Here is a 70817-nt window from a genome sequence, read left to right on the forward strand (position 1 = left end):
CGGGGTTCTTTGTGAGGTTTAAATAACATCTGTAAAACACTTAGCACAAAGCCTGGCATCTAGTAAATACTCAATAAATACTTGTTATTATTTCTATGATTACATTCTTATAAGTGCTGGCAAACAAAACTAGACTGGCCCTATGATTGTCTAGTGGGTAAAATAGAGATTACTCGAATAATCACACATACATAAATGTGAAGTAGCAGCAGTGAATGAGGAGCACAGGGCTCTAACTTCGTGAGGTTTACAGCTAACAGGAGAGGCAATCTGAGGCAAGGATCAGGGATTGGTCTGGAACGGGGCCAGGAATAAGTCTGAGGCTAGAATCAGGGATCAGCCTGGGGCACATTGGTTAGGGGACAGAGGTGGGGCTCAGAATGGGGCCAGGGTCAAAGCTTTGTGTGTGGCTGGGATCAGGGATCATTTGGGGCCAGGGGTAGGGTTCAGTCTAGAGCAAATCACAGCTCAATTAGAGGTCAGAGTTGGGGCTCAGAATGGGGCCAGGGCAGAGCTCACTTCGGGGCAGTGCTGAGCTAAGTCTGTCACTGGTACCAAGTCAATTTCATTTCTAGCAGTGACTCACTGTGGGGCTGTTTTAATAAGCTGCTAGGCTTCTGTGAACCTCTGTTTTATCATCTGTAAAATGGGGAGATCTCTGTCTACCCCCCAGCCCGTGGGAATCCAGTGAGCTAATAATGGAAGCGGAGGATTAAACCGCTGCCACAGCTGCTAATGATTCTAAGCCTGGTCCCCTGGGGTGCTCCTCTCCCCCCCCCCCCCCCCCGCCAGGCTGGAGAGGCTGTGCCATCCTCACCTAAGTCCCCAGCTGTGGGGAAATCGCCACCCCAGCCTGGGATGCTTTCCAAGAGGAGTCTGGAGATTTAGCAAAGCCCTTTGAACAACAAAGGCCACAGGAGCGATATTTCCTCCTGGGGGCTGACTGCCCAGTGGTTCCTTTATCTTGGCAACCAGGGTTGAAGAGCCATTCTTGGAAAGAGCTCGTGTGGGGCGTGTGCGGGTGCATGTGAGTGTGAGCATGTGCTTACAAAGCTGCGCTTTGTTGCCGTCCCCACCTGAGCGGCTGCAGACCTGGAAGCCTGGGTCCTTCAGAGTTCAGCCCATCCATCCCTCGCCTCCACACAGGTGTGCTGGGCAGCCAGGAGTGCGGGAACACTTTCTTTTTTACCTTAAGATCTTCCCGGAGGAGAGAACTCCAAGAAACAGGAGCCCTAGTGCCTCAGGAACAATGTAGGCTAGGCTGAGGTGGATGTTTGACAACGTGGGAGAAATGAAAGGGAGTTTTGGTTCTTTTAGCAGGTGCAGGGCATCCTCGGCCCTGGGGTCCCTCCCAGCATACATGGCCCCTCTGGAGCAGGGCCGACAAGATGCCCAAGAGGCTTGCCTCATTCAGACTTACCTTCAGTCTGCTCTTGGTAAGCCACCTAGAGAGAGACTGTGCAGCCAGCAAGCCCCGACCTGCCTCTCGGACTGTGGGACATGGGAGAAGTCTCTCTCTAGGCCTCAGTCCCTGTGTTTAAGTTGGGCTTGGACTGAAGCCCCTGACTGCACTGGGTGGAAGCTCCAGGTATACAGGCAGGACCTGGAGTAGCTGGACCTGCAAAAGGAGTCTTTCTCCCTGTCTTTTCCTCTCCCTTTCTCCTGTTCTAGCTGCCAGGATCCCACTAAGCCCAAGCGAATGGACAAGGGTGGGCTGGCGGTTGCCTATTGGAGGGCCTGATGTGTGTGGATGGTCTGGGGATTCGTGCTACAGGTTCTCAGAACAGATATCCTCAGGGGCCCTCCAGTTCAGTCCCCATTTGGGCAGGAGTCACTAACACCCAGCCCCTGCCACAAACCCGCAGGGACGGGAAGCTCATTACTTTGCAGGGCAGCCTGCTCCAGGTCTGACTGGGAAGTTCTTCCTCATTTGAGCTGAAACCTGCCTCCTCCTCCTCAGGCCTGGCCTGGGGGGTGGGGGTGGTGTGCACACAGAAGACATCTATTCACACTGTTTTGGGACGTTCAACCAAACTGGACCACGTGGCACCTCCCGCACTCACTGTACCCCTTCCCACCTGTCTGTTCTTGCTAATCAGGCCTTCTGGGGAAAGCCTGTTCACTCTTCAGAACCCATACATATGCACCCTCGCCAGGAAGCCTCACCTGATCACTCCTTAGCCCCTCCCTCACTTGACCCCTCTTGGCCACCCAGGGACACCCAGATGGAGCTCCCTGAGCTGGACTTGGTACGGGCAGAGCCAGGCTCAGAGTTGTTGTGGAACCAATACTGCACCTGTCTAACTGAACTGGAGGTGCAGCGTGAGGGGCGGGCTCTGCCTGGGACCCTGGGAGCCCGGTACCTGTCTGGCCTTGCTTTGTGGCCCTGGGCAAGCCCTGGCCTTTTCTGGGCCTCTGTTTCCTGTGTAGAGGTTGGAGGGTAGTCTATTCAGGCCACCCGCCTGCCTTGGACGGCCTTGCTTTCTGAATGTCCTGCTGAGTTTTCTCTTCTGTGTGATATTCACCCCCCAGTTTCCTCAATTGTTCCATCCAGGGCCTCTCCCCATGCTGGACCACATGACCCACTGTGGGTGCAGATGGGGCTTGGAGGCACTCGTGGCAAAGGCCCAGCAGCTGCCCAAGGAAGTGGGATGAAGGGGTGTCCAGGGATGGTGCCCAAGGACCAGTGAGCACCCTTTGGCCATGCAGGGCCTCGCCCTTCTCCTTTAGAGATGAGGCTGGGCCTGAGGCCGAGGCTGTAGCCCAGTCCCTGTCTCTTCCTGTCTCTTCTCTTCCTGAGGATGTGGCCCTGTCTTGGCACAGGCTTTAGCTCCCTCCTCTCAGTCTTGAGCCCCAGTGCCCACACTTTAGGGACCACCCACCACCAGTCTTTGTGAGGTGGATGGGAGGGGCCTCAGTCAACTAATGTTTACTGAGCACCATCTATGTGCCAGACAGCCTGGGAACTGGGGATGCAGTGCTGAACGAGACTGTCCCTGCTCCCAAGGCACTCATTGTTGGTGGGGAGACAGACAACAGGTAGATAGGTGCGGAAACAAATATGTTTGGGGTGCTGATTAAAGGTTATGAAGAAACTCAAATAGAGAGTGGGGTCAGGGTGCAGCTGAGGAGACGGATGGAAGGAGCAGACCAAGAGTGAGGCCAGAGAGGACCAGACAGATCAGATCGACAGGCTGGCGCAGGCCTGGAGGCTCCACTGAAGGCTCCACTGAAGGCTCTGGGGGAGAAGGGGTGGGGGGTGGTGGGATCTATTAAGCTGATGACTCCAGGCCCTAATCCTGTGCCAGGCCTAGGCGGGTAGTGTGTGTGTTGGGGGGAGGGGAGCACCCCCGCTGGGGTGTAATTTCACGCTGAAGGGCCTGATGGGGCGTCCCAGGGACTGATCCTTTCTGGATCAGAAAACTCACTTCCCTTTGTCGCATGCAAGGACGATTAATGCTTTAACCCTTTGTGGGCTGGCCTAGGGCCAACCCCGCCCCTCCCCCCCCCAGCCCCTTGGGACCTAGCCCAGAGCCCTTCGCCTCCAGCCCCATCAGCTCCTGGACCTGGTCCTGTCTGCAGAGAGGGAGAAGCTGTGACTGAGGACAGCCAGGGGACAGCTTTCCAAGCAGCTTTTCCATGTCCCTGTTCCCTGGAATGCAGCTGCCCAGGCCCTGTGCCCCCAGAGACGTGAACTCCCCACCCCTATCTGCAGGTTCTCTTATAGCTCAGTTCAAGTCCAGTCTCCTTCAGGAAGCCTGGGGTCTAGTCCACCAGCCACCACAGCCTTCCCACATGTCCTGCGAAGGGGCTCCCACTCTCTCCCGGGGGGCCCCTCCCAGCGGCCGTAAGCAATACAGCCATAACCGCCTAGTCCCGCTGACCTCGCAGCGAGGAATTAACACTGCTCCGCCCCACACCCCCAGAAGGCCAGGTCCCCTGACCCTCACAGTCCACGCCTCCAGTAGCACCCCAGGGATAGCCCTGGCCATTCTGTCCAATGGTGGCATTGCAGGCCTGGGCAGCTCACCACCGGCAGCCCCTGCCTCTCCGCCCGCTCGAGATCGCGGCCCCCGTCTCTCCCCGTCTCTATTCAAAGCCCCACCAGGAAGTTGTCGCACCTTCTCTGGCCCCTCCCCTCGCTCCTCGCAGCGTAACTTCGCCGCATCCCGGGGCAGCCCGGGCGGGTCGCCCCTCCCAAGGGGAGCAGAGGGGCAGGGACCCGGGCTGGGCCTCCCCTAAGCTCCCCGGGTCTCTGAAACCCCAGCCCCGTTAAAAGAAAGCCCCTAAATGTTATTTACACTTCGGAGTCTTAAAAACCATTAACAAAAGCCACTTAATTCAATTATCTTCCCGGCTGGCTCGGTTCTCAGAGCTGAGCGCGGGCCTCCCCTTGCCGCCACCCCCCGCCACCCCCCCCCCACTGTCATTGTGTCGGGCTAATGAGGTAAACTGAAGCGAGCCCTGTCCCCCCTGACAGGTTTATGAGAATTTAATAAAGCGTGGCCGGGACCAAATGAGTTGCCTCAGCCTGGGAGAGCTCATTGTCTTCGGCGTCAGCGTTTTTGACTCGAGCCGCCCCTCCCCCGCCCCGGCTCCCGCCTGGCTCGGCCCCCACGCCCGCGCCAGTGACGCCCAAGGTGAGCCTGGGGAGGGCCTGGCAGAGGCCCGCTCGGGCCCCGCAGGGCCGAGGCTCGCCGGGCCGGCCCTGACCTGGGCAGTGTGCCCTGCGGAGGGGATGCGTGGTGCCTCGCGGACCTGCCTGTCCTCACACACACACCAGACCCCGGGAGGGTACGGGGACCTCCGGGACTCCTCCTTCCCGCCTCCCTGCTCCTGTCTCACCCACCACTGCCAACCTGAGGCTGAGGCCTGGCTGGAGCCGCCTTGAGCATGATTCACTTCCTCTTGCTTGTCTGCAGTGAGCGGCCAGAGCGAGGGGGCTTCTCTTCCTGCCAGGGTACACGGTGGGGACACGGGGCACTCAGTCATGACCTGGTCACCTTCTCCCTTTTGCCCTGAAAGGTAACGAGGGGTGGAGCACAGCCCAGTGAGTGGAAGGGACTTGCCCAGGTCTTAGCGGGAGTCAGAAGTGCAGATGGAAGAGGCGCCCAGGCTGGAGGCCCCCAGACGCACAGGCAGGAGGGCAGGCCTCACCGGAGCTCCAGGGGTATCTGGAGAAGGCCCAGCTGTCCTTCGTCCCTCATGTCCCGAACAGCCTAGAACCGGCCTTTCTCTGTCTGGCCTCTCAGGGATGCAATGTCTAGGAGTTTCCGGACCATTCGGAGACCCAGAATTCCTTCTTTCCCCTTCCAAAGTGTTTCCAGAAGTTACTTCCTTCTGGGGCTGAAGCCTGGCCTGGGAACCTCATCTGGAAGGTCCTGAAGTCAATGGGGTGTGTGGGAGCCAGTCTTAGGGATCAAGGCTCAGGCTGTGACCATGATGAAAGCTCAGTCTTAGTTCAGGGTCAGCATTCAGTGTATTGATTAGGGTCAGAGTTCAGGTTGGGACCAGATTCAGGGCTCTGTGACCAGCGTCAGGCTCAACATGTTACTAGAATCAGGCCTTAGTGCATGCCTCAGGGTCAGGGCTCAGTCTGTGACCAGAATAAGGGCTTAAAGTTTGTCCATGACCAAGACTCAGTCTGTGCCCAGATCAGGGTTCAATTTTTGATAAAGGTCAGGGTTCAAGTCAGAACTCAGTCTAAGATCAGGATCAGGGTTCACTGTATGGCCCAGGCAGGGTCAAGGCTCCGAATGTGATCAGGATCAAGCTCAGGTCAGGACTTAGTCTAAAATCAGAGTGAGGGCTCAGTCTAGGACCAGACAGACCCCAGGACTTACCTGTGTCCTTGATAAAGGATGTCTGTGTCCAGCATCAGGCCTCGCTCTGTCGTAAGGTCAGGTTCCAGGGTTGGAGGTGTCACTTAGTGAATCTGGGTGATTTTAACACCCACCCCCTTCATGCACACCCAACTCCCTTCTCCCCACCTCCTCAGAAGAGGAAAAGGCAAAGTTGTGCAGTCTGGCTGGGCTGTCACCTCTATCCCCCATCATGTGCCCAGGGCGCCCTCTGGTGGCACTCCCTGGCAGTGCCGGTTTCCTCAGTCTTAGCCCATCCATCTGGCCATCTCCTATGTAGGGGAGCCTGGCCCTCAAGTGCATCCATTAATGCTCATCTAGCCAGCTCTATATTCCTGTGTCACCCCACCTCCCCACAAAGTAGAAAACAGGAACTGGCCAGGAGAACTCCCAAGCGCATAAGGAGCTTTTCTCCCTTCCTGTCCAGAATCAAGCATCTTGATAAATCCCTATTTCCGGCGGCCCAGAACCTTAGCTGTGTGATAACATTCACACCCTTTACTCATTCAGTCGTTTGACAAATATTTATGGGGCACCTACCTTGTGCCAGGTAGGCACTGAGTGCACAGCTGTGAATAAGCCAGAAGTCCCAACCTCTTCGAGCTCACATTCTACTCACTTCTCCCTGATCCCCAACTCCTAGTGCACAGACCTCATCAGAAAGGCACTGGCATCAGCAGAAGGTTAGGTGAGATTCAGAACTGGGCAACTTCAAGTCCCTTCTCTCCCCTAGAGTCAGAGGTTGGACTACTCTAGGTTCTGGTTCTTGGTCTTCATCTCTCCTCATACGCCTCATCTGGACTCATGGCTTCACCACCGCCCACAGGTCAATGGCTTCTGCATCTGCCTCCCCAGGGCTCTCCATCTGGAACTCGGGCCTGCGGCTCCAGTTCCTACAGGACAGCTCCACTGGGTTTACCGACCTTTCATCTGACCACAGCCCTTGCTTTTCCTCCACCATATGCCCAGCTGCTCAAACCAAAATTCTAGAACTTCCTTCCAGATTCCTCTCTTTCACTCCCTTAAACTCCCCTGACAGGGAGACCTCAAAAATGGGTGTTGAATCGGCCCAGCTCACAGCCACCACTCCGGTCCTGACTCCCAGCGTTTCCCACTGCAATGACCTCCTAACCCGGCCCCTCTTTTCCCTCGTGTCCCTCAACATCTATTTTCCACATAGCAGGCAGAGTGAGCTGTGCAATCATAAATCAGATCATGTCACTTCCCTGCTTAAAACCCGCCAGTGGCTCCCATCTCACGGAGAATGAAACCCCAGCCCTCACCCTGCTGACTAAGCTTTACAGGAGCTGAGCACTATGCCCGCTCCCACCTTCTCCAACTTCATCTCCCACCCTTGTCTCTACAGCCCTTCTTTCTTGGTCTGACACAATGGAAGCCAAGTTCATTCTCACCTTAGGGTTGCACTGGCCATTTTCCTGAGCTTGAAATGTTCTTGCTCTAGACCCATGTGTGGCTAACTCTTGTCAGTCAGAGCTCAGCTTAAATGTCACCTCTCAGAGAAGACCTCTCCATCCATCGAAGTCCCTCTGTCACACCTTCCTATTGTGATCTTCTGCACAGCACTATCAACTAGCTAGTATTTTTTGTCTTGTTTGCTTACTTATTTAATTCTTTAATTCTCCCCCAAGTAGAACGTAAGCTCCTCCAGAGCTTGTTCACCAAGCTATGGGTTCATAGTAGGGCTCAGGAATTATTTGTTGAATTAATTAGTAAAAAATGGTCCTAAGTGGCCGCCCTCATTTCTTCTAGTGGGAAGAGAGGGAGAGGATCTGAGTTCCTGGCCCTTAGTGGGTTCCCTTGTCTTGGTCCTCTGGGAGGTGGCCTCACTGTGCCACCCCTGAGCTCCCCCAGGCCCCAGACGGCACCCCTCCTTTCAGAAGGACCAGCTATGTGTCCTCCACTGCAGCCCCTGGACCTCTGAGGACATACCCTGGTGTCTCAGTTCTGAATCTCAGGGCCAGGAGTGGGAGTGGGAGGGTTTAGCCTTCATCCCAGGACCCCTGGGCAGTGTCCCAGAGGGAGGTGCCAGTTCCTGCTCAGATTCCTCAAGGTCAGGGAGCTTGCTGCCTCTGTGCCCTCAGAATCACCTCCTCTCCTTCCACAGAAACCTGCTCCCCACCTGGTGGCCCGCTGGAGCCCCTCTCTGCCCTCAGGGCCTGGTGCCTGCCCGGGAGGGGACTGCAGACATGCGGGGACAGGGCAATCCTCCAGCCTCCTTGTGTGTGGAGACTGCGGCTGCCCTTGGGCCTCGCTGGCTCCACGGTGGATGCATTGCCCTAGGGGGGCCTGAAGGGATATGAGGGGAGGAGTCCCCGGGTGTGGCAGGCCTGGAGGGATACTGGGGGGGCTTTGCTAGGGCTGGCTGATTGGAAAGTGGGTCCTGGGGTATAGAGCATGTCTCCTGGTGTGCCTGGGGAGGGAGAGGAGGCACAGACGGGACAAAAGATGACCTTCAGCTGGCGGTGACAATGCAAGGGAGACTCCAAGGAGCCATGCCCCACAACCCGCCCTCTGCTGCCACCTTGATCCCATTCTATTCACTCACACCATCGCTCTGTGGCCCACTGCCTTGAACCCTATCACATGCTCACTCTCCTCCCCAGCAGCCAGGCTCCAAGACAGGATCTGGAAGTCTTCTTGTAGAAGAGGAAGAAACCATGATGGTGCAACTCCAGGCCTCTGCCAGCAGGAGGGGGAGGGGTTTGGGCTGGGCCTGGCATTCCTGGGCTAGAATCTGGGGTGCCTCTTCTTAAGAAGGTGGTGGGAGAAGGGTGGTCCACACCCCAAGGCGGTATCAGCAGTGGCCCCTCTCACCTCCTACTCTTCCAAGGCAGCAGGTGGCGTCTGAGGCTGCCAGTGGACCAGAAGAGACAGGCCTGGAGCCTGGGGAGGTGGCCTTCCTTACACACACACACACACACACACACACACACACACACACACACACGCAGGTGGGGGTGGGGAAGTGCTCTGAGAAGAGGTCATCAGCTCCAGGGGCTAGATGCTTCAAAGGTTAGGACCATCAACCTGTGCTAATTAATAGAGATGACCTGCTCAGAACCCACTGACAGGGAGTCACTCTTCTTCAGGTCAGTGGGAGGGAGACAGCAGGAGAGGAAGAGGCAGAGAGAGGGTCAGAGGAAGGGAGGAAGAGCCCCAGGGCTGGTGGAAAGTGCCTGCGCCAGGGCAGAAGAGCAGCAGAACCCAGCCCGGAAAGAGAAAGGGAGGCTGATGAAACCAAGGGCAGCTGGACAGGGAGTCATGGCCAGCCAGGGGTGGTGGGCCAGTGCGTGCCACCATCACTGGGCACTGCTTGCCTGGGTCCCTGAAGTGAGAGGAGGGGCTGGCCCAGGGTTGCAGTGTCTTCCCCCCAGCCCCCAGCCCCCTCGTTTCTTCTTGCAGGGCAGCCTGCATTTCTCTACCAGGCACTCTCATCCACCTGGACAGAAGACAGGCTGAGCCCAGACTGCAAGCTCAGCCAGGCCAGGAGAAAGGTGTAGGCTTTGCAAGACCTGGGGAGCCCTTCTTTTTTTTCTTGCGGTACGCGGGCCTCTCACTGTTGTGGCCTCTCCCGTTGCGGAGCACAGGCTCCGGACGTGCAGGCTCAGTGGCCATGGATCATGGGCCCAGCTGTTCCGCGGCATGTGGGATCCTCCCAGACCAGGGCACGAACCCGCGTCCCCTGCATCGGCAGGCGGACTCCCAACCACTGCGCCACCAGGGAAGCCCTGGGGAGTCCTTCTTACCTCACCATCCCTGCTGGGTGACCCAGCCCTCAACCACCAACACACACACACACTCACACACACACATGCTCCCACACAGGTGTGATGTCAGACAGTGTCACCCAAAATACTCCCACACTCCCCATCTCATAACGTAGCCAGGCTGTCTCACCCACAGTCACACTCATGTACTCATCCAGCCACCCATCCGACACCCTATTTCCACAGATGTTCACAGGCACCCACAGTCTCAGACAGTCTTTTGTTCACAGTCACACACTCCTCTCCCTGGGGCTCCCTTCCAGGTCTCCAAGGGGGGCTGGTGCTGGGATGATGAAGCACTCTGCCGCAGGGTGGGAGGACTGAAGACTCCAGGGTGCTGGGTCAGAGGCCCCGCAGTCAGCTCCTCCCTCCTGCGCTGCACAAGGGCAGAGGACGACTCCAAAGGTGATTTATTAAGGAGCGAGGGAGGTACAGCGGGAATACACAGTGCGGTTCACACCGAGACCTTCAGGGTGGGAGGAGCCCCCTCACCACTCCTCCCTGTCGGCCCCCAGCTCACCTCCCCCTGCTCTAGTCGGGCAGAAAGGGTGGAGTGTGCTCAACACAGCTCTATCTTAGGGATGATCTGGCTCAAATCATATCCTCCCCCCATTAATCCCAAAAGGTCATGTTGGGGTAGAGACAAGGAGGGCGGGGAGGGACAGGAGGGGAGCGGGCAGCTTTTCACAGCAGGCGGGGACAGGAGACAGCCCAGGCTGAACCCGTCCTTTCTCCCCCTCTTCCTCCCACCCCTTGGGGGCGAGGGCCTTGCTGAGAGCCCCTCAGAGCGGCTCTGCTCACAGTGCCCAGGGAGGGAAGGACCAGCAGCCCGGTTTCCGGACGTCTGGGGAGTGAGGTAAACTAGGGCCCCGCAGACCCCCGCCTTTGAGGGCCGTGCCTGGACACCATCCTCACACTCCCCCCTCCCTCCCCCGGAAGTTCCAGAGATGGGACAGAGGAGGCCACCTGTGCCCAGCACCGGACCCGTATGAAAATTTTCTTTTTCTTGTCTCTCCTCGTCCCTCTCTTTCTTCCTAATGGCACTGAGGGGAGGGAACCGGGACAGGGGAGTCAGGGCCGGGGACCCGGGCGGCTAGGGGGCGACGCGCTCCCGGGGCAGGTCGAGCCGGACCCCGTCGGCGCGCGGCGCGTAGACGGCTGCGGGCGCGGGGGCGTCCAGGGCGAAGGGGCCGGGGCTGGGGCTTGTATGGCCGGACGACGCGGCCGAGGCGGCGGGGCTGAGCTGCACGGCCGTGGTGTCCTGCGCCGTGCGCTCGCTGCTCTCCATCTCCAGCGCCACCCGCCCGCCGCCCCCGCCCTGGCAGGGACCCGCGGCCGCCGTCGAGCGCGAACGGGGCGCGGTCCCGCGGCGGCGGCTATACACGCAGCAGGCCGCGAAGAAGCCGAGCGCCAGCACGAGCAGCGCCGGCCCCAAGATGAGCGGCGCGTTGTGCCCCGGGACGAAGGAGGCGAAGGCGCCCACCAGCGTCACGTTCACGCCCGCCAGCAGCACGCACAGGCCGCAGGCGCAGAACAGCGCCGGGGACGGCGGGCCGGGCAGCCGGCCTTGAGCGCGGCCCGCGGGCGCCCGGGCCGGGGTGCCTGGCTCTTCTCCGGGGGCGGCATCGGCCTGGGGACTCCGGGCACTCATCCAGCTCCCTCCTGTCGCCGGCCCCGGCCAGCCCACATGTCAGGGGCTCATCTCACAGTAGTCCTGTGGGCACAGATCAAGGGAGAGGTCAGCAGGGCATCTGGGCTTCCAACCCCACTCTCCGTTCTGTGGCTACATTCAGTGCCTGGGAGTGCAGAGGCCATGCCGTCTTGGCCAGCCCCTGTCTCTGCCTCTGCCTTTGGGAAGCATCATCCCCCATGGGAAGACTCCCTTATCCCACCAGGTCTCTGGAGTTCCTCGTGGCTAATCTTGCCGTCTTCCTTCCCTCCCCACTTCCTTATGTCCTCCAGACAGACAGGTCTTCCACCTCCTCTCCTCCAGGAAGCCTTCTTGGGCTAATTAAGTGAGTAAATAGGTGTAAAGTCCTCGGCACAGTGCCTAGGTGCTCACTGAGTGATAATCATAATCAGTAGTTCTAATCAGAGGCCAGGTGGCAGCTCTTGGGACTTAGACAGCTTCCTCCCTTGAGTGTTAGAGGCCCTAGAAATCATCTGGTCTAGCCCCAGCTCGTCCAGAAGAAGAAACTGAAGCTCAGAGAGATCTAGCAATTTACCCAATATCCGGGACCGGGACCTCATGACCTGCTGCCTGGCCTGGGGGTCACCACCCTAGGCTCTGATAGGCATAGCAATGACATTAACTTTCCCGAATATCAGATGAGGCCCTGGAGTGAGTGACCACATGAAAGTGAGGAGCTCCTGAAGTTTTAGACGGTCAGTGAGAAGAGACAGTCCCTACATGGCTTGGGCTGGAGCAGACCCAAGGTCCCGGGCCCTTCCCAGACTGGGCATTCTATTAGATTTCACTCCTACCCCCATCCCATTCCCCAGGAGTCTAGTGTTGAACCTGGACTCAAAAGCCCAATCACTGGGTACTAGGATCCCTTTCTAGGATTTTCTCATTGTATCTGGTTGTGGGATCTGTCACTGGATTCTATAATTCTGGGAATGCATACAGAAGCAAGGGTAATGTCATCAGAGTCTGGGGAGTTTAAGACTTCTATTTGAGAATTCTGCTCTATAACATGAAATCACAGGTATTAAGGCCCTCGAAGGATGAGATCATAGCCATGGAGCTGTGTTACAATTGTGAAAAAGTGTCGGAAAAGGGCTCTGAGTTGGGGTGGGAGGGGAGTAATTAGATGGGACTACTGGTTGGCATGGAGCATGCTGGATGAGTAATGGAGCATGACCTGGACAAGTGGCCTAACTCTCTATGCTTCAGTGTTAACACCTGTAATGTGGGGCTAATAAGAGAACCTACCTGATAGGGTGTGGAGATAACTAAATGCTGTAAGCTAAATCAAGTGCCTAGAACAGTGCAGGCCGTAGTGAGATTTCCATGTGAGTCATGTTGTAGTGGTGGCTGATAAAGAAGGGGCTCTAAGGTCTCAGATCTGGGGGGGTCAGTCATGTCAAGTTTGGAAACAGAACAGTTAGTCTGTCCCTCAGATGGAAGTGCCTCAGGGACAGGCCCTGAATTATCCTTCCTGAGTCCAAAGCCTGTACACTGAGGAGTTGGAGAGAATTTGATGATGGGGTGTGTGAAAACGAGGCCTAGTGCTGGGGAGGGGCAGCTCAGGTTGTCACTCTGGACACAGGTAGGAATCAGCTTGGCCCAAGCAGGTCAGAGGGTCTGGAGGCCACCTCCGGGCCTGCCCAATGTGAAGACTACAGGGCTTCCTCCCCTGGCATCACAGTGGGAGGTGGCACCAGGGGAGGTGACAGCTCTCCTGCAACTCCAGCGAGAAGCTCCTGGCTGACACAGTAAGCTGGAAGGAATTCAGAAATCCCCAAATCCTGGCAAAGAAAGCATGTGTTGACCCTTGAGGGCATCTACCAACCACAGATTCCTCAGGAAGCTCCATATTTGCATGAACCATCTTTGATCTGCTGCTGTTGGTTCTGCCAGGCAGCAGTAGCAACCGCTGAAGGGGTGCAATTTACTGTTTTTAAAGCAGCTTCACATCCATGACATCACTGAATGATACACCTGCTTGATACTTATTAACAGCCACATCTTACAACTGAGGAAATGGAGGCTCAGAGAGGGAAGTTGATCTGGGTCTAGTGGCTGGACTAAAAGGAAGACCAGAATCAGAGAACACATGGTCTAGTTCACACCGTATGCAGTCGTGCTTCATTTTAAAGAGAAGGGTTTGATCCCCTTGGTGTTGACGTGGAGATAAATCCCAACACTTTCTTCCTGTTGCCCTCAGGAGGTGCTGTGAAATTCCCAAATTTCACCCCTTCTGTACCTCATCATTATCTGACATTGTCCTTCCTATGGGGAAGGCTCTGTCTGAGGCTGATGGAGGGAGCCCCTGATGGAGGGGATAGTGTCTGGCCTTTCACCTTATCTCACAGCAGACTCCTGAAAGCTGACACTGGACAAGGGTTGGGGGGTGGGGGGGAGGCCTAGGTGGCTAGAGGATCCAAGGCTCACCTTTCTTTTCCCTTATAGAGAAGACTCTTTATCTTTGGGTTTTGGCAGTTTTACTATGATGTGCCAAGGTGAGATTTTCTTTGTATTTATCCTTTGTGGGCTTCCTGATGCTTCTACAATCTGTAGCTTGATTTTTGCCCGTTTTGGAAATTTTTCAGCCATTATCTTTCCCCCATCCTCTCTCTTCTCTCCTTCTGGAAACCTAATTGCATACATGTTCAACCATTTGACATTGTCCCACACATCTCTTATACTCTATTCTGTATTTTCTAGCCCTCCCCCCCAACCCCGCCCTGGTTCTCTCTGGCTATTTTTCTACCAATCTGTCATCCAGTTCACTAATCCTCTCTTCACCTGTGTCTTCTCTGCTGTAAAATCCATCTATTCAGTTCTTAATTTCAGTTGTTATAACTTTTCAGCTCTAGTATTGCCACTTGATTCTTTTTCATAGATTTCAGTTTTCTACTGAAAAACTCCCTCTTATGTATTTTCTTGAACATATTAAACTCTTTGAAGTCCATGTCTGAAAACTCCAACATCTGGATCTCTTGTTTCTATTGTCTGTTTTATTGCTTTTGGTTTTGGGTCATTAAGTCTTATCTCCTGTAATGCCAGATCATTTTTTTATTAAACGCCCAACATTGTAGAGATAGCTTGAGGCCCTGGATGATGTTATCTTCCTTTAGAGAAGATTTACTTTTGCTTCTGACATGCAGCTGAAGAAGGGACAGGCCCAGTCTGGGACTGCGCTGACTGGGAGCTCTGTTTCAGTCTTCCTGAGTCTGGTCTATATCTGGTTAACCAGTACTCCCAGAGGATAGCCTTTTGGGGCCCCCAACTAAAAGCTGGAGGTGTTTATCAGGGCCTTTCCCCTTTTTAAGCCCAAAATTCCAATTCTGACTTTCCAACTCCATGGCCACTGCCCCCTACAAACTGGAAAATGCCTTAAGGGAAACAGTGAAATAAAATATTACTTCTCTTCTCTCCAAGATCTTGGCCCCTCAGGTCCTTACTGCCTTGGTAGCTCTCCCATGCCTTTAAACAGATTTCTTAAATGTTTAGTCCAGCCTTTTTAGTTACCCTCAGTGAGTGAGTTGGTCTGATACAAGCTAGTCTTTCTTAGCCATAAACAAGTCTAGATGAGAATCTGAAATTAGCACTTTCAGATTGCTAACCAAGTTAGTTGTGTTATGTTGAGCACTTTGCAATAACATCTAATTTAATTTTCACAGCGTGAGATTAAGTATTATTGTCATATCCCCATTTTGTATATGAGGATATTGAGGCACAGAAAGATTCAAGTTTCCGAAGACCATTGAGTGGCAGTGGTGGTGCCAGGATTTGAAAACTGGTGTCTTGACACCAAATCCTGAGTTCTCAACCCAGTATAGCGCTAGGTTTGCTAAGTGCTTGTTGAATGACAGAAGCACAGGGCATAGGCTTCTGTAGATAAGCTCCTGTAATCAGTACTTATGCTGCTCAAATATCAACAGCAGAGGAGGACAGGGTGTGTTTTGTGTGTCTCTTAAGGAAGGTAAACTCACTTTGCTCCTTCCTTGGCTTAGCACACTCAGTTCAGCTAAAGCAAATACCTGCCCAAGGGCTGAGCTTACAGGGGCTAATTGCCAACGAATGATTCTTACCTGCTCCTGGGAGTCAGAACTGACTCTGGAAGACAGACTACTCCCAGAGTCTCCACCCCAGGCAGAGAACAGGCTAAGGGCTGATTCCTGAAGTTGCCTCCACCCTGGTTAATTGGGATCTGGAGCACGCAGGGGTGAGGTGTTGAGGTCGTTCAGCTATTGCAATTCAGTCTGCAACACCATTTCCATCTGGTGGACTGTGGCCCTCCCGCTGGGGCTGTTGGATACTCTTTAGTAGCGAGTGCTCTGGCTTGCTCTGCTCTGGGTGTCATTGGTGCTGTTCACTAAATCTTTTTGGTACTCCCGCCTTCTGAACACATGTTATGATTGCACTTTCTGGCCAATTTGTGATTAGGTGGGGCTGTGTGACTAGTTCTGGCCAATGAATTGTGACATTCGTCACTTCTAGGATGGCGTATTTAATTTCAGAAGCAGGACCCTCCGAGTTGGTGCTATTGCTATCCCTTCAAATATCCCTTCAAACCCTTTCTACCTCATTCCAAGGCCAGTCTTCAACCCCATTGCCTGAGCAGGAGGGAAGGTCATTGCTCTGAATCTTGAGTTTTAGAATTGGAACCTTCTCTTTAGTGAGCACCACAAGCTGCTGAACCTGTAAAGATCATCTCGTTCAATTCCTTCATCTACAGAGGGGGGACACTGAGGCTAGCAGTGAGGAAGTTCATGGAGGGAGTCTGTGGCCAAGCTAGACTAGAACCTGGCCTTTTCCCACAAAGCCAGGGCTCTGACCATTGCTATTCAGCTGCTCAAGACCCTGGTCAGGCAGCCAGAGTCCCCCCTGCCCTGCCTTGGCCTGGGAGGCCTTGTGGACTCTATTTGGGAGTCCAGGCCATAAGCAGTTTGGGGCAGAGGCAGACACTAGGGGCTGGGCCTCAGATAACCAGGATTCTTGACTCTGGTCTGGTTGGGCAACTTGGGAGGGCCAGGGGCCCTCTCTGGGCCTCAGCTGCTGAATGTAAAGGGAAAGCTTTAACCAGATTATTGTCTCTGAATCTGTCCTCCTGCTGCTGGTGGTTTGTGAAGGTGGACATGGAAACCAATCAGAAATTACTGCCAATATAGCAAAAGATCTCAAAAAACTGTACACTTATCTGTAATATGGCTGTTCTTTGCTTTGGGCTGGGATTAAGTCATTCCCCCCACCCCGCCCTGCAGAAGTAACCTGATGCTCTGCTGTTCAGGGTGGGGGTGGGGTGGGGGGTAGCTCTGATTTTGGGGAGATGGGCACTCACGTTGAACAGCAACTCTGTGCTAAGCACTTTCCCTGCACTCACACATTTAATCTTTACTATGACCCCGTGAGCTGTTGCCATCCTGAACCCAGTTCACAGTGAGAAACTGAGGCTGGGAGAGGTGAAGAACATTCCCTGGTTTACTCAGTTGTGATAGGTAAAGCCGGGATTTGAACCCAGTTCTGTCAGATTGAAAAGCCATGTTGTTTCTGCTACACCAGAATTTCTGCTTACGGAAGGTATAGAGATATTTGATTATTTAAAAAATTAGTAATTGATTATTACTATCCAGCCAATCATCAACAAGCTTGGGGCCCAGGGAGGATGGTCCTCCATAGGTGGATGCAGAGCTCCTAGAGAGGGGGTCTCCGTCTGAAGCCCCTCAGGTCAGCCTGACCCATCCAGTCCCTGAATCTGGGATGTCTGTGTTGTTCTAGAGCAGTTACTTGACCAGAGGCAGCTGCCAGGCCTCCTGGTCCCAGGTTCCTGCTGCAAGGGCCCAAGAGCCTCCGGGCAAGGGGGCTGGGGCTTCGGTCCAAGCATCAGGCACTGGTCCCAGCCCCCTGTCTTCCATGTGAGATTGAGTCCCTCATTTGCTCCGTCTGAGCTCTTTCCCCTCACTGTGAACCCCTCTGTTTTCCTTAGCTTTGGCCCTTCTGTTCCCCTTCAGTCCCAGAAAGTCTGGGCCAGCCCCCTCCCCTGGGCTCCCCATCCACCACCCTCCATTCCACCCCCATCCTCAGGGAACCTCCCACATCACCATTACTCAGTGCCAGCTTGTTCACTACCCTGGAAGCTCTCAGCTTCTGCCAACTGAATTCTGCCTCCTGGGAGCCCCCGAAGCTGCCACCACCCCCACCCTAGCCAATCCCACGGCTCCCCTACTTCTGCCCAGACAATAGACATGCGAGAGAGCGCGCGCGTGCACACACACACACTCTCTCTCTCTCTCTCTCTCTCTCTCTCTCACATGGGGCTCACCCAGATTCTCCAGGCTGGAAACAAGAGAATGAAGAGAGTGAAATCTGGAGGTGTGGCTTCCCAGCTCCTGCGTCCGACACCTGGGCCCCATGATCCTCATCCCTGAGTGCATGTGCACACACACACATCACACGTGTACACTCAGTGGAAAAGAAACTCACACACAGATGCATTACACACTGAGAGTTGCAAACACAGGCCAACACATAGCCAGACAGAAGGACACTCTCAGTTGCCTGCCTATCTGGTAGAAAGAAGCTGTTGCCCAGCAGGGGTACCTCTGGAGACTTCTCTTTGCCTGAGAGCGTGGAGGTGGACTGCAGATTGGCTGCAGTGGAACCACCCTTCCTGCCCACCTCCTTCCAAGGCTTTGGGAGGCGCTTTCTCCTCCAGCCCAAGTCCCCTGAGGGACTTCAGCATCCTTTGCACGACCGCTCCACCCTGCACCCTCTTCGTTCCTTGGCTCCTCATTTCCAACACCCAGTTCCTCCGTTCCACCCCAACTATGCTCCCCCTCGTTACCCCAAGGACCTCACCACCCCTGTCATCACCCTGAATCCCTCCACCTCTGAGAAACCCAGCCATCCTACTCTTGACTAAACCCCATTGCTACTACTATAGAAACACCTGCACAGCACCTACTATGTGCCAAACACTGTTTTAAGCCCTTTATATTATTAACTCACTTAAGCCCTATGACAACCCTATAGATAGATGCTATTGCCATCTCCAGTTTTGGATGGGGACAAAGAGGCTCAGAGAGGTTGAATCACTTGCCCAGGGTCACGGACATGGTGATAATGTGTGACAGAGCTGGGATTCAGACCTAGGCTGTGTGTCTTCTAAATCTGTGTTCTTCACCATGACTCCGCAGCTTCTTGCTGTAACAGTGCTCTGATCTAATGCAATCCTGGAACTCTCTACATTTTCTCTGTGAGCCTCTTGCCTAGGCTTCTTTCTGCTTCCACCCGAGAACCCCCACTGCCTTACCTCGCTTACCCTCTTGCAGTTTACCTTGTCTTGCAACTTGTTCCTTTGCCCTTCTGCCAAAGCTGCCCAGTGATGCCTCGACCCTGCATCAGTCCAGCTTTCTGTCTCCTCCACGTTTGTACCCAAACTGCTGAGCTTTGTAGGTGAAAAGAAAATCACCATCTGGGTAGCAGGGCCCTCGTGCATCCCTGTCTCTGGCACGGCTCAGGCCCTCAAGGCTCCCGGGGAACGTCCCCCTTCCTAGTCAGTGCTCAGCCCTTCTCACCGTGCCTGCACCTCCTGGAGGCACTCCAGCCTCTCCTTCTTGAAACCAAACAAAGCCCCCACCTCCCCCACACCTGCCTGCATCTTGAGAGCACTGTCTGCCCTCCCTACTGTACCCGCTTCTCAAAGGTCAGTCCACTCCCGTCGCTCTTCTGTGCCACCGCGCTCCCAAGGCGCTTGCTCCAGGGCCACCAGTCACCTCCTCGGTGCTGAATTCAGTGAGGACAGTTCAGTCCTTAGCTAACTTGACCTCTCCACAGCTTTGGACCCCTGAACGCTCCCTCCTGGGAACATTCTCTTCCTGTTGGAAACGAGCCCATTAAACTTCATCTTCTCCCACAAAGCCCAGACTCCCAGCCGGAAACCTGGCTCCATCCTTGCACCTCCTCCTCCCTCAGGCTCTCCCTCCCACATTTCCAATTTAGTCCATCTCCAGCCCTGCAGATTCTTCCCTCCAGCGGTCTAGAACCCATCCCTTCCTCTCTAGTCTCGCTGCTACCCCACTCCACTCTCCTCCCCCATCGCTCCCTGCTGAAACCCCTCCTGGGCTCTCCCAGCCCTAGCTCCCTCCAGGCAGCCCTCTAGATTTTGCTGGAGCGGAGCAGAACTCACCAGGTGTGGTCGGGTGGCCACGCTGCTGCTCCTGTTGCCTTCTACGTTCACCTGGCTAACTCCAGCTCAACCGTCAGAGCGCAGCTGGGACATCGCTTCCTTCAGGAAGCCTTCCTTTGCCTCGGTGATGGGGAACTGCTGTGTCCAGGTCTGTATCCCCCACTGGTCTACCTTGAGGACCAGGATTATGTCCACCTTGTTTGCTGCCACATCCCCACTGGAGTATCTGGGTCTCCCCAGGTGCCCAGAAAATATTGGTTAGACAAATGGTTAAGGTCAGAGGGGCCACTGTGGCCTGCCTTTATCTGTCTCTTGGTTTTGAAGTCGCTCTGTGCCCACTTCTCCCCATTCCCTCCTCACTTTGGGTCTTGGGAGGGTGTGGTGGACAGCTTGTGGGGTGGGGACTGGAGGTGGATTCTAGGGCAGATTCTTACTGAGTTAAAGATGGGGGAGGGATCAGGGTAAAGCAGAGGGGCCCAAGGCAGCCTCTCCGTGCTGTGTGTCCCCCTTCTCCTGTTTCCCTCTCTGTCGTTCTCATCTCTTTTCAGAGAACTGTGCTCAAGGCTACAGGTGCTTGACCTCTTGTCTGGGCACTGCTCAGTTCCCCTGGGGTTTAGGGCTGGATATAGAGTATCTCCTCCAACCCTAAAGCTACCCTCCCCAGCGTCTCCCTTCTCCTTTCATCCCCTTGCCCTCCCTCCAGCCTCCCCCAACGTGCCTGTAGCTTGCACTTGCCTGAGCCGGTCCAGTGGACACTTCTCTGCCGGACCTGCCCCCGGGAACCCCTAGGGGAGGAAGAATCCCTACAGAGGAGGGCAGCCAGGGGGGTGCCAACTTGGAGGGGGTTGCTGGGGGGAGCGGCGGCCGGCCCCCCTCACTCACCTGGCTGGTGGCTTGCAGATCCCGGGCTTAGCGGGTGGGCGGGGGCGTGAGGGCGGAGGGGCTCCAGGGAGCAGCTCCCGGGGACCCGGAGGTGCCGGGAGGGCCCTGGCTGTGGGCTGCGCCGTTCAGAGCGCCCATCTCAGCTTCCTTGCGGCCCCTCGGCTCCCTTTGACGCCCCACGGATCAGCGTTCCCACCAAGTCTCCTCTTCTCTTTGGCTCCGGCTCCGCACCGCCCTTCTCCCTTCCCCGCCTCTAGGTTTTAACGCTTTTCAAGCGCCTGGCAATGAACTCCCAGCCGCCCACACACTCTTCAGTCTGGACTTCGTGAGTCCGGGATGGACACATTGCCGTTCACTCTAGAGCGAGGGGTGTAGGTCTCACTGGCTCTGTCTTCAGTTTCTGGCGGATTCCCAACCCTGGGCGGGGGTGGGGCTTGGGGGGCGGATGGGAGGGGGATGGAGCGGTGAGAGCAGGAAGATTTTTCCGGGGATGGGGCTTGTTTTCAGCAACCCTTCTCCAATCACCCTCCACATATCCTGCATCCTAGAAAGAGGTGTGGCCACGAGCCCCTTATACAGCTCCTGGTGGGATTTGTTGGGGTTTCTTCGGGGGTGGGAGCGGGGAGGGAGTGCTTGGCCTGCCTCCAGGCTGGACTGTGTTGGCGAGGACTGGGTGGGAGTCTGAGGTGCTGATTTTCCAGGACCTGGGGGAGTTCAGCTGGAGGAGCATCTCCAACCCCCTCTTCATTCATTCACTCATCCATTCATAAATCTGCCCTGATGTGAACCACGCGCCAGGCAACCTTCATCCTGACAGTGGCCTGGGAGGGACCACTCATCTTCCATCTGCAGATGAAGAAACTGAGGCTCGAGGCCTCACAGTCTCTTGCCCAGGCCCTGGAGGGGGGAGGGGGTTGCTGAACCAGTATGTGAGTCTTATTCCTAGACTCCAGCTCCAGCCTGGTCAGTCCTCCAGGTTGGCCCAGCGGGAATGTGACTTCCAGGGGGCTGTCTGGACCAATCACTCCCCACCTTTGGTATAGTCTCAGCACCCAGCCCAGGGCTGGCTAGTCACATCCACAGTTGAGGTCAGAACAGGGCTATTGGATAGAACTGATTTCATTTATTGAACAGACTGCTGTCCTATAACCTGTCCCTGTCCCCGCCCCCTCCCCCCCCCCACGCTGAATGGAGGGTTCCGGACCTGCTCGGAGGGGAGAGGGCGCTTTCCCCTAACACTACCCACCGCACCACCCCTGCCTGCTTGGCCCAACCTCAGCTTCTTCCAAAGCATGGATGGGGAGAAGTCATGTGTCTCCACACGGCCACTACTGGGACCAGGTGAAGGGGGTGGGGGTCAGGGGTAGAGATGCAGTTGGGGAGGAGGTATCTGGACGCTCACCTGGACTGGGGGAAGGGAGTTCTCAGGAAGCCCATGGCAGGGGAAAGAGAGGAAACAGGCCCAGGCCTTGAGAACTCCCAGAGTTTCAAGGGTCCTTGGAGCCCCACCCAGTTCTTTCCCAAAGGACATAGCTCTTGCCTTTTCACATGTTCATTTCCCAATTTAATCCGCTCTGATGCCCAACGCTGCTCTGTGCCCGGCCCTGCCAGGCATCTGGGATACCATAGCCCTGCCTGGGGGAGATCACGGCTGGGAAGGGTTGATGGTGGACGAGGTGGGGGACCACAGTCCCTACGGCTCAGACACCACCTTCCCCACTTCCACCCCATCCACCCCTAGGCATCTCTTCGGGGTGCTGCTGGTGAGGATGAAGATGGACCGGAGGAAGCGTTTCCTTACTGATCAAGGAAACCAGGCCTGAGTTATTGTTGGAGAAGGGAGAGGGAGCAGGCGGGAGGGAAATGCAAGGAGGGGGACGCTGACTTCCCTCGGGCTGGAGGAACAAAAGTCTCCCCAGCCCACCAGCATTTGTGAAATTTGTTCTATCCATGGAGGTCTGTCCCACTGTGGTCAGGGAGTTGGACCCTGGGGCCTGTGTAGAGGACAGCAGAGGGTAGAGCCGTAGGTGGGGAGGAGAAGAGGCCTGGAGGCGAGGTTTGGGACAATCTCTCACCATGGGAGTTCATGAGTCCTTTTCCTGCAGGGCCTCAGCTTTCCCATCTGTACAATGGGGTGCTCTCTCCTGCTTTTGGTGTGATTTTCCAACATCCACTGTGTACCTTCCACGTGCCTGGCCCTCAGCGCTCCCACTCTCGTGAGGGGGAAGTAGACAGAGGCCACTCAGAGTGCTGGGAGCTGTGCTGGAGGGGAGCCCTGGGGCTGTGGGAGCACAGAGAAGTCAGGGGAGGCTTCCAAGAAGAGGTGTCATCTGCACTGATTCTTGAAGAATGAGACTCTTCCTAGCTTGTCTTTTGCTCACCAACCAGGACAGAGGTCCAATGGAGAAGATGTCTCCACAGAGGTCATACGGCTCTGCTTCACCCTGAGGTCGCAGGTGTATGAGGGGTGGCGTGGAGGGAGGAGCAATGTTTCCTGTACAGCCTGGCTCCAAACCCTGTACACATGTGGAGACTTGAAGTGGCTCTCCCGGGAAAGCCTAGGGAATTGTTTTTCCACTAAATTTAAGCCGTTTAACATTTATTGAGCACTTACTGTGCACCCTGATGGTAACTGGAAAAGGGCAATAGACAGTAGGTTTAAACAGGATTAGTAACTGTTTTGTGAAAAAGAAAACTTCAACCTGCCTGGAGGGTGTCGAGAGAGGGAGACAGAGGCTGGTGGAAGAGGATGAGGAGGGCATTGTGGTTAAGGGGACACTTGGAAGGAGGCCTTTAAGGATGGGGGATTTGATAGGCAGAGAGGAGCAGAGTGGGGGCCATCCAGGAGAACACAAGCCAAGGCTTGGGAGCTGCAACGTGTTTAGATGGTCAGGAGCAGTGAGAGGGTGGGGAGAAGAGGAAGGCTAGAGGTCTTGTTTGCAGTCAGATCATGAAAAGCCTTAAATAGTGGAGTCAAACCCCAAGAGTCTCAGCGCAGGGCTCAGCTCAGGAGACACCTCCTCCTGGAAGCCTCCAGGCCCGTGCGTCACCTGGGCTCCTGTCAAGGCAGCGACCATTTTGTTTTTCTAGGCTATGCCGCTGTCTGGTTCCCTGCTGCTCAGGGCCCATTCCTGAGGAGCTGCCTGGAGCTTTTGATATTCAGGGGAGTCTGGTCCAGGCCCTCTATGCAGCCAGTGAGCTCTTGAGGCCCAGGGCCAGGCCCAGACCCAGTGTGGTTCCTGTAAGCCTGTGGTTCACTTCCCTGGCCAGGCTGGAGCAAGAGACTGGGGTATCACCCAAATTCCAGAGGATCCAACCAGTAGATCAAAAAGGGAAGAAAGCCGAGCTGCAGTTCAGAGAGAAAATCCAGGTCAAGAGCCTGAAACCAGAGACACCGTGGTCCAGGCCCCACCCCACCACAGGGAATCCATTTCCAGTGGCCTTGGTGAAAGCAGGTCTGGCATCTCCAGGACCTGGTTCATCTCTGGTTTGGACCCAGGCAGGCTCTGAGATTGGGGTAGCAGGTGGGAAGAGAGGGCAGGGCAGGGGGCAGCCCGTCAGCCCCTGCCTCAGCCCTCCCCAGCCCCCCGGCCCCCTGGCTTCAGCTTCTCCAGGGTCCTGCTCACGGTGGACAGGCTGCTGCGGGCTCCTGCGGGAGAGACCAGGACAGGGCTTGCTGAGTAGACAGGTCCCGGGTCAGAGCCACCCAGAGGGACCCAGGGTCAGAGCGGGCTAGAATGGGGAGGGAGGGAGGCGCGGATTGTCAGAGTGGCCCTTCTGGAGGACAGCAGCATGATGTGGGTGTTAGAGGCAGGACTCGGGGCTGAAGGCCTGGTTTCTGGCCGCACCACTTCCCGGCTGCCTCACGTAATCTCCCTGTGCCTCAGTTGCCCCATATATAAAGTGGGGCTAATTATAGCACCTGCCTCATATGGCTGTTCTGAGAATGAAACAAATTAACACATGTAAAGTGCTTGGCAGGGTGTCTGGAATGGAAGCTTCTGCTGAGCACTAAGCACTGCCACTGGCTGCAGACACTGAGGGTGGAGGCGTCTTTGAGAAACTCTTGCTCTGGCATCTTCCAGTGTGTGGGGATGAGGGAGGAGGGAGATGCCCAGTTTCAGGTACCAGCTCTGAGAGTTGGATTCCACAATGGGAGAGGAGAGTGAGAAAATAAGCGGGCATGGGGCCTAGGGGAGGGAAGGGGGCAGTGTGGTGCCATGCTGGGCCTGACAGAGAAACCCTGGGGACCAGAGGAGCTGAGCTCAGCTGGGAGCAAGAAGGGTTTTGACTAAGCTCATGGAAGAAATACCCAACGCTGCTGCTTCCCTGTGATTGGAGAAGTCCCCTCTGCACTTCCCTCAAGGTTTCTCTGGGGCCCCACAGAGCTGTGTACCCAGAGGGGGAAGATGGCAGATGGACTCTGGGATTTCTGGAACTTACCTTCTTTATTACCATTGGCGCTGGATCTTCCTTCCCCGTGGTCTGGCCCTGGCTGGGGGTGGATTCTCAGGCTCCCTGTAGGATGAGACCACCCCAAGACCCCTGGTTACCAAGCCATTCTCAGATCAAGTCCAGCTTTGGGAAGGGAAGTCCTTCCTGTTGTCTACTCTCCATCCCTGCTGCTGTCTTTGCTCCACTACATTCCTTTACGTCTCCCACATGATCTGAGCTGATCTGGGGAGAGGAGTGAAGGTGGAAGAAATGGGCCCTGGAAGGAGAAGGTGGCAGATTTTTAAGGAGGTGGAGGTCCCGGGGAGACCCAGGGATACGTAGCCCCACAGGATTGATGGAGATGGGAGCACGTATGTGGGGAGCTGAGAAGAGGAGGGGAGCTGTACAAGGGTCCTAAGGTCTCACACGCAGCCAGTACCAGCGACACACGTGGGCTCGGCTCCACTGCAGAGTGGGCCACAGACTTACAAACAAAGTGTCTCACCCAGTCCTTGGCAGGGGGGTCTGCTGGGGGCCGGGGAGAGGACTCACCTATCGTAGGTAGGATGTGGTCCAGGTTGAACCGAGCCTTCAGGAAGGGGTAGGCCAAGACGAGGAGCCCTGAGAAGAGAGACGCAGAGGGGTTCCATGATGGGGAGGGAGGCTGTTTAGTCCGAGCTGCATGAAGCTGTGGGCTGTGAGCCTGGGGGTGGATTATGGGTGAGCATGGGAGGAACCCCAGTGGCAGGGTTGGGACTGTGGGTGTGTAAATGCAGCCTGTGAGTGTGGGTGTGTAAATGCAGCCTGTGAGTGTGTGCGTGGGGGATTCCCCAATACCCGGCCCCAGGAGGGGTTGGGGAGCAGTGCCTTCTGCAGAAGGGGCTACAGGCTGTGAAGGCCCAGGCTCCCGGCTCCACACTGCCCAGGTGATGAGCAGGTTGGCTTTCTTCCTTCCCAGCTGGCTGGAAATGGGCCCACTGACACTCCCCAACTCTCTGATGCCCCACCCTCCCCTAGGGCCCCCAGGGCAGGACTGGGGGTGCTCCTCATGTGCTCCTTTTCACCCAGACCTGGGGAGGAGGTAGCAGAAGAGCGGGTCCTGCTCTGCCCGCTCCCAAGGGTCTGTGGCCCTTGGCCTGAGTTCACAGGTACAGACGCCCAGAGCCCACCAGCCTCGTGCTTCTGGTTCTGCTTGTGGCCCAGGGTGGCGGAGTGCGGCGAGGGATGGTACCCACCACCACTGTGGGGAGGTGAGTGGGACTGTCCCAGATAGACGGATAGATGCCCGGACAGACAGATCTGCTGCTGCGACATTTGGAAAAAGAAAAGGAAGCCCTCTCTCTGAACTGGATCCAGTCCTGGCTCAAGGAGGTTCCCACAGAGAACTCTGTCCTCTTCCACCTGCCCCCCATCAACTCAGCCCCAGCAGGCTTATGAGTCCCAACACTAACCCAAGAGCCCAGGGCTTGGGACTGGGAGCCGGAGCTGGAGTAGCCCAAGAGGAGTGGTCACCAGTGCCTCCTCCACACCTCCTGACCCCTGCAGTGCGCTGGGGAATCTCACCCCAATCTCCCTCTCCCTCCCCGTGCCCCCCATGGCTGCCTTGCTCACACCTCTTGCTTCCATCCTCCCCAACCAAATTCCTGATGACCCAGCTCTCCCCTCCATTTCTCGTTCACCTGACCATGGCCCCGGCTCCCTCTCCGAGCCCAGCACCTGCTCACCCAGAGCAGCGGCACCAATAAAGATTCCACCCACGGCAGCTGCAGCTTTGGACACGGAGACACCAATGATGATGCTGCCGGCCACCAGGCCGAGGGCCACGCAGGCCAGCTGCAGGCAGCGGAAGTCTCTGCTGCTGATGGGGATGTCCATGCAGGCCCACCCGGGGCACAGTCTCCAGCCAGCGGAGCCTTTTCCCCTGAAGAGCCCTGGAGGTCTCAGTCCTCTCGGATGTCTCCTTGCTGGAGCTCCACCTTTAGGGAGGGAGTTTCTGGGCAGTAAGATTCTGGGCTGGTAACCCTTGGCTTTATCTGCAACCCTATCCGACAATAGTCTTAGCTAGGATCTCTCCCAGGTCACCCCAGCTTACTCTTCCTCCCCTAAAGGCCCCTGAAGCTGGAAGCCACTCTTGGAACTTCTGCCTGGTCACATCCTGCCTTGGCTGCCAGAGTTCTGGAGAGCTGGGACTGCCCCATGGGGTCCTCCCCTGTCAGCCTCCTCTCGGGAGAGCTCAGCCCGAGCTCCCCTGCCCAGGACCTCCTGCCCCAGCTCCCTGGAGCCTGCTCAGCTGCCACTGAGCCTCGGCCTATTAAAGTTTAAAGCAATGGAGGTGGGAGGGGGGAGTGGTCCAGAGGACGTGGCTTCCTCAGAGATGCAGGCGGCAGGAGGTGCTGAGTTATTTATGAGGTTGCAATGTGAGCTGCTGCCCACAGGCCCACTAGGGCAGTCAGCCCAGGTTCCACTGTTGGTCCTGTACGGGGCAGGATGAGTGGGTGGCTTCACATGCGGCTCGGCAGCCACAGATGTGAGGAGACTCCTTGGCCACATGCTCAGGACCCACTCTGCTGTCCCTTTGGTTGGAGGTGCACCTGGGGGCCTCTGCTTGGGGACTCAGAGACAGAGGCATGGAAGGAGACCTGGACGAGGCTCAGGAGACAGGAACAGCGACGGGGACAGGAGGAGGAGTGGGAGAGGGTCCTTCCAAGTCCCCTCGCTAACCCCGCCTCTCTCCCCTCCCCGCTCCCATCAACCTCTGGGCCCCCAGGCAGGGCTGAGAGGTCCTAGTTTGAGGACGATCTCAGGTGACCCTCTTCTCCTCAGGTAGGCTTCCTTTCAGTTGCCAGTGGGCTGAGAAGGTGAGCCCTTCCATCTGCCTTGGGATCCTGGGGGTGGTGGCTGACAGGGAAGAACAGTGGTGGGTGCAGGGGTGGGAGGAAACACATGCAAGTTAGGGGCCTAGGGTTGGGAAGAGGAACTGGCAGGGGCTGGGTGTCAGCAGTCGGGGTCAGGAGACGGGGACAAGGCTGGCGCCTCCTGACCTCGGGGCTGAGCTCTGCCCAGCCTGTCTGACCTACTTGCAGAAGCCACCAAGTCAAGGCCGGGCAGCAGTAACCCAGCCCAGCCCGGCCCTGCACCCCAGTGCCAGCCCTCATCACTAATTGCATTCTCTGGCCGTTAATGAATCAGCACAGTTCCCAGGGTCCCATCACCAGCCCCACTGGCCTCTCTTTGGATCTCCTGTCTCTCCACTCCATGTCTGATGTCCGATGCAGCCAGGCCCAAGGCCTCTGGCCTCCACCTGCTTCCACAGCTCCTTCTGCTCCCGGCACCCCCCTTCTCCTCTGCGGCTCTTCTGCTGAGTGTGTACCTGGCCTCTGCCATCTGGAGAACCCTCATCCTGCAGGACCCTGCTTGGGCAGCCCCAACTCTGCAGAGCCATTCCTGATGGCACCTGAGTGGCTGCATCCCCACACGGAAGTGCCTGCCACCTGTCCCTACACTCTGTCTCCTCTGTAGATGGTGAGCCCCCTGAGGACAGGTTCAGGGAGTGAGCACCACTGAATGGCTAGTGGGCACCTGGGCTGGGCTTCTGGACACAAGGACAGAGCTCAGGGAGGGCTTGGACCTGTACGACCACCTCGGGTTGGCAAAGAGGAGGGCCGCGGGCACCATGGGACCTCTGTCTCTAACAGGAGGCTTTCCTGGGTGGGGGTAGGGTCCTGGGAAGGCCAGGGTCATCTGACTGAGCTTCAGCTGAGGGAAGGCCCTGTCAGGAAGCTGGAGTGAGGCCTGGGCGGGGACACGTGTGAACTCAAAGGTGTGAAGAGAGGAGGGCTGACCGCAGAGCACCGATGGGCCCCAGGGCCGTGTTCCCAGCCCCCATACGAGGAAGGCCCTGGAGGTGGCATCCCAGCCACAGCTGCTGCTGCCAACATCCCCTGTGCCTCTCGCCAGGATGAGGTCTGATTATTCCTCTAATTAGGCATCAAATGACAACCCATGTCTCTGTCACACATAATTTATCCCCCACTGACTAGTTTTAGAAGGAGCCATCAAAATAGTTGTCCATGAAAACGTGTTCCTGAGACATGAAGCTTTGGGAACCTGAACACCCTCCACCATGCCCCCGGCCCCTATTAAGTGTTTGCATAACTCTGGCCGGGCAGGGCCTGTGCCGGCTCCTCTCCTGGTGTCAGGCTGAGGGCGACGCTCCCATATCATCAGCAAGACAGAGGCTCCCCGGCCACATCTCCGAGGTGGGAACCTTGCACTGTGGGACTCACTTTGCTCATCTGGTGAATGGGGATGGGGATGGCAGGGGCCAGAGTCAGGAGTGCCTGTGCATTGTGAGTTTCAGATTCCAGAACACCCTGATCTCTAAAAACTGGAGACAAATTCTAAATTAGAGTTTTCCTTTGACACTATAAATCCCTCAGGGCACAGAGGCAGAGCAGAGCATATGGAGGAGAGACACATTAAGCCACCATCAGTTCCAAGATCACAGGACCTCCCAGCTCCTTTCCAGAACAGATGGGGAAACCGAGACATGGGGAGGTGGAAGGACGGCTTCAGAGTCCATGATGGAACCCAACGTCCAGATTCCCCGCTCAGCTGGGAAGTACGCTAGCACATCTCTAAATTATCTTATTTGAGGTGGGAGGAATTGGCAACCCCATCATCAGAGGGAGACATGGTGTTCAGAAGAATCAGTTGAGGCCTGCGTCGTTCCCATGGGACAGGAGGGTCACTAAAGGCTACTGGAAACCTGTGACACCTGCTCCTCTGTTGATTACAAATGTAGAGAGGGAGACTTGCCAATGGCCGTACCAGCTCTGAAAAAGAAAGTGCACGCTTGCCCTTGGGTGATGAGCTTACTGGCACAGGTGGATGAGATGGGAGCCCAAGGCTCTAGAGCCTGACCACCCCACACGTCCCCATCCCCACGCTCAGAGCCCTCCTAGCTGAAGCCTCGGTCCTCCAGGCCCCCGGATCCAGAGTGTGGCTAGGCCGTGAGTCACTGCTGAATTCTGTCACAAAATCTCTTTGTCTGACAGGGAGGCCAGGGCTGGAGGGTGCCTGCCTATGCTCTTTCCTTCCTGGAAGCACCAAGTCCAAGGTGGCATGGGGGTGGGGAGAAAGAGTGGGTGAAAAGGCCTCAGCTTGGTTTAGTTCTGTTTATTTTCCTTGAGGGGTGAGGACCCTGGAAAAGAGCTTGATTAATTCACTGATCCCCTGGGGGACAGGCAGCTTTCCTGGACTGTTTGGAAGCTGAAGTCGGGGAAGTGGCTTCCAAGGCAACTGCTACCATGGCAACAAGAGTGCCAGCCGTGGGGGGGACCTTGCTTCTCACTGCTCCCCTCAGACCTCAGCAGCTGGAGCAGTTGGCATGGGACTAGGGCACTGCTGTTCACCGAGCTGGATCTGGAGAGGGGCAGTCAGCCAGAAGGGAGGAGGGGCCCTCAGAGCTCAGGCAGGTGGACACTTGGAGGGAGAAAGACTCCATCCCTGTACCTGAGCCCCCAGATGGAGCTCAGACAGGAGTCCTCAGGGTCCACTTGAATCAGGACGGGCTGGGGCCGAGGCCTGCCGAGACTGGATTTGAGGCAAGAAGCCTGAGTTCCAGGACACTCCAGGCCTCTCCTAAGGGCAGCCCGCACGTGAACCCTAGAGCTGGGGCTCTGGCTGCCACAGTTCCAGGCCCCAGAGCCTCCCTCAGCATGTCTGCCTCTGCCCAGCAGAGCCAGGCACATGGCCTGGTCCCCAAAAAGGGCAAGGGACTTCCCAAGGTCACCTAGTGAACAGTGGTAGAGGAAGGACTAGGACCCAGGGCCCCAGTCCCCAACCTGGCTCTTCCCGTGGCGTAACAGCTGCCCCTTGGGGACAGGGACCCCCGCCAAGAGGGACAGAGCAGCCTGCCAGCAGGAGGATCCCACAAAGGGCCAGAGGTCAGCCCCGTGTGGAAAGGCCAGACACATCTCCACCCACACAAGCCAAGAAGCTTTCCTCATCTCCATCACTGGGGCCCAGTTGAGCAATTCTGCCCCAGGAGACAACAATAAAAGTAACTACAACCATCATGGCTACTGTAATATTTATTGAGCACTTACTATGTGTGCTTGGAACTGCTCTAAACACTTTACATTTATTAATTTGTAACTTTTACAGTAGCACCACGAGGTAAGCACTAGCCTCCCCAATTTTTGGTTTAAGAAACTGAGACCCTCAGAGATTATGTAAGTTGCCCAGGGCCCAAGGCCAGTAAGTGGAAGAGCTGGGATTTGAACCCAGGTAGCACAGCTCTGGGTATCAGGTCTCTCTGGGAAGCATTCCAGTTCTACCTTCCTTGCTCTACAGCTGTGGGCAAGCTATTTTTTTCCTTTTTCTGCTTGGTTTTTCATGTTAAGTGGGGTAAAATAGCACCTTACCTCATATAACTGCCCTGAGAATTAAATGAGATAATGCCTGTGAGCTTCTCAGAAAGTACTTGTTACTTAGTAAGTGCACAATAATGCCAGCAAAACCCAAGTAGGCACAGTAGCATTTAAGCAGAGCTGTGGATGAGAGAGGCCTTGCCAGGTGGACCTGGGGAGTGGGATGGGTGGAATACTTGGGTCCAGGAAGCTCCTGTAAGTCACATCCCTGCTGGGCCAACCTGGAGGATTGACCAGGGTGGGGCTGGAGTCCAGAGACAAAAGTCACACCCTGGTTCCCAGTCCCCAGGGACAAGGAGACTTTGGGTCAAGAGGCTCAGATTCTGCAGGCCAATTTATCCAGCCCATCCCACACCGGGTAGATGAAGAGGGGACGTGAGGATGGTAAGGGTTCCTGCAAAGGAAGGACCATCAACAAAAAGTATGTCCTCGTTGACATGGAGGATTCACGGTGCAGAACACCTGGCAGCCTGGCCCGTGACCTGCCCCCACAGGGAAGAGCCCCGCACCCCATCTCGGCTCTCTGCTCCCCCAGGGAGCAACGCTGGCAGCAGCGCCCAGTCTTGTGCCCTGACACTCAGACCTCCCTCTGCCACCTCCTTGGGAATTTCTAAAGGCCCTCCCCATACAGTCCTCTGAGTCTGGTTCTGAGGATTACTAAGGCAACGCGCACAGAAGCCTTCTGCTCGAAGAACATGAGGACTGTGGATGGAGGCGCCATTTTTCTTTGTTACTAACTCTGGCAGGACGAGCACAGTCCCAGGCACAGGATGGAGCCTCAAGAAAGGCTTAGTGCTGCTTCAGACAGACGGGACTCTGCTCCACGTGGGTGGGCGGGCTGGGCTGGGTACAGGGCACGCCTGTTAAAGTGCTTTTTGAAGCCAGCTTGTGTGACGGTTGCTGACACAGCCTCTTCCACTGGATAGGGAGATCCTAAAAGGCAGAGGCTGTTTCCCACTTATCTCTGGGTCCTGGCACAGAAAAGGAGATTGACAAATGTTTGATGAATTTCATTTCCTCACCTAAAAAAGAGAAGCAATGATCTCTCCTTCACCTTGTGCTATATTCAGAGGTCTCTACAAGGGGCACCCCCCCTCGGCTGGACCCAGCCCCTCTCTAGAAGGCCTGTCTCCTTCTCAGGGTTGCAGGTGAAGAAAGGACCACCAGGAAGGCACTAGAATTTAAAACAGTTTTATTAAAATAAGCACAATGCATAATAGCATCCTTGTGTTTTAAAAACATCTGACATATGCAAATCGATTTTCTTAGATAACTAAGCAGCTCAGTTGATGCTCAGCTATCAGCTCCCCAGCAGAAGGCACCACATGGCTCAGACCATGGTGGTAGGCAGCCTCCGGACTGGCTCCACATCAGGCACAGAGCTCCTCAGTGCCCCAGACCTGCGCTGCCCTCCACACCAGGCTCGAGGAAGGTAGCAGCAGACACACTGGTCTCCAAGTCACTCTTCATCTGAACAGCTTAAAACCAGTTAGAGTAACAGGAAATAGCTCATTAAAACCTTCCAAATGCATGGAAATTCAGGAGAGAAGAGTGAACCCTAAGAGCTCTGGAAAGTCCATGGGCTCACAGTGGGAGCTTAAAGTCTCATCTATGTTGGAAGAGCACAGTTAGAAAAAATGCCAAATATTGTAAAAAACGGAGTAATACTGACTTCAGCAGCAATCAAACAAGGAAGAGGATGATAAATGACGGACACATTTTGGTCATGGCAAAGAAAGATTATGTGCTTCTCTGAGCTATCGACTGGAAGACTGATCTGGCTTCTTGAATGCAGAAGGCTCCCTGCCCTTCCCTGAATTGAGGGGATGGCTTCCCTCAGCCAAGGGGGAGGACATCCGGAGGACAGAGGAAGGTGGAAGGACCGCCAGAGGCGGGTGACAGTGCAGAGATAGGGAAGAGCCTCTGTCAACTGATGCTTCTCAAGGCTGGCTCCCTGAAGGCCGCAGCCCCAGCCAGTGAGAGCGGGCTGGATCCTCGATCCGCAGGCGGGTGAGCAGGTGGGCAGGAGCCCAGTAAGGAGATGTCCCTGCCGCAGGCGATTATGCAAAGTGACAAGTGATAGTTTCCCTTTCAAAGACAACCCCTTCGGAAAAAGCTTTTTCCTTGAGGACTCTGGGGAAAGGAGGACGAGAGCCTTTGTGGATGAAAAGGCCTGAGTGGAGCCGCAGAGCAGGCCCCTCACAGGTTTCCAGTGGGGCCAGGCCTGGGGCCCGGAGTGGGACAGAGCGCTGTGGGTGTCGGGCTCGGTTGCGTGTCTCCACTGCGGCCTGCCTGGGCCAGCGCCCTCCGGCGGGCCAGGCGTGACTTGGAGGGAGGGGAAAGCTTCACGGAGCAGAGGCCCTCAGCCAGCGCCTCTGACTCCTTCGCCAGTTCATTCTCCTCATGCTGAGACAGCTGGCGGTTAAGGGCGATGGCCTCGGCCGCAAAGAGCGTCAGGTCCATTGTGCTGCTGTTTCTGCAGGGATGGGGGGAGCAGAGAAGAGAGGGAGGCAGGGCTCAGTGGGGTCCGCCAGCCAGCTCCTCGACACCCGCACCAGTTGCTGCGGTTCTATGCTCCCACTGGCTTTTTCTGAGCTGGCACAGGCTGCTCTCTGAAGAAGTTTTTGCATGGGTTTGGAATCTGACTTCACTGGGGCTGGAAAGGCTTTGAGCCTCAAGGACAGTCTCTGGACTTAAGAGTTGGGACAAACGCCACCTTCCAGCCAGAGCCCCCTCTTCTGAGCCTTGCATATGCTCTACCAGAGGAAGGGTCACGGCACTTGAAACTCACCCACGTATAGCCCTCTCCCCTGTCAGGACAGGGGGCTCCAAGAGCAGGGGCTGTGCCTTTACGTCTGTGTCCCCAGAACCCAGCTCAGGGCTAGCATGTAACGGGCACTCTGGGTTTGCTGAATCAGTTTTCTAAGGTGGATCTGAGGTTTGGAGCCTCAAGGCATCTGGATGCAGCTCTAAAGAATCAGGGAGGAACCCAAGCTGGGCTCAAATGAACTGTGACTATAAAGGTGTAATACTTCCGTTTAACTCCCGGAAACTGGCCAGGAGGTTAGTTCCCAGAGGGCTTCCCATGAGGCTTTATTTAGCCCTGGCCCTTGGGGAATAGGGAGTGCTCACTGGGAACATGATCTAGTGTTAAAAGGCACTAGAGTCAAACACATCTGGGTTCAAAGTCCCATTCCCTAGGCTACTGTGTAGCCTTAAGTTAACTTGATTTATCTATTCCTCAGTTTTCTCATCTATAAAATGGGGCAATAGGAGCACCTCTCTTTTAAATGTATCGTAAAGCTTATGAGATTCAATATATGTAAAGCCCTTAGTACGATACCTGGCGGGTGGTTAAGTATTTCCTATACAGTGGCCATTATTATTGTTTGTCTAGTAGTGTATATGACACTTGGTCCCTCTGCCTTACAAGGCCCCAGGTTCCTGCTACTTTCACCAACCCGCAGCAGTAGAAGGAAACCTTGGTATGCTTGGGGCTGTAAATAGTGATTTCCAGTTAGGATTCATGTGGATCCATAAAACAGGTTTTTCTCCTACAAACAGCCTAAGGCGGGATCTTAAAGATGCTGGGGCAGGGGAAGCCATCCAGGTGGAAGAAGAGAAGAGAGGGAGCCAGACCTAGTGTAGAGGGAGACAAGGAAGAGGAGCGAGGAGAGGGAGGCCAGGAGCCCATTCAGGAAGAGGATACCTGAGCCTAGAGATGGGCTACCCATCCCCGACAGGGGAATAGGCCCCAGTGTGGCTGAGAGCTTGAGGGGAAAGTCAAAGCCAAGTGAGGAAGGGCGTGGAGTGCAGCAGGAGCATTTACCTCTGGAGGACTTGCGGCGTGGGGAGTCCCCTTTCTGGAGCTTGCTAGAATGGGAAGGACAGACGTGTGGGTAAGTGCTGCTCCCTCTTTCAAGAGCTGCCCCCACCCAAGCCAGCGGAGTGGGTAGGTTACTAGAGGCTCGGGCCCAGCACAGGGACTTGCCCATGCATGCCTGCAGGGTCAGACCTTCCAAGGAGACAGAAAGCAAGGTACAGCCCCCAACCCAGCTGCCTCTGCATGGAGAGCCCTCTCTTTACCTGGCAAAGTCCTAATCACCCTCCGAGACCTAGCTCCAGGGTCACTTCCCCCATGAGACAGTCCCCCTTCCTTGCTGCCCCCCAACCCCTGTCCCAAGCAGAGGTGGGTCCTTGTCCTTTGGTGCCCTGAACACTTTTTTTTTTTTTTTTTTTGGTGGTACGTGGGCCTCTCACTGTTGTGGCCTCTCCCGTTGCGGAGCACAGGCTCCGGACGCGCAGGCTCAGCGGCCATGGCTCACGGGCCCAGCCGCTCCACGGCATGTGGGATCTTCCCGGACTGGGGCACGAACCCGTGTCCCCTGCATCGGCAGGCGGACTCTCAACCACTGCGCCACCAGAGAAGCCCCTGAACACTTTTGATAGCACTTTTGTCGTACTATCCTATCATTTATTCCCTTGGTTCCCTCTCCCCATCAGAACATGAAGACAGGGCTTGGGTCCCGCTCCTCCCACTACTGCCAGTGTCTGGCATGTGGTAAGTGCTCAGTGGTGCAGCACTTGGGTGGCTACAGCAGCTCTTGGGTGGTTGGGAATCAGCCACTTGGAGACCCACGGATTGGGTTCCCACCTGTAACTGGGGCTGGCAACGCTTAATTCCTTCCACTGTCAGGGCCACTGAGGCTGGCTAGGGACTGGCAGACCAAGAAGACACAGTAAATCACAGGAGGTTTGGCAGACCCCTTGGAGGGACAGAGGTCTGGTATCATGATTAACTGAGGAAGATGGTTAAAAATGTTTTCTAGTGAAGACGTGGAGCCTTCCTGTGGGGAAAACACCAGCCTCTGCCTTTCAGGAAAGCTGCAGCCAGACCCCAGCAGCACAAGGGGAACCTATGAGCCCCCAGTGCAGCCGCACAGCAAGCAGGGTGGAAAGGCCTTGTTTCTGCGCGCTCTCAGCTAACGAAATTTCTGTATAAGGGGATGGTGCTGCCGTCCGGGCTGCTCCCTCTGCTGTGTGCCTCTGCCAATAGTGGGACGCACACGGAGAATCTCCTAGAGGCCTCCTCCATTCCAGACGGGCATGGGCCGCCTGGGGCTTAGTCTGCGGCCAAGGTTAGAGCCGAGTCAGTGATATCTGTAAGGCGCTCGGTGTGAGGTTAGACCAGGGGTCAGTTCAGTTCTACGTGCACAGGGGTTGAAGCTGCCATCCGGCTCCCTCCAGCTGAGATCAGCCACGGGGGCGTGAGAGCTTCCTCATGCCTTGCTGCAGCCCTGAAGAGGTGGACGCCCCCACCCCCCCAACCAGTCACTCACCCCCTGCACCCATGGGTGCTGCAGAACTTGGGCGGCACTCAGTCTCTGTTTCACGTCTCGAACCAGGAGCTTGGAGATGAGGTCTTTGGCCTCACTGGAGATACGAGCCCAGTCCTTGTCCGGAAACTCATACTTGCCTTCCTGGATGCTCTCAAACAGCTTGTTCTAGGTAAAGAAGGTTCCTACTGAGGCCACACTGGCCAGGGGATGGGCAGGGTGCACCTGTCATGGTCTGATCATGTGGGTCCAATCGACCTCAGCTGCACCTGCAGCTAGTGGCCTGGGTATTTCCCAGACTAGGGCCCCTTCCCCAACCCCCACCCTCCCCTAAATCATCCAACCACACAGAACGCCCTGGGTGGGTGGGATGGCGATGCTACTTGGAGGGCCAGGTGGGTGATGAGTGAGGAATGTCAACTAGAGAACAATGCCCAATTCCTCGGCCTTTCATCCAGGGCCCTCCATCCAGATGACCGGGCTCATCTCCCGCCACCAGAATCCTTATCCTTCCTCTTCCTCCCTCAACATACACCACTGTTTCAAACCTCCTATCTTTGCTCGTGCTGTTCCTTCTACTTGCATTTCTTGCCTCTCTTCCCCTCCTGGAGGGGGCCAGACTCCTCCTTTGAGACTCACTCAGCTCAGGAATGATATTCTCTAACAATCCTCCCCTGAACTCCTCTCTGGGCTGAGGGCCTGATGATCTCCATCTCACCTGGTGGCTGCTCTTGGACTGAGAGGGAAAGGCACGATACACCCCATTCCAGATCAGGCACAATCACCAAGCCCAGTCCTGCTTGGCCTCCCCCAGCCGCCTGACCTCCCAGCAGGCTCTGTGCTCACCTGGCACACTGTGCAGACCTCTCCCCGGTCCCAGCCACAGTCGGCTCCGCAGTGACCCACAAAGGGCGGGTAGCCACTCAGCATGATGTAGAGGACCACACCCAGGCTCCACAGGTCACAGCGCTTGTCGTAAAAAGTGGCCTTATCCGTGAAGACTTCTACCACCTCAGGGGCCATATATTCTGCAGAGCCACACTGGGTGGGGCCAGAGGTGGAGAGGGGGAAATGGCAGAGAAGAGACAGGCTTAGTCACAGGGAGGGGACCGTAATGGGACTTGAGCAACAGGATGGAGCTGCAGAGTAAGAAGCTGTCGAGAAAGTCATCCAGAGAGCTTGACTGGTGCCACCCAGGCACTTAGAAAAGCTGGGCCACTGGACATTTGTAAACTGAGTCCTATCATTCCCCACAATCCACAGGACCAGTTAGTTCCAGGTCACCTTCTTATCTTCTCAGGTCCTTCTCCAGTAGGCAGAGACCCTTGGTCAAGAAGCTCCAGGAATCTCTCCCTGCCCTGGCTCTCTGTAAACAGTCACTCGATGAGCAGGTACTTCAATGTACCAGGAGCATAGCTCTTGGGAGGAGATCCAATTCCATAAAGCAAGGATTTCTTTCTTTTTCTTTTTATAAATTTATTTATTTATTTATTTTTGGCTGAGTTGGGTCTTTGCTGCTGTGCGCGGGCTTTTCTCTAGTTGCGAGTGGGGGCTACTCTTGGTTGTGGTGTGCGGGCTTCTCACTGCGGTGGCTTCTCTTGTTGCGGAGCACGGGCTCTAGGCATGCGGGCTTCAGTAGTTGTGGCTCATGGGCTCTAGAGTGCAGGCTCAGTAGTTGTGGCATACGGGCTTAGTTGCTCCATGGCATGTGGGATCTTCCCGGACCAGGGATCAAACCTGTGTCTCCTGCACTGGCAGGTGGATTCTTAACCACTGCGCCACCAGGGAAGCCCAGCAAGGATTTCTTAAAGTGAAGTCCTGCCAAGCTTCCCTGCTAGCTTTGAGCATGGAAGAATAAGAATTTAGAATTAAGAGACCATCAAAGCTAGGAGAGGTCTTAGAACAAAGCTGATCTCCTCACTTCTCCCATTTATGGATGGGAAAACCAAGGACTAGAATGGGACAGGGATTTGTTCAAGCACATCAGTGGCAAACCCAGGTCAAGAATCCAGGATTCCTTCCTCCCATACTTGCATGGAAGACTGCTGATAAAAACAAAACAAACTCTTTTTGCTTCCCTCTTCATTATTTCAGGCTCACCAGGAGGCAACCCTCCCCCCCAGCCCTGCAACATACACAACTAATTTGATGGGAAGATGGTGAGTGGAGAAAGGACATTTTCTTTGTTATTGGCAATTAGAGTTAATAACTTTGAGAATAAGGTAGCTCAGTGTAGTAGAAGCTAATACAGAGACATCTCTAATAATGTTGCTTAGAATGAGACATGGGCATATTTAAAAACGTCTTAAAAAAAGATTATTAGGGACTTCCGTGGTGGCGCAGTGGTTAAGAATCCGCCTGCCAATGCAGGGGACACGGGTTTGAGCCCTGGTCTGGGAAGATCCCACATGCTGCAGAGCAACTAAGCTCATGCGCCACAACTGTTGAGCCTGCGTGCTGCAACTACTGAGCCCGCGTGCTGCAACGAAGAGTAGCCCCCCGCTTGTTGCAACGTGAGAAAGCCCGTGCACAGCAACGAAGGCCCAATGCAGCCAAAAAAAAAAAAAATTAGCAAAACTCACTTTTGAAGTGTGCAAATCTCAAAAGGATTATAATAATTATAGTATATCCAGTATGTACAAGAGATGTCTTAGGAAGAAATAGCTCCCAGCAGCACCATCTGGGCAGGAAATGGGAAGTGAGAGAAGCAACAGGATAACTCAGCCAGGCCCTTAGGTGCAAAGACCTCTCAGTTCTTGCCACAGAGGCCACACTCCCTAACCTTCACCATAGGTGGACGCGCCCCGACTCCGCCATGGGAATGGGAGCTGTCCACATGCTCATATGCAAAAGGGTGGGCCTGAGAGTAGTGTCAGTCTTCACCTGGGTCAGGAGTCAGGGCTCAGCCTGTTCTTATGGATATAATTTGTCTCCTCATTAGCAGTGGACCCACCCCAAACTGAAAGCTCCAATGTCAGTTCCACTAGCACTAAGCAGGGGAGGGGTGGGGGATGGGGGTGGTTGTTAAGATAGGAAGTGAGGCCAAACAACAACTCAGGCAGCAGCAGATACACTTGGTTTCCCTTCCTTAGCCCTCTGTTCTGGTCTCCAGAGCATTAGGGACAGGAGCTCAGAAGGGGGCACAGGTGCCCAGCCATACATACTGGAGTGGTCAGCTCTGGTGTGGTTATGGGGGTGCAGGAGTTGTTCAGTTTCACCCCACTGCCTAAGTCAAAGTCACAGATTTTCACCGGAGACACCTGAAATGGAAATCAGGAAGCAAAGTTACAAATAGGAGCAGCCAAAGGGCGTGAGGAGACAGTGTGACTATGTGGGTACACTGCCACAGTGTGGCTGCCACGCTGAAGCCCAGCTTTACCTGGCAGTCATGTTTCCTCCTCTTGAGTGAACTAGAAATCACCTGAGGATTTGTCCTAAGGTGTCCTCTTCTCCATGTTCTTTCCCTGTTTCCCAACTAGGAGAAAATGTGTGCACTACATGGGGTCAGACTGTGGTTGTGAACTTCATATAAGACAAGGAGCAAACCTATGGAACTCTTGCCAGCAATGTAGGTTGCAGCTCAGAAGTTAGAGGAGTTAGCACGTATTCCTGAAAGACTCCTTGTAGCTCACTTACTGCAGGGCAAAGGAGTTTTGCATAAAACCCTTGACCACCTCAGGTGGCTTAGGGTGACCAACCTGTCTTTGCTTACTTGGGGTTCTGTTCGGTTTAAGCACCGGAAGTCCTGCATTCCAGGAAATCCCTCAGGCCCGAGCAAACTGGGATGGTTGGTCACTCTAGGCAGCATCAACATAGCAGCCCAGTCCACTGGGACTAGATGCTGCACCCAAGACTGCAGAGAGCATGAGTCATCTCTAGAGCCAAGTGGGAGGCGCTTTGTGCATGCAGGAGAACAGCCTGCGTGGTGGAGTAGCACAGTGAGCGAGTCAAAAGTGCTAGTCCCGGGCTTCCCTGGTGGCGCAGTGGTTGGGAGTCCGTCTGCCGATGCAGGGGACACGGGTTCGTGCCCCGGTCTGGGAGGATCCCACATCCGCGGAGCGGCTGGGCCCGTGAGCCATGGCCGCTGAGCCTGCGCGTTCGGAGCCTGTGCTCCGCAACGGGAGAGGCCACAACAGTGAGAGGCCCGCGTACCGCAAAAAAAAAAAAAGTGCTAGTCCCCGTTTGCCATTTACCTACTGCAGCTCCCACCTCTCTTTCTTTCCTCCCTCCCTCTTCTCTGCCTTTCATTCTAGCTTTCTTCTTTTCTTTTTCACTTAGCTTCTCTTTTTCATTGTGGTTAAAATATATATAACATAAACATGCCATTTTAACCATTTTCAAGTGTACAATTCAGTAGCATTATTATATTCATACTGTTGGGCAACCATTACCAGTATGTTTCCAAAACTGTCACATCACATCAAACAGAAACTCTACCCATTAAGCAATAACTCCCCATTCCCCCTCTTTCCAGCCCCAGTAACATTTAATCTACTTTTCGTCTCTATGAATTTGCCTATTCCAGATATTTCATATACGTGGAATCACACAAAATTTGTCCTTTTGTGTCTGGCTTATTTCATTTAGCATACTGGTTTCAAGGTTCATCCATGTGGTAGCACACGTCAGAACTTCATTCTGTTTTACGGCTGAACAATATTCCATTATATAGATATACCACATTTTGTTCACCCATTCATCTGCTGATGGACACCTGGGCTGTTTCCAGCTTTGGCTATTATGACTAGTGCTGCTATGAACACTGATGTTCAAGTCTCTGTCTTCAACTCTTTTGGGTATATACACAGGGGTGGAATTGCTGAGTGCTATGGTAATGCTATGCTTAGCTTTTTGAGGAACTGCCAAACTGTCTTCCACAGTGGCTGAACCATTTTACATTCCCACCAGCGATGGGGAAGAGTCCCAGTTTCCCCACATCTTCATCAACACTTTTTATTTTCTATTTTCTGTATTGTAACTATCCCAGTAGGTGTGACATGGTATCTCACTGTGGTTTTGATTTGCATTTCCCTGATGACTAAAGATGTGGAGCATCTTTTCATGTTCTTACTGGCCATTTGTATATCTTCTTTGGAGAAATGTCTTTCCAAGCCCTTTGCCCATTTTTAAATTAAGTTGTCTTTTTGATATTGAGTTTTAGAAGTTCTTTATATATTTTGGATATTAAACTCTTATCAGACATATGATTTGCAAACATTTTCTCCCATTCTGTGGGTTGTTTTTTTACTTTCTTTTTTTTGTTTTTTGTTTTTTTGTTTTTTTGTTTTTTTACTTTCTTGATGATGTCTTTTTACACTCAGTCTCTCTTAATTTTAACGTCAGCCATAAAAAGGGGCAAAAAACCTGTGTCGTGAAGATCAAATGAAACAAAGGATATCAAAGTATGCTGTAAACCAGAGGCACTATGACAGAGTAGTTCAGAGCACCAGTGGAGTCTGGGGTCAGACTACCTTAGTTTTAATCTCTACTACTTATCAGCTGAGTGACTTTGGGCAAGTTTCTAAATCTATCTAAGCTTCAGTTTCCTTATCCCCATAAAATGAATATAATAATAGTGTCTACCTCATGAGATTTTATAAATACTAGATAAAACAAGTGTAAGTGCCTGGTACAATGTTAAGTACTCAAGAAATGTTAAACATAATTATTAATAATAACCATAATGATAATCATGATAAATTATCAAGTTTTATGCCAGAGCCACTGACAGGAAGTCACAAGATTTATTTGAGCGAATACATTTCTATTCCCCACAAAAGCATTGTAAGTAGCAGGCTGACTCACATGTTCCCTCACAGCCACTCCTTACTTATGAGCTCTCCCCTAATCCAGACCAAGACACGTGTGTCATGCATATGCACATGTATACACACACAGCTAGGAATGTGGGCCATCAAAACCACCTGGGCCTAAGTCCCTCCTAACAAACAAAGACTTTTTCAAATTCATACATGCTATGAAGATGCAAACACTTCCATTTACTAGTAGATTAAGATAAAGATTAAAATAGGTTGCATTTGTTCAACATCAAGTATAAATGTCTTCTTTTTAATGGGCACCTTTGGAAATAAAAATGGAAGCAGAAACCCTTTTCAAGAACTTGCTTCCTAATTATCACTTCTAGTGATGGACACCGGCAGGCATATATACCATAACATAAACATCATTTACAGGCAGAGATTTGCTTGATGTAAGATGGAGCTGCTGTCTGACTCACATCTACTGCTCTAAAGGTAGGTGCATTGGATTAGAAAACATTCATTTTGTGCAGGTCTCATATATTTTACAAACACTCAGGCTTAAGCCAATCTGCTGATAAAGAGCACAGAAGGGCCAAGGATTAGCCCTACTTGGGATGTAGAAACACTACACGTTAGGTATAATATTCTCATGTGCCTATAATAATCAGTTCAACTTGGTACCTGAGGCCGAGAGAGCTGCTAATGATTTACATTGAAAGTAAGGGTGGCTTCCCTGAGTCAGTATGAACTGTGACATCCCAAATCAGGCCCTAAGTACCTTTTCTGGAGATTCACACAGTATATTTTCTGGCTTCAGATCACGGTGAGCAATGCCTGAAGTGACAAAGAGAGAAGAAATGGTTAACATATGCACTTGATTATCAAACATTCCACACACAATTAATTTTTTCCAAATGCTGCTGTTCGCAGATTAATTCCCAATTATGGTACATTAAAAAATCAACTAGCTGCAGGAGGCAGAAGTAACCAGAGACACAAACCAAAAGCACAGTTGATTCTGCAAGTTCTTTTGAAGCGGAAGCTTTAGAAGTCAGTCAGGGATAAGAAGGGCTAAATGAATCCCAGCCAGCCTACCTCTCATCACCACACTGACAACCCAGAATAAGCAGCCTAATACGAAGCACAGCAAAGAGCCCTGCAAACAGCGATGCTTGGAACAGCAATGAAGAAATAATTAGTGCCTTGTTTAAGAGCATCTCAGGGGGCTGGGACTGCTCTACCTTTCTTCTTGTGTGGCCGATTCAAAAAAAAAATGATTCCTTCAGTGGGACTCCCTGAATGTTCAGAGGATCAAGCGTTAGTTAACAAGTCTCCCAAAGCTTGTCTGGTTCCCTTCTCACCTGCTCTGCATGTCCAAGACAGTCCTGCCAGAAGCTCAGCAAGGATTGCTTTGGCCCGAGGGTGCTGTTCTTAAGAGAAACCTCTTCTGTATTTTGGTCAGACTTCCTTGAAGGAGACTGCAGATTTACAGCCTACCCCGTGAGGCATTAAAAGTTGTTGAACTGGCCAAGAAGGCACCTGGGGGCAAAACCCTTTAACCAAAGACAGGGACAAAGAACCAACTCATGGCCATGGTGTTCTAGTGGTGGACACAGAAACTTCCCATTCCTTTTTCATCCTGCAGAGTGTACGGCGCAGATAGAGGGCTATAAAGTCAAGCAAAAGCCAAACGGCTACTGCTTGGAAGTACTGGGAAGCAGCAGAGGATTCGTGGAATAATGGGGAAAAGCAGACCCTGCTTCACTACAACTCACTTGCTGATCAACTTCTCAGGCAGCCCTCTAGATTCCCAGCAGGAGGCACTTCACTAGGGAAGAGGAACCTGAGCTCCAGCAGGCTAAGTAACTTCATCAGTCACCTAATTGAATGAGAACCCAGAGCGACTACGTCCAGGCTGCACAAATTGAGCTGGGCTGCAGCTCGCCGCGCTAAAAGTGAAAGATATTTTCCATTACAGCAAATGCTCCCACAGAAGGATCACGAGCCACACGTGGAGCCTTACTCTTCAAATAGGTGCCGATGGCCCCGTTGTCCCCTGGCCTGTGAACTGAGAGCCAGGCCGTAATAGTGGGCCTCGTCGGTGAGCACACCGGCCATCGAACTGCTCCGGTTCATTTCCCAGAGGTTGAGCTGCAGTATGTCCAGTATTTAAAAGTATGGAACTTGTTTCAGGCTGACCCATTCTAGCCCAATTCATCCTTCCAGCATAAAGTTATTTAGAAAACAGCCAAGTTCAGCTGCAAATCGTTTTTCATCCCCTCCAACTTCTAGTCACATGGGCAGCTGGCCAGCTAGACGTTAACTAGCACTTCAGAACTCCTAAGACACCACCAGCCTCTGTTCCCTGTAGTGCATTCTGGTAAAAAAAAACAAAACACAAAAAAACCCGCCTTTACCCCCCTCCAAGGTATGGATCTTATAAAAAGCGTGACCCAGTTTTGCAATCTACAGAGGCAGCTTGGGGAGCAGTTGTAAATCTCTGTCAGGCAGGTGTTACGTACATGCATCCCAGCTTTCAGAAACAGAACTACTGCTATTCATCATGCTGTGCAAAGTACAGACACCCCCTTCTAGGAATTTTCATCCCATGTGCAAGTCAGGCCCCCAACATGGGCAGCGTCAGCGTGGAGCACTCTCCTCAGCCACGGGAGGAAGCGAGGTGGACTGGTGAACCTCCCCTCCGGCACATGTCTCACCAGTCTGCATGGTATCACTAGCACAGAGCGGTATGCGGGAGCAGCATGCCTGCAAGTGGACCTGAGCGCTCACAACCAATGAGGCTGGCCAACGTCCATGGAAGTGAAGGGAGCAGAACTAAGCCTCAGAGCACGTGCTCCACCCCCATGCCCGCCAGGCAGAGTGCGTAATGTTAAGGGAATCAGTATGCGGAGTAAAAATGCCTTCTGCCTGGTGGGGGAGGAGGGTGGAGGAAATGTTACTGAAGAACTACTATGTGCCGGGCACTATGCTCCACCTATATATGTATATGTTATAAGTATACAACACATACACAAGAGACACACAATTATGTAAGCGAATCAATATATATAAAAGGCCCAGGATAGTGCCTGGCACATAACAAGCACTACATAAGTGTTAGCTACTGTTGATGATGTCATTATTATCTCTCTTAATTCTCACCACAGCTCTAGGAGGTAGGCATTGTTACTGAGAGAGCACACAGCTGGTAAAAAGGTGAAGCCAGAATTCATTTTTGCCATGGCACTGCTGTTAGGCAAATTTTAAAAACATATGTAATAGTCAAACATATTTCAAGAAATGCAAAAACATTTAATTTGCAAAAATATTTAATTTACTACAAAAGTTCTAGCTAAGGAACTGTAAACTGAAGTGTAATTCAAACAATAGCAGCTTGCTATTTACACAATGTTCAACAGATACCTCAAACTCACCATGTTAATAGAAAAATGCATTTCCCATTTATTGTGAACAAGATATAAAACTACACGTATACTACCATGCCAATTTTGAAAAGAGAGATAGAGGTGATATATTTTAAAAGACTAGACTGAATAATACCCAAATATTTATACTAGATTCTAGGTCATATTATGCATGAGTTTTGCATTCTTCATTAGTAAAGGAAAAGATCATTCACATACACACACTCAGACCTACCTTGTTCAACAGGAAATTCATTTTTTTTTACTCCTTGCTCTTTCTCCTGTATCCCTATCCTGCTTAATAGCTCCACATCTACCCACCATTCACATCAGAGATCTAGAAGCCACCCTGGCCTGCCCCCTCACCCTCCTGGGTGGGCCTGCCAGCTGTACCAGCTCCTGGCCCAGCCCTCTACCTGGCCTGCCCCTCTCCCTTGGTCCTCAGAGGCAACCAGCCCAATCCACCCACCACGGCCAAGGCCTGGCTAACCTTTGGTGTGCAGGAAGTCAAGGGCTGTGGCGACATCCTGCACCACTCGGCTGGCTTCTCGCTCGTTGAATTGTTTCTGCTTCTGGATGTGGGTCAGGATGGAGCCTGGAGAGCAGAGGGGCACAGAGGAATGGCTTTTCAGGCTCTAGTAAGTGTAACTTCTCAGAGGCCAAGGTTTTAAAAGTCTGGGGTGGGGACATAGGCTTATTCATCGCTAAATGTCCAGCAGCAGTGTGGTACCTGGCACAGAGCAGGTACCAGCACAAAACTGGACCAAACACAACTGGAAGCCTATCTCCTGTACCTGTCTATGATGAGCACAGAAGGGAGAGAGAATACCATTTAAGTGACCAAAAAATATTAATGCCACTGGGGCAGATTTGGTTTCTGAAATTGAAAAGAACTAAAAGTGAATCCACATGGGGTTGGGGGCCTCTCTAGAGGAACTTTTCCTCCCTTGCATCTGATCTCAGTCCAAACAAAAGCACATGCCTTCAAATGGAAAAGCCACACCTTTATGCGTTATGTAAAGGTCTAGTAAAGGGGAAAAAATGGCTTTCCCCCTGAACTTTCCCACTTATTATTATTATTGTTATTATTATTTTGTTGTCAATGGCTAACATTTACTGGGTAGTTATACCAAGCACTATGTGATACTCTTTAAATAGATTATCTTATCCTCACTGCAATTGTACAAGATGTACAAAATAGAGTCATCCCCATTACATAGCTATAGATGGGGAACCTGAAGCCAAGAAAGGTTAAGCAACTTGCTCAAGATCATATACCAGGAAGTGGTGGCATCATCAGGACCCAAGTCCAGTAAGTCAGGTCTCGGAGCCTGTGCAGACTTTTCCTCAGCAGGACCTATGGTCTGACTCCTGGGGGGATGGGTTTTCCTGAGCCAACCACACACTCTCTTTACCCGCTGAGTCTGCCCTCAGTAGAGGTGTGCTCTAAGTGATATAGTAGTTACTGATGACCCCGGCTGCATCAAGCATCTCAGATAGGTAATTCATGGCGCTAGTGTGGTTGGGAGGGGCGGGGTAGACACAGGCACGAACATATGGCTTGGCTCCATGTGGTCTGTGCTCACCACTGGAAGCCAGTATTTTGGGGCAGAAGGTGTCATCTCTGTATCCTAAAAATGGCACATGTTTACTTATTATCTCTGGTTTTTGTCATGGGGAGGGGGTGAAAGATCTTTAATCTTGCCAGATTAAACAATCAAAGGATCCCAACACGCTGTGGAACATTCTGAGAAAACTGGCTCTTGGCTAGGTCTCAGGCTTGCTCTACTGTAGTGAGTCTCTTGTTTTCAAATCTGTTAAAAGGGAGAGTGGCGAGTAATACTCTACACACTTCTAAGATAGCCCCCAGCATACCCAATTGTTACAGCTGACATTTACTGAACCCTTAGTGCCTATGGGGCACTGAGCTAAGCATTTCACATGAATTATCTCATTTAATCTTCACAGTCCCAAGGAGGTAGGTGTTGTCATTATCCTTATTTACAGATATAGTGAATACTGTTGGGAAAGATTATGTGACTTGTTCAAGGTCACACAGCTAGTGAGTGATGGAGCTCCCTTAACCACCAAACCCCTCCGTGTAGCCCTCCACTAGGCTCCAGACATCCTCCCTAACCTTCACCTTGCAAATGCTTCCTAGGGCTGGGTGAGTGATGGGGAGAGAAAGGGCTTCTCTAGGTCAGAAAAGCAACTTAAATATATATTCCGGTGATCATGTGTGTGGGTGATAGTGGTGATGGTCGAGAATGGCATCTGTCCATCTGAAGGATGGCACCTTCTGGTGAGCCTTTTTAGACTTCACAATGAATGCAAGAGCTCCCGCCCCATAATTAACTTCATTAAATAGTGAATGTATCAAAACAATGGATTGATAAATTGATGACTAAATGTATCTATATATGAGTCCTATTATAATGAGAAGGCATTTATAGAAGTCCACACAGGTGACATTCTGAGTTCTGCAAAATGCTAATTACATCCTTCCCTCCGGCCTCCCTTCTCCCAAATCAAGGGCAGTTTTAAGTCCTTCATCCTTTTTATTAGCTTGACTCATTTTAGAAGTCTCTGGGATTCATGATGGATGATCACCGCCCTGGGTCTTAATCAGAAGTCCAAACACATACTCAAGAGTAAGTACCTCCTTGCAATTTCTCAAAGACCAAGTAAAACCTTGTGTCGTCTTCAAAGAACTCAATCAGCTCCAAAATGTTCCTTAAATAGGGAAAATAGTATTATATATTGAAGCCCACTTACAAATACACAATGAAAAAACAAAACAAAACAAAAACCAGTGCCCTGTAACAGGGCAGAAATCAACTTGAAATCAGAATGCTTATTAAAGCCCCATGTTTGAGAAGTAGCCAATGGTGTTAGCAAGATTCAGGTCACCTTATCTTTCCATAATGTTTAGTCTCTGGTGTTTTCACCAAGTCTGTGCTGTCAAACCCCAACCCTAAAACCCACTAGGTAGAGTTATAAAAAAGTCCCAGTCACATTAAACTGAATAAAATCTGCAGCCGACTGGAAGCAATTGTGGCTAATAACACTGAATAGTAGGTGTGTGTCCTGGAGGCAAGCAGCAAATAATTACCTGCCCTCCCTCTTGCCCATAAATCACGGGGCAGTATTTACATTGCCTGGAGAAAATGGAAACATCTGTCAAATAGACTTGGGGCCTAACGTGGGCACCGCTAGACCCTAACTGCTAAGCGCTACTTAATGAAACGGCCGCGTTCCCGGCCACTGTAGCACTTGTGGCCTTCCCCGGTGAGCACTCTCTGCCTGCCTGAGCATTACTGCGCTCTGCCAACAAGGTCGTCTTGTAACTCAGTAGGGAAGCCACCAGCCTGGATATTGGAGGTGTTGGGGGCTTTTTTTCTTTTAAAGAACGAAATAAACCAAGTAGAGTCTGCAATGCTGAACTCAGAAGCTGCAGGGCTGAAAATAAAAATCTGTCCCTCATAAAAAATGCTGACCATTTTGGGAGACACCAGACATTTACTAGCAAAAAGGCGTCCGAATAAGATGGCCAAATGGCCTAATTTGAAAGAAGATTGTAGAGGCAGTGCCTGGAGTTAAATCAACAGCAGCCCCCTTCCTCCAAGCTTAATGATAAAGCCATCAATACTGGCCACTGGCTCCCTGCTGACCCTGCCATGGAGGGAGAGAAAGGGGGGAGCGGCGTCTTAGAGGTCACCCTGATTTAAAGCCACAGTGGGAGAGCCATTCATTTGGAGAGGGTGGTGAGTAGACTAAGATGGGGCTAGAGACCACCTTGGCCCAGTTATCAAGCAACGAGTGTTAAACAAGGTTTCAGGACCCTTAGTAGTAGCTGCACGTATGTAAATATGCTAGGAACAGAAAACAGCGCAAATAGTCTTAAGAGTTCTCATCATCCTCATCTATTAACTAAACCAGGTCCCTACAGATTTCTACTAGGCAACACTCAGTCAGCCTGCTTTCCACAGGCGCTTGAAAGAAATAAAACCCCATTTTTTCCCAAGCAGCCACTGATTCAGATTGCTTGCTCTTCTAACTTGCATAAATTCATGATATGTACAGTATTTCAGCTTAAATAGAAGAGAGCTTCTTTGCTGCTGCTGCTTCTCCTCTCTCTCTCTCTCTCTAAACACTGAAAGATGGAAGGAGTTATACACAGTTCTGGGGGAAAGAGTGAGAGCTAACTGCTGGGGTCAGGAGACAGTAAGAATAACTTCCTTTTCTGCAGCCAAGCATCCCCCCCAGAGAAGCAGCAAGTAACCCAACACTATACTCACTTGTTTCCTTGACACTGATACAGCGTCTCCACCTCCCGAAATACCCTACTCCGACTGTGTCCTGCATGTTTTTCAATGATCTGTGTGAAAAATAAAATCTGTCATATACACCCACCTGGTCAAAACACCCCTCAGCGGGTGCCCTCTGGGAGAGTGCAAGGCCAAATTCAGCCCAAATCCAGTTTCAAGCGCAAGTCTGGAGTAGGCCTTGTGGCTCTGTCAGCAAAGCAACCGACTGGCCCCAGGGCTTTCTCGCCCACCTGGGCTTGTTTGACTCTGGCCAAGTATATCACCATCGAAGCCTGTGCGGTTGCTACCCCCAGCCACCCAGGGGAGACCGAGGCAGCCAGCAAAACAAAGAACCAGCTCTACCAAGCTCCTACCCTGAAAGCATCTCTCTCTGCTTTAAGGGTAAGAATTTACAAGCTCTACTAAAGGATCTTCTAGTGCTGGAGGAAGAGCAAGGGGAATAAGGGATACAGTGAAGAGGAACTAAAGTCCCAAGGCCCAGCTCAGATGCCACCTCTGCAATTCTGAGAATCTACCTTTGGCAGGCACCGTATTAAGTCATTTAGGTACATAATCTCAGTTAATCCTTAATTCTTAATCCTTACAATCCCGAAAGATAGGCAGAGGTAAAACATTTTGCCCACAGCTCTGGTAAGTGGCAGGGCTGCAATTCAAGCCCAGAGCTACCTCCAAAGCCCTCACTGTCCTATACCTGCTTATATCCTACACAGCTTTTTCTCACAGAACCTAGAGGCTCTGTCTCTCCTACGATACTGTGGGCTGCTCCCCCTCCCCACGTGTATCTGGAGATGCTTGGCAAGTACTGACTGAAGGAATGGGGGAGCCAACAGCTGAACAGGTGGTTTACACAGGGACTGGCTGACTGTGCACATCTCTACAGACCCATCCAGAGCCCCAAACCATTGCTAGTAGAGCCTGTGGGCAAGTCTTCTGCAGAGCTGGCTCTGCCTTATAGTCCCATGTGCGGAGTGGGCAGACATCTGGTTCCTTCATTCCAAGACTGCTGTCAAGGACACTTCACACTTCTCCAATATGCAGCAGCACAAACATCCACAATCAAGTAATTTTCTAAATAAGTACACGTCTGTTAGTAGACCACTGGACCCATTTTCTGAGCTGTCAGAGAGGTGAAGTCCTGGGGCACAGAAGCTATTCAGTTCGTTTGTTCACCAAGCAGATCAAAGTCAGGAAGAACTTTCAAGCAGGCAACTATTCAGCAATGGCATACTTTTCTGAGGAGGTAATGAGCCCTGCTACCAGAGATGGGGGTGGCGGGTGCCAAACACGGAAAACTATGTGAAGAGTTACAGGGGAGGCTGAGGACCAGATTACCTTGAAATTCTATTCCAACCATGAGACTCTAGGATTCATCAGTTGGATGCCTGTAGGGAAAGTGCTAATAAAACCAAGTACTGTGGAGCCAGGCTGGAGAAGTAGCTCACGTCTGGGGAGCTTTCAAAGAACAGAAGAGAGGTGAGACATGGGCAGAACTGCTGAAACCAAAGAACTGCCAAGCCCAGGTCTGGTGTTTGCCCCAAGATGCCACGGAGCATGAGGGAAGGGCAGCCTTGAAGAAGTAGTGCTGTCATCCATAAATGTCTTCACATCTTTGAAAATCAATTTACATTTGTGTTTTTTACCACACTTAGGCATATATATATATATATTTTTTGTGGCACATGGGCCTCTCACTGTTGTGGCCTCTCCCATTGCGGAGCACAGGTTCTGGATGCACAGGCTCAGCGGCCATGGCTCATGGGCCCAGCCGCTCCACAGCATGTGGGATCTTCCCGGACCGGGGCATGAACCTGTGTCCCCTGCATCGGCAGGCGGACTCTCAACCACTGCGCCACCAGGGAAGCCCGGCATATGTATTTTTTTTAAGTTACTTGTAATTTATACTGATCTGTTTCCAACAAGGAATTGAGATAATGCTTTTGTTACCATATGAAGCAACACTCCAGCAAAAAGGGACATGGCTTAGCAGAAGTGTTCTCCTTTATAAATCCAGCTGGGACTAGGACTATGACCAGTTGGTTAAAAGAAGAAACATTTCCTTCAGCAGCCAATTTGGCTGGGTTTGCCCACATGAGGCAGCACTTAGACCTGGTGGCTCCAGCAGATGATATGAAAACTTTGCTGGATACCAGAATCACCCGGACAGCTTGTTAAAATTAATGTTGCTGGGGCCTACCCCTAGTTTCTGATTCAGGAGGTCTGGGATAGGGCCAGATAATTTGTATCTCTAACAAGTTCCCAGGTCATGCTGGTACTGCTGGTGCAGGGACCACACTTTGAGAACCACTGCTCTAGATCCATCCCTTCTTCCAGGTAGAGTCGGCAAACGGAAGCACAGAGGGATTCGGTGAGCCACTCCACGGTCATGCAGCTGGAAGTCACCTCTCCTGCCACAAAGCTGAGTGCTCGGTCCTCATCACCACATTGCTGTACATCACTTGTACAGCATCTTGTAATTTATAAAATGTTTCTACTTCTACCAGTTCATTTTTGTTTTCATCTTCATAACTACTCCATGAGACAGGAAGGGCAGGTATTATTATCTTCATTCTAGAGATGCGGGAACTGAGGCTGAAAGAGGTTCAGTGACTTGCCCCAAGTCAAACAGTAGTAGTTTGTCAAAAGAGAGATTCAGATAGGCCCTCTAATTCCAAATCTGACTGTCTGCTCCCTGAAGCTAACTTCATTCATTAGAGGCATTGTTCTAAGCACTTCACACATATTAACTTATTTAATCCTCATGACAATACTATATACTATATAGGTTCTGTTATTACACTTATTATACAGATGAGGAAACTGAAGGACAAAGAGGTTAAGTAACTTGCCTAATGTTACACGGCAAGTAAGCAGAGAAACCAGTGAATCCAGTGAATCCAGCTTCAGAGCTCCCATTCTTATTAAGCCACTATATCACAGAATATAAAATTTATCTGGTTTAGGACAAGCTAAGACTGACTACCTGCAAAGTAAAGCCTGGCATCCAGATGAGACACTCACTTTGACAGCATACTCCTTGCCATTCTGCAGGCTCACGGCACCTTGAACTTTGGCATAGGCTCCCTCTCCAAGCAGCTCAGAGGTCAGTTTGTACATATCTAGAGGTGAAATGGGTGAGAAGAATAACAAGATGAGTCGCCCCTTTGCATAGAAGGAAAGAAGAGCTGTGTCACTTGGCTTCCCCAGTCTGACAGCGCAGGCGCACGAGGACTCCACAGCGCTTAATGACGAGAGAGGCTAGTGCTCCCAGCCGCCTTGGGACTCGGCCTCACAACAACCAGGCCACATCGCTGAAGGATCTTGTTCCTCATTTTAGAGATGAGGTCAGTGAAAGAGGCTCAATTCGGCACATGCTTCCCAAGTAGCTACTATGTGCCAGACGACATATTAGACTTACGACAGGGACACAGCGAGGAATAAAGTATAGTCCCTGCCCTTTGAGAGTCACGATCCAGTGGGGAAGACAGACACATACACAAGTGACCCCAGAATAAACCAGGCAGTAGTCAGCACTCTATTATCACAGAGGGACAAGACACAGTAAAAAAGAGCAGGGGAAGGGAAAGGTTAAATCTGTTGAGGGAGTCTGGGGGATCCTCACAGAAGGGATGTGATTTGAATGGACATCACTCATTCATTTACTCATTTGTTGAGCACCTGCTATGTGCCCAGCTCTGTGCTAGGAACTGGTGCTACAAAGGGGAATAAAGCACTGTTTTATTTTATACGACACACAATGGAAGTCGCAAGGTTTTTGAGACATTTTCAGAAGTCACCAACAGGAAATAGGAGACAGAAATAAGATGCAAACGGATGCCTTGAGGTTTTTAGGGTGCTGAGTCAGAGCGGTTCTAACACAGCAATAGGCCTGGGTGAAAGTATATTTAGGTGGCCTGCCCAAGGCCCGCTCCTCACAAAGAGCACGAGCTCTCTGACCCCCTTCCAAAGGAAGCCATAGCTCTATCATGGTCTCTGCCGAGGCCTCTCCTCCCTTGGTCTCCATTCTTCAGCTTTTTCCTCTGGAGGCAGCCTAGCATTTAAACCCACAGACTACTGGGCAGAATACTTTTAACCATGAAATTAGATGTTATCACTCTTAGTCATGAGAAACCCCGTAACTGCACAAGCCATCCCTGAATAACAGGAAATACACTCGTGTTCATTGAAAGAGAAAGACCTGTTGATTTGGAAACTATTCTAAAAAACCTTGGGACTTTTGTTCATTCCCCAACCCCCTCTGCCATACACACACATCTACTGTTAAAGACAAACAGACAAAACCTACACTAAGCACCTTGTTGGTTCCATCAAGGTTTGGTCTCACAGCTCTTTGTAAGTATTTTAAATGACGTGCTTCTCTTACAATGGACACTTGGGTATTAGCCTTTGTGTGTGTCAGGATAGATTGGTGGCTGGAGGTCCAATATTCCTGACTCATAAAGGGCTTGTTTTTAGGACCACTCTACAAAACAGTCAATTCACTAGTACTTCTGCAGTGTTGGAGAGAGGGACCGTAAAGAGAAGCTATTTCAAGTTTCACAATGAAAGAAACAAAATAGGTGATGGGGGCTTGGTCACTCCTAGGAGTAGCTACTTATCCTTTCAGTCCTTCGCAGGAGTGTCCAATGAGTCACTTCATCCCATCTGGTGCCCAGTGATAACAGGACCAGCACTAAGCCTGGTGCCTCACACACATTGTTCAAAATGTTTGACGACTCAACAGCGTGTCCCCTGAACACAACATGCACTATTAAAACAGAGTTAAACCCATCCAGCACAAGTAGTTGCAATCCCTATAAGCTGAATTCTCTGCTTATAGAAGATTGAAGTTTCTTTCCTTCTTTCTTTCTTTCCTCCTTCCTTCTTCCCTCCCTGCCTCCCTCCCTCCTCTTTCTCTCCCTCTTTCTTTCTGCTGCGCCACGTGGTTTGCGGGATCTTAGTTCCCCAACCAGGGATTGAACCCTGACGACGGCAGTGAAAGCACAGAGTCCTAACCAGTGGACCGTAAGGGAATTCCCTAGAAGATTTCAGTTTCATTTGCAGCCATGGCCCTTGATGTTCCCTCTTCCTCTGACATGGCTGTTCCACCTCTCGGCAGCTCCTTCAGGACCAGCTGAGGGAAAGATCACATCTGAAAAGCAGCTGAAGCATACCAGGCGATCTCACTCCACGTGCAACTGTGACACACTGGCCTTTCTGTTCCCTGATGAAATGCTCAGACCATTCAGAGGAGGCTTGTGCACCATCCAAGAGCTTTTCCCATCCCTGCACTCTCTCTCTATCACCCCTTTCCGTAAACTCTCTCACCCCTATCTTTCACGCCTATCACACGGAGAACCATGAAGCTGGCTCTAAGATGATGCATCCTATGACCTTTACCCCTGGGCTACCAGGACACTCCTCCCATGCCTGGGAAGCCAGCAACCCAGCTCTAAGAGATCAAAGAGAGTGACCAACCTTCAAACTTTCCTGGCAAGGAGTCAGTGGCCCGGGCCTTCCGCTTCTTCTTCTTCCGCTTGTCACTTTCTGCAATGGGAACGGGTTCACTGCTGCCCATCTCTGGGAGAAAAGAGGAGATAGAAGGGAAATATCACTGGACTGATCAGGCTATAAGTTCACCCAAAATGAAAAAAAGGAGGGGGGGACCCAGGAGCTTTACACTCACGTTTTTAAAATATCCATGAGGGCTATTTATCTGTTTTGACCCAAGAGGCAAAACTAAAAGCAAAACCATTATAGATCATTAACTGTGGAAAGCAACTCAGACAGATAGGCTAGATTAAAAGAGGATAGCAGAAGCCTGCTGTAACCAAGCTCATTAGCACATGGATTTAGATTTGCCCCCAAACTGAACAATGAATCCTTAAGCAGAATCCCACATGTGACATCCTCCTTCAGCCTCAGCACCAGAAAGGCAGGACCCAGGGAGCTTAAGCAGGAAGGGAGGTGGGTTTGTGGGGGCGGGGGGGGGTCCATGCAAATGAAATTACACGCTGCTCAGTAACATCCCTGTGGATGTGCATAGGGACTCAAAAGGCCCTCAGTGGAGGCTGCCTCTGTGACGTTACAACAGGGCAGGGGGTGGGTTTGAGGATGGCCCTAAATGTCTTCATGTCCAAGAGCACAGACTTGAGTGCCTGGGAGGCCAGCGCATACTCTCCCTCCTCAGCTCCTTATTTGAGAGGAGGCAGAAGCCTGCAGTTGACAGGTCTACACCGGGTTGCTGGATGCAGTCATTTATTGCAAAAACATTATTATCTCTCTGGCAAGCACCTGGCTCCCCACCTTAAAGGGAGGATTTGTGAGGCAGACATTCAGACTTTGGACAGATTGGGCAGGAAAGGGTGGGGACAGAAAGAATAAGCATGAAGACTGAGAGGGGGAAAGAGAAAAGGAGGAATAATGAACCAGCAGCCAATCATAGTCCTGTTTCTAAGACACTGGAGTAAAGGCCTTCCCATGTTAAAGATAAATTACTTATAGAACATGCCATGCCCTTGATCCAGAGTGGAGCCTTAATACTCTTCGCCTGCAGTTAGAAATAATAAGATTTCTCTGAAGTCTCTGGGTCTAAATCCCCACCGGGGTGATTAAACCTTTACATCCTTCTAAAATAGAGGCGGTCGAGCACTGATGGGGCATACAATGTGAGAGACTTTTAGACCAACCTTCAATAAACACAGGCTCTGGGTTGCTGGATTTTTTTTTTCCTGAGATTTTGAAATGGAAGCTGGCTCTTTGCCCATTGAGGGGAAAGGCCTACTCTCTTCTCAGAGGACCCCAGCTGAACATGATCAGAAAAATGGCAAGTCTGCTCAGGAAGATTGATTAGAGCCTACGCATGTCTACTGCACACTGTTCTCAGAAGCAAGTACACACAACCATTAGGAGAAAGCACACAGAACAATGGTGCGTTTCAATACCACAATCCAGAACCTGGTTAAGCAGCAAAGGGTCTGACAGCTCAACTGAGGTGCATTCTTCCTCCCATTTTTAGGATCTGATGACAGCAGACTTTCATTTACACTTTAGAGAAGATAAACATGTGGAGAAAAGGAATCCACAGAGGATCTCAAAGTATTGCTCTAGCCAACAGCTTCAAGCACAAGACATACCTGGGGACTGCAACATGCTATGAATTCAAAGAACTGAACTTAAACATCAGCAGCCAAAGATCCACGCTCACCAAGGGAAATTAAAAGGAAAAAAGCTGCCCAACATAGTGAGAAATTCTACAGAAATAAAACACAGGGTCACTCATCTCCAGGACCCCAGGAAAGGGGTACTGGCCATTGGGACAGCAGGCTGAGAAGGGGGGACCACTGTCCCTCTTGCCCTGCCCTTGAGTGCAGTCCAGTGGCACCCCTCCCCACCCCATCTATTTTCTCACCAGCACTGAGAGCTGAGTGCAGAGGGGACAGATTTGGGATTCACTTCTCTTCCTCCTTCCCCTGCCCACACTCTGAAGGAGGGCCGAAGTACAAGCAAAACAGGCCAAAGGCAGCAATGGAAAGGAGCAGCAAGACAGCTGGCGGTGTTATAGTTCATGGGGGACGCTCAGACACACTTATGACTCTAGCTAGAAAACCCCGTTAGCTGCAATTTATACTTGGTTTTCACCACAGCAGGGCTGAGGGAGCCTCTCGTGGAAGAAGCATACCTCTGAGCACTGCCGCATACACGATATTAGATTTTATGGCTTCACACACACAAAGATCGAGTACCTGGTCTATTCTGCATGGATTTCAATGGAAGAGGGTGCGCCAGAAGGGACAAATGGTTAAGACTTTCCTTGGAAACAGAACTTGTTGAAGGAGAGTTGTTTTTGAAACTAGGAAGAAAAAAATGTAGGAAGACACTGAAGTGAAAAAAACATGCTTAACTTCCCTGTTTACAGCGGGGGAGCGGGATGGAGATGTGTCATAATCTTACCAAAGAGCTGAAAGCTCTTCACCTGGAGCCTGTCCACACACTCTATTGGGACCTTAGTTTATTATGCATGCAATCATTTGAGAAAGGCTTCCTCAGGGTGTGAGGCTCCACAATCAAGCTGGCTTACCTCGTTCCCTTGGCCTAAGAACTCCTCTCAGCCATCAAAACCCAGCTCAAAAGTCTCCCGACCTTAGAGTAAGTTAAGGTTTGCACAAACACTTTTGAAATCTATGCAAATAGATGGCGTTACTGCACAGAACTCGAATCCGGTGCTCCATCCTCTGTTCCCAAACACCCTGCTAGCAGCTATACTAGAGCACTGGTCTTATTTGGCCTTGAGCTCTCTCTACTGTTCCTAAAGGCCAGCGCTATCCTTGCCTGTTCATCTCTGCGTCTCCTATAAGTCGTGGTGTGGTGTCAGACATGTATCAGGCATCAGAAAACGTGCACTGAAATGAGAATGATATAAGACGTACATCCTCGGGGTTAGGTGCAGGCCTGTCACCCAGGCCCTCTAAGTAACGAGTGCACACACTGAAAGAAACGTAGGTACACCTTTGCCCTGCAGGCAGCACAGAGTAAGGCTTTACTCAGTCTATGAAATCCCCGATAAATTCCCTCTCAACAAAGCCCTATTACTCAGAATGTCCTTAACTTTCTAGCAAGAAGCCTGGTCTTTGCTATAGGATTGGGCGATGTGTCTGCTATTTCAGAGGAGGGAGTGAGCACTTCCTTCATGTCTGTAGACAGACCTCAGCTGGCGTGGAGCCTCCCAGCACTTCACTGCCTCCAGCCCTTGCTTTCCTCTTGGGCCAGGCTTGGCAGTCGGTCCACTACTCGTGTATCCGCAGAGGTAGAGCTGGAGAGGAAGGACACTGCTGACAGGGAAGGCTCATGGGCTTGCTATCAGAGACCTAAGTGAAAGTCTGGTTCAGATATTACCAGACGTAGCACCAAGATCAAGTTACTTCGCCTCTTAGAGTCTCCATTTCCTCATCTACAGGTTAGGTTTAAAAATAATACCTGCCCTTTCCAGCAATGCTGTGAGGACCCAGTGAGCTACTTAATATAAATGCACTTCAAAAAAACATATATGTATGCATAAGTCTGTATGCACATACAACAGAGTAGAAAGATTAGACAGAAATACACAAAATTGTTAAACTACTACAATCTGAAAGAGTGCCTATTATGTGCCAAGCACAGGTATTTTACATACATTATCTCTAATTCTTACACTAATCTCCAAAGTAAATATTTCACCATATTTCAAGTGAGGAAACTGAGGCTCAGAGGTTAAATTATCTACCAAACACCAAACATCTAGTTAGTGGTTTAACTTGGATTCAAACACAATGCTGCCCTTTCAAGTCCAGGTCACATCTGATCTATAGTAGTTTTCTCTGTGTGATAGGGTGATTTTTATTTTCTTCTTTATATTCTTCAGTATTCTCCAAATTGTATACAATGATGTTTATTACTTTTTTTAAGTGCTATTATTGTTTCAATCAAGTTTCATTTTTAACAAAATACATAGTAACATTTCTCCAATGCACACTGGAATTTAGAGTCCAATTGTACAGTTTTACAAATTATACCTAGATTTCTTTATATTGAAATTCAACAGTAGGTAAAGAAAAAACATTTCAGAAATATTGGGGCCCTGAATTTTTATAATCTTGGAAAAACAAATGGCATTTTAACTTTTATCTTTATAAATGCTATTTTTTAAAAGGAAAAACTTTGTGAAAAAAACCCCAAATAACGCATTGAACATCTGCACCCGAGATACACCCTTTTAAATCCTGGTCTTCACACTGTGTGAACTTTGGCAAGTTGCTTAGCTTCTCTGTGTATCAGTTTCTTCATATACAAAATAAGGTCAGAGTAAGGCCTGGCCTCCCTAGATCACAAGGCTTTTGTGAGGATCAAATAAGGAAGGAGAAGTGAAAGCACTGCTGACTTACTCATTCAACAAACACTGTTTTTTATTTGGCACCTACTGATTGTCCAGTGCTAGACAGTGAGAACACAAGAGAAGACACAGTCTCTGCTCTTATGGAATTTAAATCCACTGACATGTAAAACGATTTCAATTCAGTGGGACAAGTGTCATGACAGGGGTACCAGGTGCTGTGGAGCAAAAGACAGGCGGCTAACTCACTATAGGTCACTAGTGACCAGTTTGGTCACTAGAAGAAGGGACAGCTAAGCTGACACCTGAAGGATGAGCAGGAACCAGCCAGGGTGGGGGCTGGGGAGAGAGACAGAGGAGGTGCATGAGCTAAGGCCTGAGGGAGAGGCAGCATGGCCGGCTAGTGCCAGTGCAAATTGTTCAGGCTGGCTGGAGCATAGAGTATGTGGGGAGTGATGACAAGTCAGCTGAAGGGGTGAGCAGGGGCAGATCATTTGCAGCTTCACCACCATAGTATCATCACCATCATCACTATTATGTGTTTCTATTCCTAGGCATAAGTTTATCTTGTTTTCTCCATTAAAATAAGTGTAGGGATGCATATTCTCCTTTCTTTGTAAAACAGGTATTCACTGGAGGCGTAGTAGGTGCTAAAGATACAGATCCAACCACCAACCTGGCTCCTGCATGGGGAGAGGGCCCAGAGGACTCACAGAGCAGATGAGGAGCGGCTGAGGGGTCTCACCCGGTGGGACTACCAGAGCCACAGATATTCCTAACATGCCAGTACCGAGACACTGTTCAGCCCACAAGCTGACCTCAAGGCCCCCCTTCTGAAAGAACTGTGTCATTTCTCCATGAGGTCTTATGAGCCACATTGCCCCCAAAGGCACCAGATCTGTTCACCACCTTTTGGTAGAGCTTAGAGAGAACTAACCAGCTCAATATCTGGTATGTCACACCAAAGACGATCATTCTTCCCCAAGAACATGACTTTGCTGGCTAACTCAGCTCGACCAACTTAGCTCATGCTCCTCTCCCAACCACCCTAGAGTTCTTTTCAAGATCTATGATTCACTTCCCAACGTGTGAGAGCTAGTTCCCTCAGTCGCTAGAGCTTTCTAGAGAAGGAATAGTGGTGACAGGAAGCTGATGAGGGTAATTATCAATTCATCTGCCTTCTCAGTCATCAGCTGGCTGAGGGCCCCCAAACAAATGGAGAACTGAGAAAACGAAAGGCAACTGAGGAAATGAAAGGAAGGGGGATGGACACTCCTAAGGAAGAGGCCAAGACTAAGAAATCTGAGTAGAGGAGGAAGCAGTGAGGAGGAATGGGGAGACTAGCCCGGGACACTTACTTCTCTGAAGCAGTAGTAATAGTAGTGGTAGTACACACACTGACACGGTGCTTACTCCATGCCAGGCAATGTTCTAAGCATTTTACAAATACCACAGTTTACATATACTGACTTACTTAACCTTCACAACTCTATGAGGTAAGTATAATTATTATCCACATTTTACAGATGAAGAAACTGGGTGCAAAAAGATTAAGTAAGTTGCCACGATCACATTGCTAGTAAGTGGCAGAGCTGAGATTTAAATCTAAACAGTCTGGCTCAGAATTCAAGCTTTTAACTATTAGAGCATACTTAAACATTAATGCTGAAAGGCAGAAGGGGACAGCCAGTCAGAGTGAGCTGGGCACCAACAAGAATGCTTTTATTTAGAAACCTTAGCACAGAGCCTCCCCACTGATGTGCTGTGAGTGACATATTGATCCTCTCACCAGGCTGAACAACATCATTTTCTCTGTGTGCTACGATGTCCAAAAGGTTGGGTGGCACTGCTCCAGCTTAAACACAAGGGCATTACGACCACATTATCACTATTATATTAATCTAAAATCTAATTTATCAGAAGTTTCCTCTCCTTGCTCTGAGATAGCTTTGTATTTTGTGTTTTGGCCTGTTTTGTAGGATGAGCTACAAGACAGTCCAACCACATTATTCCATGGCAGTTCTGGTATTAGGACAAGGCTACTGTATTCTTCTTTTGTCTGACCTATTAGTTGGTTGATTTGGTTTCTGATTAGTATCATTACCACGTAGGGGACAAGGTCAAGGGTACACTCAAATGGAAGCTAGTCAAATTTAACACACGGTGGATGAAAGGAGCCCCCTGTGAAATCAGCTTGTCCTGATCAAAGGACGGTCTGTTAATGTGATTCCAAGGGGCTAAGGTATTTCACAGGTTTGCCGCAGAGTCCAGTGTGTAGTGCGGCTGGGCAGCATTATGCAGATTGCAGTCTCTCACTCAACTATAGTGAAAGCAGCTTGAGGCCCAGTAAGGTGCCAGAGGGGTGGTGATTCACAACAGGCCTCAAACAGGGCTGGGATGGTAAGATTCCCAGGGGCAAAAGGTCTAGCTTCAGGCCCATCTTCTTCCTCGGTTCTGATTCTGGGATCATATGCAGCCTTCAGAGCTGTCACTGCATCACCTGGTGGAAGGAATGAGAACAGGAATGGTGCCAGGGGTAAAGGGAGTGTGTACTTAAGAAATAGCAAGCAGGAAAACAGAACTACCATGTGACGTAGCAATTCCACGTCCGGGTATTTTTCTGAAGAAAATGAAAGCACTAACCTGAAAAGATATCTGCTCCCCCATGTGCACAGCAGCATTATTTACAATAGCAAAGATAAGTAAACAACCTAAGTGTCCACTGATGAATGAGCAGATAAAGAGTGGGAGATACACACACACATACACATATCCATACAATGGAATAGTATTCAGCCATAAAAAAGAATGACATCTTGCAGTCTGCAACAATATGGATGGTCCTTGAGGGTATCAGGCTAAGTGAAATAAGTCAGACAGAGAAAGACAAATACTATATGATCTGCAGGATTTCACTTATATGTGAAATCTTAAAAACAAAACCAAAAAACAAGCTTACAGAGAACAGATTGGTGATTCCTGGAGGTGGCAGGTGGAGGGTAGGTGAGATTGGGGGTAAAAGGGGTCAAAAGGTACAAAATTCCAGTCATAAAATAAATAAGTCATGGGATGAATGTACAGCATGGCAACTACAGTTAACAATACTGTACTACATATTTGAAAGTTGCTAAGAGAGTAGATCTTAAAAGTTCTCATCACACACAAAAAATCTGTAACTATGTATGGTGACAGATGCTAATGAGACTTATTGTGGTGATCATTTCACAAACATCAAATCATTATGTTGTACACTTGACACTAATATAATGTTATGTCAATTATACCTTAATTTTTTAAAAAAAGAAAGAAAGAAATAGCAAGTAGGAGTAAAGGACTGGATTTGTGTGAGCAGGACAGTATAAAAAGCTGAAAAAGGCTGAAGTCAGTTCATCCAAGCTTATTAATACGGCCTACAAGGCCCTCCAACATCCAGTGCCTGTCTACTTTCTAGCCTCACTAACCATCAGGCAGTCATTCTTTCAAGGAAAAATGAAAATAGTAGGTAGTTCAGCTTGCAGTTCACAACCTCACAAGTGCTTTTCCTTGAGACAAGCGCTGTGCTTTGGTATGCAGCAGGAGTGCTTTCGAGCATTTCCACTGTGTCATGCAGAACATTAAAAAGATGTGCACTCAAGGGCTGAGATTCAAAAAATTAATAATTTTTACTGCTTCATCAAGGACATATTTAAGTGAAAACGGCATTTTTTAAAAACTGTGAGTGCACAGCAATAAGAATACAATGACTGCTAGTGCAGTTCGGTGCCACTGCCTTGATTCGCGCTAATCCATCAGCGGTTTTGCCCACTGTTGCTTTGCAACAACAAATAGCATCTTGGCACTATTATGAAAGTAGTTTTGACCTTGCAGATACCTGAAAGGTTTTCAAGGATCCCCAGGGTCTGTAGAGCACACTTGTGAACCACTATTTTAGGCAACGGGGAGGGACTGGGCCCCACTGGAGCTATGCTTTAGGGCCATCAAACCAGCTGTGATGTCAGAACAAACTGGAGGCTGGAGGGGGACTAGAGGGCAGAGCGAGGCTGTGGCAACAACCTGGAGGAAGGCAGGGAAGGTGTGTGGCTGAGGTGGGGATAGAAAGGAAGAGGAAGAGGTGAGGGGTGTGATGGGGAGAGGGAATGAAGCCAGAGAGGCAAAGCTGGTCCTGGTCCTGCCCAATGACTGGAGATGGTGGAGGAGTCCAAGACCACTATCCTCCTTGAAGGGAAGGCACGGAGTCTAATTCCTCTCTATCCCCACTGCCCTGTATGGAACCAGGCACACAGGGGGACCTCGATATATGTTTATTAACCAAAATCAGGTAACTGTAAGAGCAGTAGTACCATCAAAGAAGGAGAGAATTCAGGAAGGGAAGCTGGCTAGGGATGGGGAGCAGGGGAAGACTGTGCCCCTGGAAAGCTTCAGTTGAAGGAGGGTGACATAGCAGCAAAGTCTGAAAACTCTCAGAAGAGGCTAAAGCCATTCTCACCTAGCCCTCATCTGAAACAATCTACAAATGAGGCATTGTTTATAACCCACCAGGCATGGTGAGACCTCAGGATAGTGTGTCATACAGAACACTTCAAAATGTCCTCAGATATGTCACAAATTTTTAAACCCTGGAAAGATACATCTCAAGCCATTATTAACAACAGTTACTTTGGGAGAATGAAATTGAGTGGGTACAGAATTTTACTTTTGATACTTCTGTTGTATTTGATTTTGTTTTGTTATGATACAGTCATTTAACCTTTATAATTAAAAGGGAATAAATACGTTTTCCTTACTGCATAGTTTTCCTTATGACCCACTCTGCCAGTTTATTCTGGTAGAAATGTGCTCCACCCTACTGAGTAACTGTCTTAGGCATGCCAGAAAGCCCAGCTAATCCTAGCTGCCCAACTGAACACTGGAGTCTCTGACTTACCCCTTCCTCTGGAAATATCAGACACAGGTCTCCCAACTTTTGGAAAGCTTGCTTCACACCACTTTGCTTTTATGAAAGACCTACATTAGTATGTACCTGTTTTCAAGACATACTAAGAAGATTTTCATATTTACGAGAAAGGGTGAAAAGTGAAAATAGGGTTCAGCATTTGTCTTCCAGTGAACATTACAGAGGAACCATGCACCATGAGCAGTGAGAGTGGCACTGCCAAGCTCCTTCCCCAGGAACTACACTCAGCATCAAGCTGACAGAGCTTGGAACTGTGTCTGTGAGCATCTGTGCTTGACCTCCATTTATTTTGTGCATCCGTTAGCAAGATGTGTCCTAAGATAATTGCTTTACACCATTTCTGCTTAAGAAAGGTTTCATGGGAACACTCTACTTTCAGATAGTGGGGGAACCTGCAATTTCAACCTGATGCAATCTAAAAGGTTAAATAAAATGTGCATCCAATCTTACCTATAGGTCTGCCCAACTTTGCGAAGCAGACCCTCTGTAAACTTGAAATTCCAAATGCAATAATGCTCCTGTCAGGCGGCTGCTGTCTTCCAGCTGCAGGAAGTGTTTCAATGGCCCCTGTACACAGCAGACATTCTTCAGTTTTCCACTGGCCTCTGCTTCATTATACCTGGCATGAAAATCTTCAGAAAGGAGAAACAGAAAAGAGGTAAAAATGCTGACTTAAAAAAAATGACCAGAGAAGATAAAGATCAACTTGTGTTCCCCAAATCTATGTGTTACACCAGTAAGTAAGTAATCACAAGGCAATCACAGATTTCCCCAGTCTTTAAAATTGGAGCATTTAAAATGCTGACACAAAGCATTTGAAGATTTAACAAGGGTCTGGGTAAAAGTTTTTGGATTATGCTTCCATTGTGAGATTCCAGAATCAAAAAGATGTAACTGGACCTGAATGACAGATATGGGCACCTCTGTTCGCTGAGGAGACTCACACGGAAGGTAAAAGCTGCCACTTTTCTGTTGCCCACTTTTTTAGAGATGAATGAGCTCTGGTTTCATCTCCTAGAGGTTAGGTCCAAGACTCACAGGCAGGAGGCACCAGAGTCTGAAAGGTAAAGTAGATGCTGAGAGCAGCAGGTGGCATGAACAAGAACAAGGTTTTATGCCAAATGCATAACTATTGCTAGTTTTCCATCTGATGACTTCATTTTCTGTATGTCCACTGCTATTTTTAATCTCATGGCTCTAGTTACCATGTGTCAAAGTTGATTTATCAATTTCTCTACTTAATGAATATGTACTTCCCCTTTTCCCAATGGAAAAGCTCTAAAAATGTAGTTTAAATCCGAATTCTAGGCCCTGGAAGCCAGATGTGTTTCACCATTACCTCAAATCACATGTCCCAAACTGGACTTATCCCCAACCCCCATCTACCACCTCCTTCCTCCTTCCTCTTCTTCTCTATCAGATTATATCATTCTGCCAGTCACCCAGCCACAGAACCTTTAAATCATTTCTAATGTTGCTTTCTCCTCCAACCTCATAAACTCTATATATTCCCATTGGCAGGCTCTCCCTCAGCCTGGTATACAGTTCCTTGCAAAGAACACCTATTCATCCTTCCAGGCCTATCATAAATTACTGAAAGTAGTCCCACAAGTTACAGGAATAGTCCCTCTTTTTTCTACTTCATTCTGCATTTAATTGAAACCACATCTAAATACTATTGTAATGCTTAGAGTTGGCTATACTCATGCACATGTGGCTCTCCCATGAGGCCATAACCTCCTCAAAGGCAAGGACATGTCTTTTTCATCTTTGTATTTCCAGCACCTAATGTAGTATCTGGCACAAAAAAGGGCTCCAGTAAATATCTGAATGAATTACTTCATCCACAAAATATTTCTTTATTGTTCAAAAGAGAATGTCAGCACGTAGAATTATCCTTCATATTGTGCTTTTTATTCCCAAACAAATCTCTGTGGCCCAACGAAACTATTTCCAGGGCCCAAAGAAGCTCAGGTTGCGTTCCCTCTCCCTATGGCCACAATGCTTCCAGGGACAAACTTGAACACCTTGACTTTAACCCTTTGCCTTCAATCTTGCCACAGGTTTAAACCCCTTGGTCCCTTCTTGTTGCCTATAGTGAAGGTCGGCAATTTGTTTTCTGTAAAGGGCCAGACAGTCAATATCTTATACTTTGTGTGTCACATGGTCTCTGTCACAACTACTCAATTTTGCCTTTGCAGAGTGAAAGCAGCCAGAGATGATATGAAAATGAGTGATTGTGGCTATATTTCAATAAAACTTTATTTATGGACGCTGAAATTTTAATTTCATATGATTTTTGTGTCACAAAATATTAACTTCTCTTGAATTTTCCCCAGCCATTTAAAAATGCAAATGGCTTGCAGTCCAGACAAAAACAGGTGGTGAACCAGATATGGCCTGTAGGCCATAGTGCGCCAACCCAGCTTATTTCTTTTCCTCACCAACTCCATTCCTCTACACACACACACACCTCTAGTAGGCCTACAGTAAAAACAACCTTCACAATTCCTCTGTGGACTTTTGTTATTTTGCTGTTTGGAGCCACTCTAGGGCTGGGGAGGTAGAAAATGCATGGGCTTTTGAGGCCTAGATTCAGAGTCTGGCCTTACCATATCCTAATGCGGTAGCCTTGGACATAATATTTAACCTCTCTGTGCTTCACTGTCATCATCTATAAAATGGGGGCAGTAATACCTACATGACAGGGATTTTGTGAGAATTAAATGAGCTAATGTGTATCAAGATCATGGCATAGTGCCTGGTTTATAATAGGCACTCGATAAATAGTAATTATTACTCTAGCTTGGGATATGGCTTCCCCAGATCAGCTGTGACCCTGGAAAGCAATCCAGACACTCTGTAAACCACAACTGGGCAGCAGGAGAGAATGAACTGAGAGCAAAGTACAAAGGCAGGGATAGAATTTGGAGGTTTTCAGACACATGACCCAGGATTCTAAGTGCCTGGTTTGCCCCGATTCCTTCTGACACCATTCCAAATTCCACTGGGCCTCCTTTCCTCCTCAGAAAGAACTTCTGACTCTCACACTACCTGAAACTCCTTAGCATTCCTTACCAAATACCCATATGAGCCCTGGAACCCTCTCCTCATTCCTGCACCTCTTCCTCGTATAGGGCTGGGAAAGGGTGAATGCGGCCAGACCAAACCTCACAGACTGGCCTGCCACTAGGTCTTAAATAGGCCAGGCACCCAACTCTCTCTCAATTATTCATGAATTTCTTGCTGTACAGAGAATGAACTTTTTTCAGAGGTCAAGAACTAGTCTCTCTATAGAAATTTTAGAGCAAAAAAAAGAAAAACCAAGTATACAAACAAGGGTTCCCCCATAAAACATCAGCAGTGGGCAGATAGGACAGATAAGCTTGTGGTATCTCTGTCCTTGGTACAAAAAGCCAGATTTGAGCCTGGTACTTCCTTGCTCCAACAAGTCTAATGGGGGTCTACTGCCTCTGGAATGACCAAGCTCCTGTGCTGTCACTCAGGGCCTCCAGAATCTTGCCCCAACCCACACCTCCTGCATTATATCTTACTACTCCTCTACAGAAGTCCTCACCTATAGCCCAGGCAAAATGGACAGTATCTACCTAACTACCCTAAACAATTTCCAGCTTGCCACACTTGTGCATAACTCAATCATAGCACCTGTAACATTTTACTGCACATCTCCCCCTAGGCTGTGAGCTAGCAACAGGGCAGAGACTGTGTCTGATTGATCTCTGGGTCCCCTACACCTAGCACAGTGCCTGACATGGGGAAAACATACAATAAATGTTAATGAATGAATGAAAACACCTGAAATTATTCCTCCCTTAAACTGTTTTAGTTGGACTCTTATTAGCAGCTAAGCACAGTCTGGGTCACTGCCAAGAAGCAGAAAGACCTAAGAAAAAGAAAAGAAGCATGACCAATGTGATCCAAGCAATGGAAAGTAGGTTTTAAGAGTGAAGTCAAAGAAACCAAGGCTGTTTAGCCTGCCGAAGAGAAGATGAGGCCCAACTCGATTCTGGCTTTAAGTCTACAAAAGGTCCTCATGAGAAAATCTTGATTTCATCCTCACTTTATAATCAGAGGGAACTTTTCCATTTTCATGGAAAATGGAACAAGAAGAAATAGCTTAAGTTAAGGCCAGAGGGGCTAAAGCTAAAGAGAAAGAAGAACCAAATTAGGCACCACTTTTCCAAAGATACTGTTATTGTACTTTTTGACGAGTGAATTGGAGGGGTCTTGCTGAAAACCTTTTTTTTTGGCCGCACTGTGTGGCTTGTGGGATCTTAGTTCCCGGACCAGGGATTGAACCTGGGCTCTCGGCAGTGAGAACACAGAGTCCTAACCACTGGACCACCAGGGAATTCCCGATGAGCACTTTTGTTGAAGGCTGTGCAAAAGGAAGTGAATATGTTGCTCTGTTCCTGTTTGCTGTGGAGACCAGGTGGGTGAAAACACAAGTTGGGTAAGATTTTCTAATAAGCCACTGACTTTTTCCCTTTTTTTTTTTTTTTTTTGTGGTATGCGGGCCTCTCACTGTTGTGGCCTCTCCTGTTGCGGAGCACAGGCTCCGGACGCGCAGGCTCAGCGGCCATGGCTCACGGGCCCAGCCGCTCCGCGGCATGTGGGATCTTCCCGGACCGGGGCACAAACCCGTGTCCCCTGCATCGGCAGGCGGACTCTCAACCACTGCGCCACCAGGGAAGCCCACCACTGACTTTTAACTGACCCTTTTTTCTATAGGCACTTTCTGTCATGTCATGTTTTGCAGTTCTGTAATGGAACAACCTAGTATAGGCATACCTCAGAGATACTGCAGCTTCAGTTCCAGACCACCGTAATAAAACAATTATAGCAAAAAAGCAAGTCACACAAATTTTTCAGTTTCTTGGTGCATATAAGAGTTATATCTACCCTATACAGTAGTTTATTAAGTACGCAATAGCATTATGTCTAAAAAACCCAATGTACACACCTTAATTTAAAAATATTGCTAAAAAATGTTAACCATCATCTGACAATGCAGGGTTGCCACAAACCTTCAATTTGTAAAAGATGCGGTAATAGCGAAGTGCAATAAAATGGGGTATGGCTGTATTTCAAATTTTCCTGAAGAGACAATGGAAAGAAAGAGAAGGCAACAATGTCAGAGTAAGATAGTAGGGAAAATGGCCCTAAAAAATATATTTTCTATAAAAATAATACCTAACTGGATATTAATAATAATTTTTAATAGTATTACTATTAAAGCTAACATCCACTGGGCACCTACTATGTGCCAGGTACTGTGCTAAGTGTTTAACATAAGCTATCTCAATCCTCATAACAACCCCATAAGGTAGGTTATATATGTAGCCCCATTTTACAGGTGAAGAAACTGAGACCCAGGAAGGTTATATAACTTGCCCAAGTCACACAGCTAGCAAGTGTCAGGGCCAGGACTCAAACCCAGGCAGTTCAACGCAGAGTCTACTAACTACTGTCTCCCTGTAAGAAGGGTGACAGGCTGGAATTTAAACTTTAGCCCCTCTGAATCCAAGTTCATATTCTCAGCTACTTCCTTATACTGCCCCAAGCCAGGAAGAACAAAGCAACACATGACATCAGCAAGAGAAGAGATCTCAGATGTGAACCAAAAATACCCCCCATATTCCAGAGAAAGAAGCTAAGGTGTGAGGATTCACAGATGCTAACGAGCACAACCAGGACTTGAATGCCAGCCTCTTGACTGCAAGTGGAGTCCTCTTTCCTCCATTATAGATTCTTGTTGAATTTGAGGGTGAGAAAATGAAGGAACAGTATGTGCCAAATGGGCTCCCTCCCCAGGCACTCTTGTAATGAACTGTTAAACTCACATTAGAACCTGTGCCTGAAATACCAAG

The 70817-nt window shown here is 50.7% G+C and overlaps 3 protein-coding genes across 4 annotated transcripts; all 3 read right to left on the reverse strand.

Moving 5' to 3' along the window:
* Positions 1–10742: 10742 nt before the first annotated feature.
* Positions 10743–11275, reverse strand: TMEM275 (transmembrane protein 275; the record flags this gene model as incomplete). The annotated part of the gene is given in 2 exon segments (XM_079728279.1): positions 10743–11254; positions 11257–11275. Coding segments are annotated over 2 exon segments (531 nt in total).
* A 12682-nt stretch (positions 11276–23957) lies between these two features.
* On the reverse strand, positions 23958–26697 carry KNCN (kinocilin; the record flags this gene model as incomplete). Of its 2 annotated transcripts, none has more annotated exons than XM_079728304.1 (4): positions 23958–24037; positions 24832–24906; positions 25375–25443; positions 26547–26697. In XM_079728304.1, the coding sequence occupies 4 exons, from the start codon at positions 26695–26697 to the stop codon at positions 23958–23960; spliced, it is 375 nt and encodes a 124-aa protein (XP_079584430.1). The 2 variants fall into 2 exon arrangements, with proteins under 2 accessions (XP_079584430.1, XP_079584429.1); XM_079728303.1 differs by having other exon boundaries at positions 24832–24933.
* A 6758-nt stretch (positions 26698–33455) lies between these two features.
* On the reverse strand, positions 33456–55682 carry MKNK1 (MAPK interacting serine/threonine kinase 1; the record flags this gene model as incomplete). The annotated part of the gene is made up of 11 exons (XM_079696561.1): positions 33456–33732; positions 35086–35129; positions 36596–36760; positions 37439–37633; positions 39757–39852; positions 43133–43188; positions 46270–46374; positions 48439–48512; positions 50078–50157; positions 53126–53223; positions 55583–55682. 11 exons carry the CDS (start codon positions 55680–55682, stop codon positions 33456–33458), a joined length of 1290 nt encoding a protein of 429 aa, XP_079552687.1.
* Positions 55683–70817: the final 15135 nt, after the last annotated feature.

This window comes from Hyperoodon ampullatus (assembly GCF_949752795.1).
Source record: "Hyperoodon ampullatus genome assembly, chromosome: 2".
NCBI classification, from domain to species: Eukaryota; Metazoa; Chordata; class Mammalia; order Artiodactyla; family Ziphiidae; genus Hyperoodon; species Hyperoodon ampullatus.